The sequence below is a fragment of the Nelumbo lutea genome, chromosome 4, assembly GCF_056320005.1.
Source record: "Nelumbo lutea isolate HS-2025 chromosome 4, American lotus-T2T, whole genome shotgun sequence".
NCBI classification, from domain to species: Eukaryota; Viridiplantae; Streptophyta; class Magnoliopsida; order Proteales; family Nelumbonaceae; genus Nelumbo; species Nelumbo lutea.
Genome location: NC_142687.1, coordinates 77,557,469 through 77,627,675, shown reverse-complemented (window position 1 = coordinate 77,627,675; position 70,207 = coordinate 77,557,469). Strand labels below are relative to the sequence as shown.

Genomic DNA, 70,207 nt, shown 5'->3' with positions numbered 1-70,207 from the left:
GAGTTATCCCAATCCAAATCAATATTTGGATAGGGGATTATCTTAATCCTATCTGCAGATTAAGTTAGTTTACTCTTGATCTTATTAGGAGATTACCAGATTCAAATCTGATTTGAATTTGGTCTCCTAGAGTGGATAAGGTCAAAAGCCCAATCCTTTTACTAACATTAATCTCAGATTCGCCCCATAGATGGGTGATCATATCAGCCCAGCTCGTAATTGGCTTTTGGCCCATTAAGTGTTCAGTATTTAAATAGTTTCCAATCTGCTACCTAGTTGGGCTTCTTTGTATGGCGTGGGATCCAAGAATTGATCTACACACCAGCCACATGGGTTCGGCCCAACCTTTATTACAAGGTCCATTCGAATTCACTGAAAAGCTCAGTGACCCCTTGAGCCCATCACATGGACCCTATGGGCCCAACACTTACATTAAGTGGTCCTTGGGCCAAGCCATCTAATCAGTCCTAAATGGTTTTACACTTAACCTCTCAACCCTTAATGATCAAGCATTGCCCGACAAGAGAGGACCTGTCCCTCGGTTGCAAGGAACAGTGCCGCACTCTCTACTCACATGGATCTTGAGAATTAAAATCATTTGCAAACCTTTCAAAACCGTACATATACATTTATATATATTAATTTTGCAAAACAAAATTCCAACGATTGAAATCAACTGCTGACAGTTTGGTTTCCATCAGAGAGAGTGCATTCCCGATCATTACCATTGTCCGACAATGATCACTTACTCAGATAAATTCTCAGACTGCCCCAACATGCCCAGGTTTTGACCCCTGCTAAGGATCTCACTGATTGACATATCAAAGACAACCCGATCCGACACCTAGTGAAATGTCATAATCGAGTCTAGGGGTCAGGTGTAACTTTCCAATTTTGCACATCTGTCTCCAAGGTCCAAGGCAATACTGGAAATCTGGTCCGATTCAAGGATTCAAGTAATCCCATATTGCATGTGCCTTGGGTCATACCCTAGTGGCCGAGACAAACCATCTCAACACTTAGTGGCACACCAGTATCAGCCTTGGCAGGATAAATCTCCCCAGACTTATCCAATGGCTTTGAACATTTAAAACTAACACGAGTCTCTATAAGTGTCTAGTTTTAGGGTCTTACACAGAAATATACCAAACAACATGAATCAAACATGCACTTTATTTATTTACACTAAATGACAAAAGTACATCAAAATTGGATTGAAGCTAAGGGCATACAAAACTGTCTAAGAGCTCCCACTTGCACTTAGGTCCAATCCGATACAAGCCGAAGTCCCAAACTTTCCACATGTTTCTCAAACACCTTCTTTTCAGTGGCTTAGTCAATGGGTCTGCCACATTATCCGCTGATGCTACCTTTTGAATTAGGACATCCCCTCTACCAACGATCTCCTGCAATACATGGTACTTCCTCTCGATGTGCTTTGACTTCGAGTGAGCCCGAGGCTCTTTAGCTTGGGTGATCACTCCATTGTTGTCACACAACAACGGGATGGGTGATGTGCTGGACGGAATCACTCCTAATTCATGTATGAATTTCTTCATCCACACGGCTTCCTTGGCAGCTTCACTTGCGGTAATGTACTCGGCCTCAGTTGTGGAGTCTGCAGTGGACCCCTGTTTGCTGCTTTTCCAGCAAACAGCACACGATCCTATCGTAAAAACATACCCAGATGTCGACTTTCTATCATTTGGATCCAACTGGAAATCGGCATCGGTATACCCTAGAACTTGTAGTGAACTACCATCGAATACCAGACAAAACTCTTTTGTCCTTCGAAGGTATTTAAGTATGTTCTTCACAGCAGTCCAATGCTCCTGCCCTGGGTTGGCCTGGAATCTGCTTACCACACTCATCGCCTGAGCTAGGTCCAAGCGAGTGCACAGCATGGCATATATGATGCTCCCTACGGCTGAAACATAGGGAACATTTCTCATGCCCTCAATCTCCTCAGAAGTCTTGGGAGACATCTTCTTGGAGAGAATGACTCCATGCCTGAAAGAAACATTTCCTTTCTTAGAATTCTCCATGTTGTATCTTTTGACAATTTTGTCAATGTAAGCAGCCTGGGATAATCCAATTATCTGCTTCGATCTATCTTTATAGAGTCAAAAACCCAGTATATATGAAGCTTCTCTAAGATCTTTCTTGGAGAACTGTTGTGATAGCCACACCTTGACCGAAGTCAACATTCCTACAGCATTCCCAATGAGTAGGATAGCATCCACGTACAACACCAAAAGGGTGATCTTATCCCCACTGGATTTCCTGTAAACATAGGGCTCATTCGGATTCTACACAAAGTCAAATATTTTGATAGAATAATCTAAACGGATTTTCCAACTCCTAGAAGCCTGCTTAAGTCCATATATCTACATGCAACAGCCGCAAGGCTTCATTGTTGTAGATCTTTCAGGCTTACCATCAAATGGCCGCTTAGTCATCTTACCTTGAAGGCAAGGCTCACAAGTGGGAAAATTTTCTACAGTTAGAAAATCCAAAAGACCATCCTTTACCAACCTTGTGATTCGGTCAACACCGATATGGCCGAGTCGGTAATGCTAGAGGCACGTGGGATTTACTGTATCACGATTTCTTTTCTTGGGATTTTTGACTGACGTAGTTTCGGTTATGTTAGTTCCCAGAGAAGGGTGTAGAACATAGAGACCGTTCTCCAGTTCCCTGCATGCGATGAATTTGTTATTCCATTTAACAGTAATCACATCACTAAAATAAACAGTATATCCATCAGCACACAATTTAGAAACAGAAATCAAATTTCTTCTTAAGTTCTGTACATAAAGACAATCTTTAAGTACAAGCACTCCTTCTCTAAAAACTAATTCTACGGTTCCTTTTGCTGCAGCTGCAACACTTGCAGTTGTTCCCAAAAATAGTGTCACTTCGCCTTCACTCAATCTTCTACTAATTTTGAACCCCTGCAGTGAGTTACACACATGAGTTGAAGCCCCGGAGTCAACACACCAAGATACAGAAGTAACTAACATATTAGTTTCTATGACACAAGTTTCGACGTTACCTTTCTTAGATTCTAGGTAGGTAGGACAGTTCCTCTTCCAGTGGCCTGTCTGCTTGCAGAAGTGACAGACATCAGATGCCTTGTTCTTCTTCTGCTTCTTGGGTTTGGTAGCTTTTTTCTGGGGCTTCTTTGCCTTTCTTTTTCTCTTGCCTGATTTGTTAGCTTCAGCAAGCAAAACCACATGCTCATTCTTCTTGAGTAGATCATCGGCCCTCTACAACATATTGCTGAGTTCCTGAACGTTGACATTCAGCTTATTCATGTTGTAGTTCTTTGTGAACGCATTGAAAGAAGAGGGAAAAGAGTTCAGGATGGCATCCACTTGCATGCCAAGATCTAGCCCGAATCTAAGGGCTTCGAGTTCGTTAATGTAGCCCATCATCCGAAGACAATGGTCATGAACTTTTTGCCCCTTGGACATCTACGCAGTCATGAACAGTTTAAGGACCTTCTGTCGAGTAGAACGGTTCTGCTCTTCATACATAGTCTTTAGACTGTCCAATATGTCCTTGGCTAGTTCGATCTGATCGAATTGCCTCTGTATTGACTTGTCTAGTGAGGCAATGACAAAGCAGCGGGTTAGGGAGTTCTTATCCTCCCAATCTTGGTAGTCCCTCCTACGGGCCTCAAAATCCCTATCACCCAGACGCTCCGGGGTAGGATTTTTTACCACCTTATCTAACTTTTCAGAAGTTAGGACCAGCATAAGATTTATGTACCAGTCAGCATAGTTTGGGCCCTTAAGCTTGTTATCATCTAGAAGCTTTACGAATTGACCGTTTGCCATTTTCTAATAAAACAACAAAATCATTAGTCCACAACCTTAGTTTGATTCAAGTTACCTACATAGATATGGCTTTTAATCTATGTTCCATTCCCATTTGTTCATCTCTGAGATTTCCCTCCTTTCTCAGTGACGGAGACGATGAAATGTCTCCGGAAATGTGGGAAATCACATGGGGTGCGTGAAGCCAACTGTTTCAGCTGCATAACCCCACCACCTTTCTATGACGGATCATATCCCCTCATCAGATGAGTTTCCCTTTGGCCTCTGTCAGACAAGGTTCAGAGCCGTTTTCACGTAAACCTTTCTATCCAGTGAGTGCACACCCATCATATTCAGGTTATGCCAAGGTACCATGAGAGAGTTCCCTTTTTCTGGTGAAGCCCCTCCCACATCGGTCTATGACGCCCCTATCATCTTATGAAACACTCTAACAGATCCAACAACAAATGAATAGCCCAATTTTATGGTGCGTTTCCTCATTACTGATGGACCCATCATTGTGCTAATGACGGAAGGCCTTTAGAGAGTCCATCATATGGATCTCCCTATCACATGCATTCATATTTGCTGGGGGGAACAAAATTATGCCCTAGTTCTATTTTAGGTCAAACCAAAGTGGCTCCCACTGACTTTCATAAAGTCAGATTTTTGGTGGGCCTTAATCGGCTAGGGGTTCCGTACGCATCCATTTTTAGGGTTGTGGTGGCCCACCAAGAAAGGAAGGGTCATCCAATGACCTTAAGGGACACCATGGAAATGATGTGCATTCAGCCATGGTGTGCACAAGAGCCACTAACGAGTCATCATGGGCCAAGTGCTTATGGCCCATGGTCGCAGCACATCAAACATCCAATCATCACATGAAAAAGGGAGGAATTGATCCAAACAATCAACTGTTGTAAAGCCCATTAAACGGCCCATTTGAAATCCATAACATTAACAATTAATGTCTACTAGGTGTATGGGCTGAATTGTAGTTAGCTGTTCGGCCCATACAACTTTTCTCACAAGTGTGGGCTTTTGCAGTTTTAATCCTTTTAAAACTGGGCTTTACAAGTGGGCCGAATTAACCCCGGTAATTGAACATCAGATTTGGAACAAAAGTATAAGGAAAAATGGACTGAAAAACAGTCCCTTTCGAACCCCAGATTCGGTCCAAACAGTTTTGGTCCAATCTAGTCCGAAATGGTCCGAAACTGATTTTCAATTCAAGAATTAATTCATGAAAGATCTGAAATTAATAATTTTGATTTTAGATAAACACAAATCAACTTTGGATTGTTCGCACCACCTACAAAATAGAGGTTAATCACTAGGGTTGCAGTTTCACAAACTACAAATCACAGAGAACGATTTCTCCATCTACAAATCTCCAGCGCCGCCCTCTTCTTCCTTCTTCTTTAATCAAGAAAATAAATAATAAAAAAAATAGAAATCATATTTCTATTAATTAATTACATTCTTGATCAAATCTTATACATTCAGTCTAGAAAAATAAAAATTTACAAACCAAATTGAATAAAAAAAAGAAAGGAAAAAGGGTGCGCAGGCCATCTGCGCCAAATCTGTACTACGATCTCCAGGTTCGAATAGTCCATTAAATCAAAATAAATGAAGAACATTTCTAAATAAAATTTGGATTTAACAAAATTAATTTCAGATCAATTGCCCTTAACAAGAAACAATTTCTTGAAATAAAGAAAAACAATCTGCGCAAATCTTGGCAGAACATCTTCTGTCCATCTGCGCAGGTTCAGATCTGATTTTCTTTTTGGTTTAAGATTCGAACCTGTGGCTCTGATACCACTGAAAGAATGGTAGGATCCATCTAATGGACGCCATGAAGGGTGCGGAATGGGTGGGCAAATTTCAAAAATTTTCCTACCTTCTCCCAACTAGGAATCATATTCCCTAAATTTAGAATACAATATTCAAGGATTCTACTTGAACCATAATCGAACCAGATCTGAACCAAAAGAGAAAGGAAGGATTATACCTGATCTGGAGAAACAGTATCTCCCAAAGTTGGTGTTCATGCCCAAAGAAGACATCAAGATCCGCTCCTGCTGAAGATGACACAACTGTGGATGGAACGGAACCATCAGGGTGCATCCTACACACTGGATCCTTCGCAAGAACCCACTGGAAACTCTGTACACCGAATCATTTTCAGTCTTTTCTGCAAGACTGATGTCAAGAACTGATTTCTTGACTTCTTTCTTCTGCAAAGATCGAATCTTGCAAGAGGGGATGGTGGCGGCTAGAGGAGAACTCTTGGGATGAAGATGGTTGAACAGCTTTTCTTCTCTCTGGAGTTTTGTGAGATCTAATCTCTGTGTGCATAAAGCTTTCTTCCTTACTATAAAACCCTTGGTTCAAAATCTGATATTTTTTTAATTGGTTTTCTCCTCCTTTCTTCTTGATTAAGAAAACCTCCTAATTAGGAGTTATGTCAATCCAAATCAATATTTGGATAGGGGATTATCTTAATCCTATCTGCAGATTAAGTTAGTTTACTCCTGATCTTATTAGGAGGTTACCAGATTCAAATCTGATTTGAATTTGGTCTCCTAGAGTGGATAAGGTCAAAAGCCCAATCCTTTTACTAACATTAATCTCATATTCACCCAATAGATAGGTGATCATATCAGCCCAGCTTGTAATGGGCTTTTGTCCCATTAAGTGTTCAGTGTTTAAATAGTTTTCAATCTACTGCCCAGTTGGGCTTCTTTGTATGGCGTGGGAGCCAAGCATTGATCTACACACCAGCCACATGGGTTCAGCCCAACTGAATTCACTGAAAAGCTCAGTGACCCCTTGAGCCCATCACATGGACCCTATGGGCCCAACACTTACATTAAGTGGTCCCTGGGCCAAGCCATCTTATAAAAACCCAGGGACTGTGGACAGGTGCAAAATTAGCCCATCAGGTATTATCCTAAATGGTCTTACACTTAACCTCTCAGCCCTTAATGATCAAGCACTGCCCGACAAGAGAGGACCTCTCCCTCGGCTGCAAGGAACAGTGCCGCACTCTCTACTCACATGGATCCCGGGAATTAAAACCATTTGCAAACCTTTTGAAATCGTGCATGTACATTTATATATATATTAATTTTGCAAAACAAAATTCCAACGATTGAAATCAACTGCCGACAGTTTGGTTTCCATCAGAGAGAGTGCATTCTCGATCATTACCATTGTCCGACAATGGAGCTGATCCTGTCACTATGATCACTTAATCACTGATTGACATATCAGAGACAGCCCGATCCGGCACCTAGTGAAATGTCATAATCGAGTCTAGGGGTCAGGTGTAACTTTCCAGTTTTGCCCATCTGTCTCCAAGGTCCTGGGCAATACTGAAAATCTGGTCTGGTTCAAGGATTCAAGTAATCCCATGCTGCATGTGCCTTGGGTCATACCTTGGTGGCCGAGACAAGCCATCCTCCCAACACTTAGTGGCACACCAGTATCAGCCTTGGCAGGATAAATCTCCCCAGACTTATCCAATGGCTGTGAACATTTAAAACTAATACGAGTCTCTATAAGTGTCCAATTTTAGGGTCTTACACAGAAATATACCAAACAACATGAATCAAACATGCATTTTATTTATTTACACTAAATGTCAAAAGTACATCAAAATTGGAGTGAAGCTAAGGGCATACAAAATTGTCTAACATTCTTAATGAAGCTTTCATTAAACATAACTGTGTAGTTCGCTTCTATTATCGTTAGAGAGAATTGGTAACATGTCCAAAGCTTTTAGGTTAATCTCATCTTGTTCTATCTTCTCTCCTTTTCTTTTCCATCTTAAAGTAGCATTGATCCTCAAACAACGAATAACATATGCATGAAACATCACAAAGGGAAAACTTGTGCATGAATCCATCCATATATTTATTCTACATTAATTTCACTTTCACCAGCGAAGGTGATTATTTACTAGAGTAGAAGTAGAGAGTAACACTTCAGCAAGGAAGGTGGATCCCTTCAGCGGCTGAACCTTTGAAAGGAGGAAACCTGATGCCGAAGTACAAGTGGGTTTAGGGTAGTAGGGGCAGTCAATGAAGTTAGACCCAGATTTATCCACGCAGAAGATAATTTGGTAGAGTTGATAGTTGTTCGACTTGTCAAGAGTGCAGTCAATTGCAGGAGTTATTCCAGTTGCTTCTTGATGCTATGCTTGATTTGAAGGAAAATGTAAGGAAAGGAAGGGAAAGGTAAGGAAACTTAGACAAAATTAGTGAAGATTTCCCTACCTTTCCTTTCTTCCCTACTTTTTCCTTGAAACCAAACACAGCCTTAATGACTCGTGTGAATCTCTCCGTGCTGTAAAACAACCCGGTGGGTTCGATTCCTGCATCGATCATTAATTATTGTCCACAACAATGGCGATCATATATACTGATAATTAATGAAGCTCCTCAAATTAAACACATATAAGGCCACAGATCAAGAAATTAGTGGGAGAAGAAGCTATATATCGTCATCTTCATATTATAACACTACCTCCTTCTTTTGAGGATTTTCAGGATATCCATTCTATCCTTGAGGTCGAGGCCTGCTTTAAAGAAATCATAGACTATCGAAGACAGAGAGTGTGCAGGTGCCATACTTGGTCCACTCGAGAGACCAGAATTCGCTGTAATTGCTTGGGCATGAATACGAGGGCCAGTTGGTTAGCAAAAATAACGGTATGAACAGTTGGTAGAAAATGGTAGAGAATACACCATACAGCCATATACGTATACATATTATAGACACAGAGTATGTTAAGGCACATGGGTATTTCTTGTTGTCCTTTCTATCTTTGATTGATGAAAACCGGAGAATAATGTGGGTCATAGGGTGTTGGGCAGGTGGGAAGAGAGTAGACATGACATAAAATTATGATTCTGAGTTAACGGTGGCCCAGCCTCCAACGGACTAAGGACAGAAGAAGCGGCTAGAATTAGAAGACGTAGCGACTTGATTGAATTATGTTACCCTTTCTTTTTATTAGGGTGAGGAAGAGGAACGTTTGGCCTTTAGTGGTTTGAATTATGTGGAGACTGGAGAGTTGAAATATATATATAATATATATATATATATATAAAAGTTATTTTAATATAATAAGACAGAAATTTTCATTTTAGGCCTTGTTTGTTTTATTTAATTAGTTAAAGTATATTTATTTGAGTAAGTATTTTTTAGCTAGGCAAAACTTGATAGGATATGTGAGATTTAATGTTATTACAAATTACAAGTTATTCTGATTTACCCATCTTACAATAAAGAGAGATATTTTTGGATACCCTCGATTATAGTAGAATCTAATATATATGAATATGGTAATTAATTTATTGATTAACCAACTTATCCCTCGTTAAATACCTATTAAAATCATGCATCTATTTGTGTTTATTTGACGAACCATTACCTTCACACTGCCCAGAATGGAACTCCCTAGATTCAATGACTGTTTATTATTACTACTTAACGGACAAAATATATAATAAAATTCTTTTAATACATAACCGACATAGAAGATGTGACCATATATTATATTTCCTCCCTAAGTTGATGTCCTCCATTCCTCCTCTATTACCACATCTCTTACGTCCTTGTCCATCTCCAGATATTATGAAATCAAAATATTAGATTGTAACGGTAAATTTTTGTCGTGAATCATCAATTTGATGTGTGTAAAGAAGATCAGCACCCACCATTGACTGGTCTACATTTTTTAGGGCAATCTCCTTTAATTTATTGTAATAGTTACTTCCCCTGAATTTTAGAAAAATTAGAGAAAAACCTCCATTCCGTCATTGACGCACACAGAAAACGTTATCTGATATATATTTTTTTAAATACCGATTTTATCCTTCATTTTGAATGCTCTCAACTTTAACTATTGATATTCATCTTGGATGCTCTAAAGGGTACACCAACTTATTTACCCTTGGACAGAGAAAGAAAGTCTGAGATTTCCTTGGTGTTTTATTGTTAACAACAACTTTATGCTACTGTCCTTGGACAACCGGAATCAAAAGAAATTAATCCTACAAAATATAAATCACTCATTCCATTCCTGCACATAAATATAACTATTGATCTTATTTATCATACAATGAACATATTACTGACGTTGACGACAAAAGCTTCAGGGTTGGGACTTATCATACAATGAACATATTACTGATGTGGTCTTGATGAAGGATGGTTAAAGAGGTTGGATCACAGTGAGGTCCCTGTTCCAAGGGTGAGTTCTAGCTTCTGGTACTGCAGATAGTAGTTAAGCCTCATTATTGAATCATTTCCTTCAAAAAAATCTCAGAAATGGGTAGGACCTACTCCAAGGCTCATTCATAAGAGCTCCATGATATATACCGAGAGAGAGAACTCATAGCCTCATTGGTAAACCCTCCTATGTGAATCGAACCAACGAAATAGAGGACAAACACGACAAGAAAACACGTACATCAATTAATTAAGCAACAAAGTTTGAGAAAATATTCAAGGAAAAATAGAGGAAATATTCACTCATGACGTTGAGGAAATATCCTTCCACGGTTTTGTGTGGTTGTTGGTGGGCTGAATAGCTGAAGGAAAGGGTCTTTCCAACGTAGTTTGAAGAAGTAGCTAGTAAACCTACCAGCATATCCACAGTTCTTGCTGGTCTTCCTCTAAGCCCAATGCTTTTCGTGGAGTGGCATGTCAAAGAACAAATCCATGTAGCAATGAGCATCAACTATGAATCGAGCTTTTACTCCGTGATTTAAAAGAAGAAAGAAGTTGTGTTTCTTATATGCCTCCCCCACAAGCCTCAGTGCTTCCCAGGCTGCAAATGGGTCACTAGAAAGGAACCCACCTGATGCAGCAAGATCTAGGCACTCTTAGCTGCCTGAGACTTGGCTCCTAGCTGTGACGGATGGGACCTGAGAGGAAGAGGAAGAGGAAGGTGAAGGGTTCCTGGGGAGCTCTCATGGCGGGAACACTCCGATGGCTAAGTTAGAACTCTTGAGGAAACTCAAAGAAGACACAGAGAGTTAAGAGTGTGAAAGTGCTAGCTTCAATACTTTAGCTTCGTGAGGGTTGGGATCCTTGTATACCGAAGCTCGGCCACATCAGGCGTAACCGCCACTGCCCTAGCCGTTACCACCAGGGTAGGGGTAGCAGGTGCAGGCTGCTGCTACAGGTTGCTATTACAAGGTATGGACTCGATAGGCGTGCCATGCTTTTAAGCGACGGCAGGCAGAACGCTGCCTGGCAAGTGATCCGAGCATTGCCACCGGATCTGGTAGGTACAAATGTCAGGCAAGCATGGATGTAAGGCAGATCTCCCTGCAGTCTGCCGAGCTACCATACACCGAACCACCTAGGGCAGATTTACCTTGCATCGAGGTGCCTGCACTAGAGGCAAGCCTTAAGCAAGTTCGAACAGGAATCTCGATGATGCTGCCCCAGTTAGACAGTTTTGTATGCCCTTAGCTTCAATCAAAATGATGTACTTTATGAGTTTATTGTAAATGAATAAAAGTGCATATTTGATTCATGTTCCCTTTGTATGTTTCTGTGTAATACCTTTAAATTGGACACTTAATGAGACTCATGTTATTTTAGAATGTTCATAGCCAGTGGACCGGTCTAGGGAGACCTATCTTGACAAGGCTGACAATGTGGTGCCACCAAGTCGGTTGGGGTGGCTTGTCTCAGCTACCGGGGTGAGACCCCAGGCACATACAGTGTGGGATTAATTGAATCTTTGAACTGGACCAGATTTCCAGTATTACCCTGGACCTTGGAGATTGATGGGCAAAACTGGAAAATTACACCTGACCCCTAGACTCGATTATGATACTGCACTAGGTGTCGGATTAGGTTGTCTTTGATATACTAATCAGCGAGATCTTTAGCGGGGGTCAAAACCCGGGTATGTTGGGATAGTCTGAGAATTCATTTGAGTGGGTGATCATAGTGTCAGGATCAGCACCTTTGTCGGACAAAGGTAATGATCGGGGATGCACTCTCACTGATGGAAACCAAGACTGCCGGCAGTCGATTTCAATCGTTGAAATTTGATTTGCAAAATATATTTTATATGAGATATAAAAGTATATAAATTATGGTTTTGCAATGATTTGCAAAAGGTTTTAATTCCCGGGATCCATGAGAGAGTGCAACACTGTTCCTTGCAGCCGAGGGAGATGTCCTCTCTTGTCGGGCAGTGTATGATCATTATGGGCTGAGAGGTTAAGTGTAAGACCATTGAGGATAATACCTGATGGGCTAATCTTGCATCTGCCCACAGTCCTTGGGTGTTACAAGGTGGCTTGGCCCAAGGACCACTTAGGGTAAGTGTTGGGCCCATAGAGCTCATCTGATGGGTTTCAGGGGGTGCACTGTCCATAACAGTGTATTCAGCCAAGCCTTGTAACAAAGGCTGGGCTGAACCCAAGTGGCTGATGTGTAGATCAATGTTTGGGTCCCATGCCTTACAAGGAAGCCCAACTGGGCAATAGTTTGGAAGGCTTAATGAACACATAACCCTAAATGGGCTTTAAGCCCATTTCGAACTGGGCTAATTTGATTAGTCTTTAAGGGGCGAATTCTGAGATAAGACCAACTGATAGGATTGGGCCCACACCCTATCCACTCAGAGAGCCCAAGATCTAAATGAGATTTAGATTTGAAACCCTCTTAATTAGATTAGGAACTGGCTAATCTAATCTACAAATAAGATAAGGATTATCCCTTATCTTAAAGGGATTTCTAATCCAGATATGATTTGGGTTAGCAACTCCTAATGGGATTAGGAGCTGATCCCTTTAATTCTATAAAAGGAAGAGGGGGCGGTAGACTTTAGACACAACATCCAACACACAGACAACCAGCAGTCTTGTCTTCAGAGCTGAGATCACAGAAGAAAGAATTCTGCACCCTGCAAATTCTCTTTAGCCGCCTCCTTCCTGCAGCCGCCGCCTATAGCAATTCGATCTCCATTCCTTGGGAGAAATCAAGATTGGATCTTGATTCCAATCTTTTGGAGAAAAGATTGGTAGGAGTTGTATTCACAAGCTGTCTAGGTGATTCTTGGGAAGAATCAGGTTCTTAGGAAGGACACTACTGATTCTGCTCCACCTTCCACTGTGCCATCTTCGGTGGGAGCAGATTTTGGTTTCTACCTTGGGCGTGAACACCTCCATTGAGAGATATTATTTCTCTGTATCAGGTATTATCTCTCTCTCCTCCTTTTGGTTCAGATCTGGTTCAGTTTATGGTTCAAGAATGATCCTTGAAAATATAATTTTCTAAATAGGGAATTCAATTCCCAGTTGAAGGAAAAGAAAAGTTTTTGAAATTCGCCCCCTTTATTCCACAATCTTGGGCATCCATATGATGGATTTCCTATCCCTTCAGTGGTATCAGAGCCAGGTTCAAATCTTGAACCATTCTGTTTCATATCTGAACCTGCACAAATAGGGAGAAGGCGTTCTACCTAATTTGCGCAAATATGGGTTTTGGGAAATTTGTTCCCAAAATAGATGGGCAAATAATCTAAAATTAATTTTAAATAAATCTGAAATTATTAAGAATAGTTCTTTATAATTTTCTTGATTTATGGGTTGTTCGTACAAGAGGAGATCGAAATCTTGGTTTGCATAGGGAGAACTGCAAGATTTGCAATTTATTGAATTTATTTATTACATTTGGTCTGTAAATATTTTTTTTTTAATTCTAGACCCATTGTATAGGCATTCGATCTGATGTAATAATTAATATAAATAGGATTTCTATTTATTTATTTTTTAATTTTGGATCGACGATGGCGGCGCAAAGAAGGAGATTTCGTAGATGGGAGATTCGCTATCTGCGATTTGTAGTTTAAGAAATTGCAATCTGTGATCTAACCTCTGTTTTACAGGATGGAGTGTGCGAATAGCCTTGATTAACTGATTATTGTTTTTCGTTTATCAGTTATTTAATTTCAGATTATTTTCTTAAATTAAGGATTTAATTAAAAATCAAACCCTAGACCAATTCGAACAAAGATTGGTTCAAAGTGTTTGGACGAATTCTAAGGTTTAATCAAGGCTGAAAGTCAGCCCTAATTTTCCCACTAATGGGCCTAAGGATTGATATTTAATTAAATGGTTAATTCGGCCCAGCCTATAAAGGCCCAGTTTTAAATAGTTAAAACTGCAAAAGCCCATTTTAAAGGATAAAGCTATATGGGCCGAACTGGGTAACCCTAATTCAGCCCATATACCTAGATAATATTAATGGTTAATATTATGGAATTTTAACGGGCTTCCAACGGGCCTTACAGATAATTAATTGATTTGATCAATTTATCCCTGCATGAGATGTATGGATGTGTGATGTGCTGCGTACATGGGCCATAAGTGCTTGGCCCATGCTCATTCGACAATGGCTCTTGCGCACACCATGGCTGAATGCACATCATTGCCATGGTGTCCCTTTTGGTCATGGATGACCTCCCTCAGTGGTGGGCCCCATACCTCATCAAGAGGTTACGTGCAGAACCCTAGCCGATTTAATGCCCACCGAAATCTAGCTTTATGAAAGTCAGTGGGAGCCACTTTGGTTTGACCTAAATCAAACTATGGCGTAATTTTTGTTCCCTCCAACTAATATGAGTGCTTGTGATAGGGAGATTCATATGATGAACTCTCTAAAGGCCTTCCATCATTAGCATGAGGATGGGTCATTTAGTAATGAAGAAATGCACCAGAAAATGGGCTATCCATTTGCTGTTGGGCTTGTCTGAGTGTTTCATAAGATGATAGGTGCGTCATAGACCGATGTGGGAGGGGCTTCACCCAAAAATGGGAACTCTCTCACGATACCTTGGCATTCACGAATATGATGGGTAAGCACTCTCTGGATAGAAAGGTTTACCTGAAAACGGCTCTGAACCTTTTCTGACAGAGGCCAAAGGGAAAACTCATATGATGAGTGGATGTGATCCTTCACAGAAAGGTGGTGGGGTTATGCAGCTGAAACAGTTGTCTCCATGCACCCTATGTGATTTCCCACATTTCCAGAGACAACCCGTAGTCTCTGTCACTGAGAAAGGAGGGAAATCTCAGAGATGAATAAATGGAAATGGATCGTAGATTAAAAGCCATATCTATGAAATGAACATGAATCAAATTAGGTTGTGGACTGATGTTTGCTCTTTTATCAGAAAATGGCAAACGGATCTTTTGCAAAACTTCTTGATGACAAGAAGCTTAAGGGCACAAACTATGCCGACTGGTATAGGAACCTTATGCTGGTCCTAGCTTCAGAAATGCTGGACAAAGTGGCAAAGAATCCTGCCCTAGAGCGTCCGGGTGACAGGGCTTCCGAGGCCCGAAGGAGAGACTATCAGGAATGGGAGGAGAAAAACTCCCTAGCCCGGTGTTACATCATCGCCTCCTTGGACAACCCAATACAGAGGCAGTTCGATCAGATCGAACATGCCAATGACATATTGGACAGCCTGAGGATGATGTATGAAGAGCAGAATCGTTCAACTCGGCAAAATGTCTTGAAGCAGTTCATGACCACTCAAATGTCCAAGGGCCAACAAGTTCATGACCATTGTCTTCGGATGATGGGTTACATCAATGAACTGGAGGCTCTTGGATCTGGGCTGGACCTCGCAACCCAGATTGATGCTATCCTTAATTCTTTGCCTCCTTCCTTTAATCTGTTCATCATGAACTATAACATGAACAAGTTGAATGTCAGCTTGCAAGAGCTCAGCAATATGTTACAAAGAGTTGAAGAACTGATTAAAAAGGATGAGCCTGTAGCTATGCTTGTTGAAACTAGCAAAGCGGGCAAGAGAATTGTCCTACCTACCTGGAATCCAAGAAAGGTAATTTTGAAACTTGTGTTATAGAAACCAATTTATTGGTAGTTTCTACGTCCTGGTGTATTGACTCCGGGGCTTCAACTCATGCGTGTAACTCACTGCAGGGGTTCAAGGTAAGCAGAAGGCTGAGTGAAGGAGAAGTCACTCTCTACTTGGGGACTACTGCAATTGTTGCAGTCGCGGCAATAGGAACCGTGGAGTTAATTTTTAGAGAAGGAAAAGTTGTACTGAAAGATTGTCTTTATGTACAAAACTTAAGAAGAAATTTGATTTTTGTTTCAAAACTGTGTTCAGATGGTTATTCTGTCTTCTTTAATAATACAATTACTATTAAAAGAAATAACAAATTCATCGCATACGGGGAACTGGAGAACGGTCTCTATGTTCTACATCCTTCTCTAGAAACTAACATAACCGAAACTACGTCGGCTGAAATCCCCAAGAAAAGAGCCCGTCATACAGTTAATCCCACGTGTCTGTGGCACTACCGACTTGGCCACATCGGTGTTGACCGAATCACAAGGTTGGTAAAGGATGGTCCTTTGGATTTTCTAACTGTAGAAGATCTTCCCACCTATGAGCCTTGCCTACAAGTTAAGATGATGAAACGGCCATTTAACAGTAAGCCTGAAAGATGTACAGGCACACTTGACCTAATACATACTGATGTATGTGGTCCCCTAAGTGTTAGGACACGGAATCAACACATGTATTTCATCACTTTCACAGATGATTTCTCACGATATGGTTACGTGTACCTAATGAGACACAAGTCTAAATCCTTTGAAAAGTTCAAAGAGTTTAGACAAGAGGTCGAGAAATAGTTGGGGAGAGAAATTAAAGCCCTTCGATCTGATCGAGGTGGCAAATATCTCTCTAACGAGTTCAGGGACAACTTAAAGGACAATGGGATAGTATCACAATTATCTCCTCCTGCTACAGCACAACTTAACGGTGTTTCAGAGAGGAGGAATAGGACCTTATTGGATATGGTCCGGTCACTTCTCATACACTCAAAGTTACCCACATCCTTAAGAGGTTACGCATTAGAGACTGCGATTTACGTGCTGAATCGGGTTCCAACCAAATCGGTTCCGAACACTCCATATGAACTTTGGACCGGAAAGAAACCAAGTGTCAGACACTTGAAGATTTGGGGTTGTCCAGCACATGTTAAAAGAACGAGTGCTAACAAATTGGAATCCAAAACCAGTCGTTGCCTATTTGTAAGCTACCCAAAAGGCTCTGTAGGTTACCTTTTCTATGACCCAATTGAGCAGAAAGTGTTCTGCAGTCAAAATGCCCAATTCTTGGAGACTGATTATATCCTGGACACCCATCGTCAGGAAATTGTTCTTGATTAGGAGAGCTCAGGAGCAGTAGGAGATGTCCCACAAGTTCCAGGTAGTGACCAACCTAGAAGATCCACTCGGGTATCCAGGCCACCAGTCCGTTATGGTTATGACCAGGATAGTTACCTGGTGGAAACCTTAACTAGTGAGGAGGATCCCGTGACTTACGCGGAAGCTATGTTGGACATAGATTCCCAGAAGTGGGTCGAGGCCATGAGAGCAGAAATGAACTCAATGGAGACAAATGGAGTCTGGACTCTAGTAGATCCGCCCTCTGGGGTAAAAGCAATCGGTTGCAAATGGATTTACAAGAGGAAGAAGGGACCCGATGGTAGGGTTGAGACCTTCAAAGCTCGTTTGGTGGCGAAAGGGTACACTCAGAAAGAGGGCATCGATTATGAGGAAACCTTTTCGCCTGTGGCCATGCTTAAATTCATTAGGATCTTGCTAGCTGTAGCAGCATACCATGATTTTGAGATTTGGCAAATGGATGTCAAAACTGCATTCCTGAATGGAGATCTTACTGAAGATATCTATATGCAGCAGCCGCAAGGCTTCATAGCTGTGGGTTAGGAAAACATGGTGTGTAAAGTTAATAGATTCATTTATGGACTTAAGCAAGCTTCTAGAAGTTGGAACATCCATTTTGACTCTGCCGTCAAATCGTTTGATTTCGAACAGAATCCGGATGAACCCTGTGTTTACAAGAAGTACAGTGGAGATAAGGTTACCTTCTTGGTTCTGTATGTAGATGACATTCTACTCATTGGGAATGATGTAGGAATGTTGACTATGGTGAAAGTATGGCTTTCACAGCAATTCACCATGAACGATCTTGGAGAGGCCTCTTATATACTGGGTCTTCGACACTATAGAGATAGATCGAAGCAGATAATAGGATTATCCCAATCTGCCTACATTGACAAAATAGTCAAAAGATACGACTTGGAAAACTCCAAGAAAGGAAATGTTCATTTCAGGCATGGAGACACTCTCTCCAAGAAGATGTCTCTCAAGACTACTGAGGAGATTGATGGCATGAAAGACATTCCCTATGCCTCTGCCATAGGGAGCATCATGTATGCCATGCTGTGCACTCGCCCTGACATTGCTCAGGTAGTGAGTGTAGTAAGCAGATTTCAGGCCAACCCAGGGCAGGAGCATTGGACTGCTGTGAAAAACATACTTAAGTACATTCAAAGGACAAAAGAGTTTTGTCTAGTAATCGATGGTAGATCACTACAGATCCAAGGGTATACAGATGTCGATTTCTAGTCGGATCCAGATGATAGAAAGTCTACATCTGGATATGTTTTCACGATAGGATCGTGTGTTGTTTGCTGGAAAAGCAACAATCAGTGGTCCACTACAAACTTCACGACCGAGGCAGAGTACATTGCGGCAAGTGAGGCTGCCAAAGAAGCCGTGTGGATGAAGAAGTTTGTTCATAGGTTAGGAGTAGTTCCGTCCAGCACATCACCCATCCCATTGTTGTGTGACAACAATGGAGTTATTGCTCAGGCTAAGGAGCCACGAGCCCACTCGAAGTCGAAGCACATCGTTAGGAAGTACCATATACTGAGGGAGATTGTTGGTAGAGGGGACGTCCTGATTCAAAAGGTAGCATCAGCGGAAAATGTAGCAGACCCATTGACAAAGCCACTATCACAGAAAGTGTTTGAGAAACACGTTGAAAGCATGGGACTCCGGCTAGTACCTGATTGGACCTAAGTGCAAATGGGAGCTGTTAGACAGTATTGTATGCCCATAGCTTCAATCAAAATGATGTACTTTATGAATTTATTGTAAATGAATAAAAATGCATATTTGATTCATGTTCCCCTGGTATGTTTCTATGTAATACCCTTAAACTGGACACTTAATGAGACTCGTGTTAATTTAGAATGTGCACAGCTAGTGGGTCGGTCTGGGGAGACTTATCCTGACAAGGCTGACACTGTGGTGCTACCAAGTAAGTTGGGGTGGCTTGTCTCAGCTACCGGGGTGAGATTCTAGGCACATACAGTGTGGGATTAATTGAATCTTTGAACTGGACCAAATTTCCAGTATTGCCCTGGACCTTGGAGATTGATAGGCAAAACTGGAAAATTACACCCGACCCCTAGACTCGATTATGATACTGCACTAGGTGTCGGATTAGGCTGTCTTTGATATACCAATCAGTGAGATTCTTACCGGGGGTCAAAACCTGGGTATGTTGGGACAGTCTGAGAATTCATCTGAGTGGGTGATCATAGTGACAGGATCTGCCCCTTTGTCGGACAAAGGTAATCATCGGGGATGCACTCTCACTGATGGAAACCAAAACCGCCGGCAGCCGATTTCAATCATTGAAATTTGATTTGCAAAATATATTTTATATGAGATATAAAAGTATATAAATTATGGTTTCGAAATGATTTGCAAATGGTTTTAATTCCCAGGATCCATACTTGAGAGAGTGCAACACTGTTCCATGTAGCCGAGGGAGAGGTCCTCTCTTGTCGGGCAGTGTATGATCATTATGTGCTGAGAGGTTAAGTGTAAGATCATTGAGGATAATACCTGATGGGATAATCTAGCATCTGCCCACAGTCCCTGGGTGTTACAAGGTGGCTTGGCCCAAGGACCCCTTAGGGTAAGTGTTGGGCCCATAGAGCCTGTCTGATGGGTTTCAGGGGGTGCACTGTCCATAACAGTGTATTCGGCCAAGCCTTGTAACAAAAGCTGGGCTGAACCCATGTGGCTGATGTGTAGATCAATGTTTGGGTCCCATGGCATACAAGGAAGCCCAACTAGGCAGCAGTTTGGAAGGCTTAATGAACACATAACCCTAAATGGGCCTTAAGCCCATTTTGAACTGGGCTAATTTGATTAGTTTTTAAGGGGCGAATTCTGAGATAAGATCAACTGATAGGATTGGGCCCACACCCTATCCACTCAGAGTGTCCAAGATCTAAATGAGATTTAGATTTGGAAACTTCGTAATTAGATTAGGAACTAGCTAATCTAATCTACAGATAAGATAAGGATTATCCCTTATCTTAAAGGGACTTCTAATCTAGATATGATTTGGGTTAGCAACTCCTAATGGGATTAGGAGCTGATCCCTTTAAGTCTATAAAAGGAAGAGAGGGCGGTAGCCTTTAGACACAACATCCAACACACAGACAACCAGTAGTCTTGTCTTCAGAGCTGAGATCACAGAAGAGAGAATTCTGCACCCTGCAAATTCTCTTTAGCCACCTCCTTCCTGCAGCCGCCGCCTATATCAATTCGATCTCCATTCCTTGGGAGAAATCAAGATTGCATCTTGATTCCAATCTTTTGGAAAAAAGATTGGTAGGAGTTGTATTCACAAATCGTCCAGGTGATTCTTGGGAAAATCAGGTTTTTAGGAAGGACACTGTTGATTCTGCTCCACCTTGCACTGCGCCATCTTCAGTGGGAGCAGATTTTGGTTTCTACCTTGGGCGTGAACACCTCCATTGAGAGATATTATTTCTCTGTATCAGGTATTAGCTCTCTCTCCTCCTTTTGGTTCAGATCTAGTTCAGTTTATGGTTCAAGAATGATCCTTGAAAATATGATTTTCTAAAAAGGGAATTCGATTCCCAGTTGAAGGGAAAGAAAAATTTTTGAAATTCGCCCCCATTATTCCACAATCTTGGGCGTCTATATGATGGATTTCCTATCCCTTCAACCAGGATAGTTACCTGGTGGAAACCATGACTATTGAGGAGGATCACGTGACTTACGCACGGAACCTATGTTGGACATAGATTCCCAGAAGTGGGTGGAGGCCATGAGAGCAGAAATGGACTCAATGGAGACCAATGGAGTCTGGACTCTAGTAGATCCGCCCTCCGGGGTAAAAGCAATCGGTTGCAAATGGATTTAAAAGAGGAAGAAGGGCCCCGATGGTAGGGTTGAGACCTTCAAAGCTCGTCTCGTGGCAAAAGGGTACACTCAGAAAAAGGGCATCGATTATGAGGAAACATTTTCGCCTGTGGCCATGCTTAAATCCATTAGGATCTTGCTAACTATAGCAGCATACCATGATTATGAGATTTGGCAAATGGATGTCAAAACTGCATTCCTGAATGGAGATCTTATGAAAGATATCTATATGCAGCAGCCGCAAGGCTTCATAGCTGCGGATCAGGAAAACATGGTGTGTAAACTTAATAGATCCATTTACGGACTTAAGCAAGCTTCTAGAAGTTGGAACATCCGTTTTGACTCTGCCATCAAATCATTTGACTTCGAGCAGAATCCGGATGAACCCTGTGTTTATAGGAAGTACAGTGGAGATAAGGTTACCTTCTTGGTAGGAATGTTGACTACGGTAAAAGTATGGCTTTCACAGCAATTCTCCATGAAAGATCTTGGAGAATCCTCCTATATACTGGGTCTTCGACTCTATAGAGATAGATTGAAGTGGATAATAGGATTATCCCAATCTGCCTACATTGACAAAATAATCAAGAGATACAGCATGGAAAACTCCAAAAAAGGAAATGTTCCTTTCAGGCACGGAGTCACTCTCTCCAAGAAGATGTCTCCCAAGATATCTGAGGAGATTGATGAAATGAAAAACATTCCCTATGCCTCTACCATACGGAGCATCATGTATGCCATGTTGTGCACTTGTCTAGACATTGCTCAGGTAGTGAGTGTAGTAAGCAGATTTCAGGCCAACCCAGGCAGGAGCAGTGGACTGCTGTGAAAAAATTACTTAAATACCTTCGAAGGACAAAAGAGTTTTGTCTAGTATTCGATGGTAGCACACTACAGATCCAAAGGTATACAGATGTCGATTTCCAGTGGGATCCTGATGATAGAAAGTCTACATCTGGATATGTTTTCATGATAGGATCGTGTGCTGTTTGCTGGAAAAGCAGCAAACAGGGGTCCACTGCAGACTCCACGACCGAGGCCGAGTACATTGCCACAAGTGAGGCTGCCAAAGTAGCCGTGTGGATGAAGAATTTCGTTCACGAGTTGGGAGTAGTTCCGTCCAGCACATCACCCATCCCATTGTTGTGTGACAACAATGGAGCTATTTCTTAAGCTAAGGAGCCACGAGCCCACTCGAAGTCGAAGCACATCGAGAGGAACTACCATGTACTGAGGGAGATTGTTGGTAGAGGGGACGTCCTGATTCAAAAGGTAGCATCAGCGGAAAATGTAGCAGACCCATTGACAAAGCCACTATCACAGAAAGTGTTTGAGAAACATGTGGAAAGCATGGGACTCTGGCTAGTACCTGATTGGACCTAAGTGCAAGTGGGAGCTGTCAGACAGTTTTGTATGCCCTTAACTTCAATCAAAATGATGTACTTTATGAGTTTATTGTAAATGAATAAAAGTGCATATTTGGTTCATGTTCCCTTGGTATGTTTCTGTGTAATACCCATAAACTGGACACTTAATGAGACTCGTGTTAGTTTAGAATGTTCAAAGCCAGTGGGTCGGTCTGGGGAGACTTATCCTAACAAAGCTGACTTTGTGGTGCCACCAAGTCGGTTGGGGTGGCTTGTCTCAGCTACCGGGGTGAGACCCTAGGCACATACAGTGTAGGATTAATTGAATCTTTGAACTGGACCAGATTTTCAGTATTGCCCTGGACCTTGGTGATTGATGGGCAAAATTGGAAAATTACACCCGACCCCTAGACTCGATTATGATACTGCACTAGGTGTCGGATTTGGCTGTCTTTGATGTACCAATCAGTGAGATCCTTAGTGGGGCTCAAAACCTGGGTATATTGGGATAGTCTGAGAATTCATCTAAGTCGGTGATCATAGTGACAAGATCAGCCCCTTTGTCGGACAAAGGTAATGATCGGGGATGCACTCTCACTGATGGAAACCAAGACTGCCGGCAGCTGATTTCAATCGTTGAAATTTGTTTTGCAAAACATATTTTATATGAGATATAAAAGTATATAAATTATGGTTTCAAAATGATTTGCAAAAGGTTTTAATTCCCAGGATCCATACTTGAGAGAGTGCAACACTGTTCCTTGCAGCCGAGGGTGAAGTCCTCTCTTGTCGGGCAGTGTATGATCAGTATGGGCTGAGAGGTTAAGTGTAAGACTATTGAGGATAATACCTGATGGGCTAATCTTGCATCTGCCCACAGTCCCTGGGTGTTACAAGGTGGCTTGGCCCAAGGACCACTTAGGGTAAGTGTTGGGCCCATAGAGCTCATCTGATGGGTTTCAGGGGGTGCACTGTCCATAACAGTGTATTCGGCCAGGCCTTGTAACAAAGGCTGGGTTGAACCCATGTGGCTAATGTGTAGATCAATGTTTGGGTCCACGCCATACAATGAAGCCCAACTGGGCAGCAGTTTGGAAGGCTAAATGAATACATAACCCTAAATGGGCCTTGAGTCCATTTCGAACTGGGCTAATTTGATTACTCAATAAGGGGCGAATTCTAAGATAGGATCAGTTGATAGGATTGGGCCCACACCCTATCCACTCAAAGAGTCCAAGATCTAAATGAGATTTAGATCTGGAAACTTCCTAATTAGATTAGGAGATGGTTGATCTAATCTGCAGATAACATAAGGATTATCCTTTATCTTAAAGGGACTTCTAATCCAGATATGATTTGGGCTAGCATCTCCTAATGGGATTAGGAGCTGATCCCTTTAAGTCTATAAAAGGAAAAGGTGGCAGCAGCCTTTAGACACAACACAACAGACAACCAACAGTCTTGTCTTCAGAGCTGAGATCACAGAGGAGAGAATTCTGCACCCTGCAAATCAAGATTGGATCTTGATTCTAATCTTTTGGAGAAAAGATTGGTAGGAGTTGTATTCACAAGCCATCCAGGTGATTTTTGGGAAGGATCAAGTTCTTAGGAAGAACACTATTGATTTTGCTCCACCCTACACTGCGCCATCTTTAGTGGGAGCAGATTTTGGATTCTACCTTGGGCGTGAACACCTCCATTGAGAGATACTATTTCTCTGTATCAGGTATTATCTCTCTCTACTCCTTTTGGTTCAGATCTGGTTCAGTTTATGGTTCAAGAATGATCATTGAAAATATGATTTTCTAAATAGGGAATTCGATTCCCAAGTGAAGGGAAAGAAAAATTTTTGAAATCCGTCCCCTTTATTCTGCAATCTTGGGCGTCCATGTGATGGATTTCCTATCCCTTCAGTGGTATTAGAGCTAGGTTCAAATCTTGAACCATTCTATTTCAGATCTGAACCTGCGCAAATAGGGAGAAGGCGTTCTACCCAATTTGCACAGATATGGGTTTTGGGAAATTTGTTCCCAAAACAGATGGGCAAATAATATGAAATTAATTTTAAATAAATATGATTATTATTTAGAATAGTTTTTTATAATTTTCATGATTTATGGGTTGTTCGTAGAAGAGGAGATCGAACTCTTAGTTTGCGTAGGGAGAACTGCAAGATTTGTAGTTTATTGAATTTATTTATTACATTTGGTCTGTAAATAATTTTTTTTTTATTTTAGACTCAATGTATAGGCACTCGATCTGATGTAATAATTAATAGAAATAGGATTTCTATTTATTTTTCATTTTGGATCGAAGATGGCGCCGTAGAGAAGGAGATTTCACAGATGGGAGATTCGCTGACTGCGATTTACAGTTTAAGAAAATGCAATCTGTGATCTAACCTCTATTTTACAGGATGAGTGTGCGAACAGCCCTGATTAACCTTTTTTTTTGTTTTTCTTTTATCAATTATTTAATTTCAGATTATTTTCTTGAATTAAGGATTGAATTAAAAATCAAACCCTAGACCCATTTGAACCAAGATTGGTTCAAACTATTTGGACCAACTCTAGGGTTTAATCAAGGCTGAAAGTTTGCCCTAATTTTTCCCACTAATGGGACTAAGGATTGATATTTAATTAAATGGTTAATTCGGCCCAACCTGTAAAGGCCCAGTTTTTAATAGTTAAAACTGCTAAAAGCCCATTTAAAGGATAAAACTATATGGGTCGAACTAGGTAACCCTAATTCAGCCCATATACCTAGATAATATTAATGGTTAATATTATGGAATTTTAGCGGACTTCCAATGGGCCTTACATATAATTAATTGATTGGATCAATTTATCCCTGCATGAGATGTATGAATGTGTGATGTGCTGCGTACATGGGCCATAAGTGCTTGGCCCATGCTCATTCGACAGTGGCTCTTGCGCACACCATGGCTGAATGCACATCCTTGCCACGGTGTCCCTTTTGGTCATTGGATGACCTCCCTCAGTGGTGGGCCCCCACACCTCATCAAGAGGTTACGTGCGGAACCCTATCCGATTTAAGGCCCACCGAAATCTGGCTTTATGAAAGTTAGTGGGAGCCACTTTGGTTTGACCTAAATCAAAATAGGGCGTAATTATTTGTTTCCTCCAGCTAATATGAGTGCAAGTGATAGGGAGATTCATATGATGAACTCTCTAAAGGCCTTCCATCATTAGCATAAGGATGGGTCCTTCAGTAATGAGGAAACGCACCAAAATGGGCTATCCATTTGCTGTTGGGATTGTTTGAGTGTTTCATAAGATGATAAGGGCGTCATAGACCGATGTGCGAGGGGCTTCACCAGAAAATGGGAACTCTCTCACGGTATCTTGGCATTCACGAATATGATGAGTAAGCACTCACTGGACAGAAAGGTTTACCTGAAAACGGCTCTGAACCTTGTCTAACAGAGGCCAAAGGGAAAACTCATATGATGAGTGGATATGATTCTTCACAAAAAGGTGGTGGGGTTATGCAGCTGAAACAGTTGGCTCCATGCACCCTATGTGATTTCCCACATTTCTAGATACAACCCGTAGTCTCCATCTCTGAGAAAGGAAGGAAATCTCAGAGATGAATAAATGGAAATGGATCGTAGATTAAAAGCCATATCTATGAAATGAACATGAATCAAATTAGGTTGTGGACTGATGTTTGCTTTTTTATCAGATAATGGCAAATGGATCTTTTGCAAAGCTTCTTGATGACAACAAGTTAAGGGCCCAAACTACACCAACTGGTACAAGAACCTTATGCTGGTCCTACCTTCTAAAAAACTGGACAAAGTGGCAAAGAATCCTGCCCCGGAGCATCCGGGAGACAAGGCTTCTGAGGCCCGAAGGAGAGGCTATCAGGAATGGGAGGAGAAAAACTCCCTAGCTCGGTGTTACATCATCGCCTCCTTGGATAACCCAATATAGAGGCAGTTCGATCAGATCGAACTTGCCAAGGACATATTGGACAATCTGAGGACGATGTATGCTGAAAAAATGGTAGGATCCATCTAATGGACGCCAAGAAAGGTGCGGAATGGGGGGGGCGAATTTCAAAAAAATTTCATACCTTCTTCCAACTAGGAATCATATTCGCTAAATTTAGATTACATTATTCAAGGATTCTATTTGAACCACAAACAAACCAGATCTGATCCAAAAGGAAACCGGAAGGATTATATCTGATCCGGAGAAATAATATCTCCCAAAGTTGGAGTTCACACCCAAAGAAGTAACCAAGATCCGCTCCTGCTAAAGATGACACAACTGTGGATGGAACGGAACCAGCAGGGTGCGTCTTACACACTGGATTCTTCACAAAAACCCTTTGGAAACCTTGAACACTGAATCCTAGTGTCTTTCTTGCAAGACTATTGTCAAAAACTGCTTTCTTGACTTCCTGTTGCTGCAAAGATCCAATCTTCCAACAGGTAGTGGCGGCGGCTGAAGGAGGAGAAGTCCAGGGATGAAGAGGGCAGAACTGTCTCTTCTCTCTAGAGTCTGTGAGAGATCAAATCTCATATTGTAGGATGTGTTTCTTGCTTACTGAAACCCCCTAGTTCGAAATCTGATATTTCTGCTAGGGTTTTCTCCTCTTTCTTCTTGATTAAGAAACCTCCCAATATTTTGGGAGTTATCCCAATCCAAATCAATATTTGGATAGAGGTTAATCTTAATCCTATATGCAGATTAAGTTAGTTAACTCTTGATCTTATCAGGAGGTTAACAAATTCAAATATAATTTGAATTTGGTCTCTTAAAGTGGTCAAGGTCAAAGACCCAATCCTTTTACTAACAATAATCTCAGATTCGCCCTATGAACTGGTGATCATATCAACCCAATTCGAAATGGGCTTTTCGCCCATTAAATGTTCAGTGTTTAACTAGTTTCCAACCTGCTGCCCAGTTGGGCTTCTTTGTATGGCGTGGGACCCAAGCATTGATCTACACACCAGCCACATAGGTTTGGCCTAGCCTTTATTACAAGGCCCAGCCAAATTCACTGAAAGACTCAGTGACCCGCTTGAGCCCGTCACATGGACCCTATGGGCCCAACACATACATTAAGTGATCCCTGGGCCAAGCCATCTTATAAAATCCCAGGGACTGTGGGCAGGTGCAAGATTAGCCCATCAGGTATTATCCTAAATGGTCTTACACTTAACCTCTCAGCCTTTAATGATCAAGCACTGCCCGACAAGAGAAGACCTCTCTCTCGGCTGCAAGGAACAATGTCGCACTCTCTACTCACATGGATCCCGAGAATTAAAACCTTTTGCAAATCTTTTGAAATCGTACATATATATATATATATCTTAATTTTGCAAAACAAAATTCCAACGATTGAAATCAACTCCCGGCAGTTTGGTTTCCATCAGAGAGAGTGCATTCCCGATCATTACCATTGTCCGACAAAGGGGCTGATCCTGTCACTATGACCACTCACTCAGATGAATTCTCAGACTTCCCCAACATGTCCAGGTTTTGACCCCCACTAAGGATCTCACTGATTGACACATCAAAGACAGCCCGATCTGACACCTAGTGATGTGTCATAATCGAGTCTAGGGGTCAGGTGTAACTTTCCAGTTTTGCCCATCTGTCTCCAAGGTCTAGGGCAATACAGGAAATCTAGTCCGGTTCAAGGGTCCAAGCAATCCCATACTGCAGGTGCCTTGGGTCTTACCCTGATGGCCGAAACAAGCCATCCCAACACTTGGTGGCACACCAGTATCAGCCTTGACAGGAAAAATCTCCCCAGACTTATCTAATGGCTGTGAACATTTAAAAATAACACAAGTTTCTATAAGTGTCCAGTTTTAGGGTCTTACACAGAATTATACCAAACAACATGAATCAAACATGCACTTTAATTTATTTCCACTAAATAACAAAAGTACATCAAATCCGATTGAAGCTAAGGGCATACAAGACTGTCTAACAGTATGAAGAGCAAAATTGTTCTACTCGGAAAAAGATCTTGAAGCAGTTCATGACCACTCAAATGTCCAAGGGCCAACAAGTTCACGACCATTGTCTTCGGATGATGGGCTACATCAACGAACTGGAGGCTCTTGGATCCGAGCGTACTAGAAGTGACCGGACCATGTCCAACAAGGTCCTATTCCTCCTCTCTGAAACACCGTTGAGTTGTGGTGTAGCAGGAGGAGCTAGTTGTGACACTATCCCATTGTCCTTTAAGTAGTCCTTGAATTCGTCAGAGAGATACCCGCCACATCGATCTGATCGAAGGGCCTTAACTTCTCTCCCCAACTGTTTCTCGACATCCTGTCTGAACTCTTTGAACTTTTCAAAGGATTCAGACTTGTGTCTCATTAGGTACACGTAACCATATCATGAAGAATCATCTGTAAAGGTGATGAAGTACACGTGTTGATTCCGTGTCCTAACACTCAGGGGACCACATACATCAGTATGTATTAGGTCAAGTGTGCCTCCAGATCTTTTAGGCTTACCGTCAAATGGCTGCTTAGTCATCTTACTTTGAAGGCAAGGCTCACAAGTGGGAAGATTTTCTACGGTTAGAAAATCCAAAGGACCATCGTTTACCAGTCTTGTGGTTCGGTCAATACCCATATGGCCAAGTCGGTAATGCTAGAAGCACGTGGGATTAATTGTATCACGATTCCTTTTCTTGGGATTTTTGACCGACGTAGTTTCGGTTATGTTAGTTTCTAGAGAAGGATGTAGAACATAGAGACCATTCTCCAGTTCCCCGCATGCGATGAATTTGTTATTCCGTTTAACAGTAATCATATTACTAAAATAAACAGTATATCCATCAGCACACAGTTTAGAAACAAAAATTAAATTTCTTCTCAAGTTCTGTACATAAAGACAATCTTTAGGTACAAGGACTCCTTCTCTAAAAACTAATTCTACGGTTCCTATCGCCGTAGCTACAACACTTGCAGTCATTCCCAAGAATAGTGTCACCTCGCCATCACTCAATCTTCTGCTAACTTTGAACCCCTGCAGTGAGTTACATGCATGAGTTGAAGCCCCGGAGTCAAAACACCAGGACACAGAAGTAACTAACATATTAGTTTCTATGACACAAGTTTCGATGTTACCTTTCTTAGATTCCAGGTAGGCAGGACATTTCCTCTTCCAGTGGCCGGTCTGTTTGCAGAAGTGACAGACATCCGACGCCTTGTTCTTCTTCTGCTTCTTGGGTTTGGCAGCTTTCTTCTGGGTCTTCTTTGCCTTTCTCTTTTTCTTGTCCAATCTGTTAGCTTCAGCAAGCATAACCACAGGCTCATCCTTCTTTAAAAGATCCTCGGCCCTCTGCAACATATTTCTGATTTCCTGGACGCTGACATTCAGCTTATTCATATTGTAGTTCATAGTGAACACATTAAAGGAAGAGGGCAAAGAATTCAGGATGGCATCCACTTGCGTGCCAAGATCTAGCCTGGATCCAAGAGCTTCAAGTTCATTAATGTATACCATCATCCGAAGACAATGGTCATGAACTTTCTGCCCCTTGGACATCTGCGCGGTCATGAACAATTTCAGGACCTTCTATCGAGTAGAACGATTATGCTCTTCATACATTGTTCTTAGACTGTCCAATATGTCCTTGGCTAGTTCGATCTTATCAAACTGCCTCTGTATTGAGTTGTCTAATGAGGCAATGACAAAGCAGCGGGCTAGGGAGTTCTTATCTTCCCATTCTTGGTAGTCCCTCCTCCGGGCCTCAGAAGCCCTATCACCCGGACGTTCCAGGGCAGGACTTTTCACCACCTTATCTAACTTTTCAGAAGTTAGGATCAGCATAAGATTTCTGTACCAGTCGGCATAGTTTGGGCCCTTAAGCTTGTTATCATCTAGAAGTTTTGCAAATTGACCGTTTTCCATTTTCTAAAAAAATAGCAAAAACGTTAGTCCACAACCTTAGTTTGATTCATGTTACCTACATAGATATGACTTTTAATCTATGTTCCATTCCCATTTATTCATCTCTGAGATTTTCCCTCCCTTCTCAGTGACGGAGACGACGGAATGTCTTTGGAAATGTGGGAAATCACATAGAGTGCGTGAAGCCAACTATTTCAGCTGCATAACCCCACCACCTTTCTATGACGGATCATATCCACTCATCAAATGAGTTTCCCTTTGGCCTCTGTCAGACAAGGTTCAGAGCCATTTTCAGGTAAACCTTTCTATCCAGTGAGTGCACACCCATCATATTCAGGTTACGCCAAAGTACCTTGAGAGAGTTCCCATTTTTTGGTGAAGCCCCTCCCACATCGGTCTATGACACCCCTATCATATAATGAAACACTCTAATAGATGCAACAGCAAATGGATAGCCCAATTTTATGGTGCGTTTCCTCATTACTGATGGACCCATCATTGTGCTAATGATGGAAGGCCTTTAGAGAGTCCATCAAATGGATCTCCCTATCACAGGCACTCATATTTGCTTGGAGGGAACAAAAATTACGCCCTAGTTCTAATTTAGGTCAAACCAAAGTGGCTCCCACTGACTTTCATAAAGCCAGATTTCTGGTGGGCCTCAATCGGCTAGGGGTTCTGTACGCACCCCTTTTCAGGGTTGTGGGGCCCACCAAGTGGAGAGGGGTCATCCAATGACCTTAAGGGACACCATGGCAATGATGTGCATTCAGCCATGGTGTGCGCAAGAGCCACTAACAAATTAACATGGGCCAAGTGCTTATGGCCCATGGTCACAGTACATCATACATCCAAACATCACATGTAAAGGAAGAATTGATCCAATCAATTAACTACTATAAAGCCCATCGAATGGCCCATTTAAAACTTAAAGCATTAACAATTAATTTTTACTAGGTGTATGGGCTGAATTGTAGTTAGCAGTTCGACCCATACACCTTTTCTCATAACAATGGGCTTTTGCAGTTTTAACCCTTTAAAATTGGGCTTTATAGATGGGCCGAATTAATCCCTATAACTGAACATCAGATTTGGAATAATCAGTGTGAGAAAAAATGGACTGAAAAACAGCTCCCTTCGAATCTCAAATTCGGTCCAAACAATTTTGGTCCAATCTTGTCTGAAATGGTCCAAAACCGATTTTCAATTCAAGAATTAATTCAAGAGAGATCTGAAATTAATAATTTTTTTATTTTAGACAATCACAAATCAAAAATATGGATTGTTCATACCACCTGCAAAATAGAGGTTAATCACAAAAGTTACAGTTTCATAAACTGTAAATCGCAATATGCGATTTCTCCATCTGCAAATCTCCAGCGCCGCCATCTTCTTCCTTTTTCTTTAATCAAGAAAATAAATAAAAAACATAAATCCTATTTCTATTAATTAATTACATTCTTGATCAAATCCTATACATTCAGTCTAGAAAAATAAAAAAAAATTATTTACAGACCGAATAATAATAAAAGGAAGAAAAAAGGGTGCGCAGACTATCTGTGCCAAATCTGCACTGCAATCTCCAGGTTCGAACAGTCCATTAAATAAAAAAATAAATAAAAAACAATTCTAAATAAATTTTTGGATTTAACAAAATTAATTTTAGATCAGATCTGATTTTCTTTTGGTTCAAGATTCGAACCTGTGGCTCTGATACCATTGAAAGAATGGTAGGATCCATCTAATGGATGTCAAGAAAGGTGCGGAATGGGGGGGCGAATTTCAAAAAAAATTCCTACCTTCTTCCAACTGGGAATCATATTCCCTAAATTTAGAATACATTATTCAAGGATCCTACTTGAACCATAAACAAACCAGATCTGAACCAAAAGGAAACATGAAGGATTATACCTGATCCGGAGAAATAATATCTCCCAAAGTTGGTGTTCACGCCCAAAGAAGTAACCAAGATCCGCTCCTGCTGAAGATGACACAATTGTGGATGGAACGGAACCAGCAGGGTGCGTCCTACACACTGGATTCTTCACAAGTACCCTCTAGAACCTTGAACACCGAATCCTAGTGTCTTTCTTGCAAAACTATTGTCAAGAATTGCTTTCTTGACTTTCTGTTGATGCAAAGATCCAATCTTCCAACAGGTAGTGGCGGTGGCTGAAGGAGGAGAAGTCCAAGGACGAAGAGAGAAGAACTGTCTCTTCTCTCTGGAGTCTGTGAGAGATCAAATCTCAGATTGTAGGATGTGTTTCTTGCTTACTCAAACCCCCTAGTTCGAAATCTGATATTTCTGCTAGGGTTTTCTCCTCTTTCTTCTTGATTAAGAAACCTCCCAATATTTTGGGAGTTATCCCAATCCAAATCAGTATTTGGATAGAGGTTAATCTTAATCCTATCTACAGACTAAGTTAGTTCACTCCTGATCTTATCAGGAGGTTACCAGATTCAATCTAATTTGAATTTGGTCTCTTAGAGTGGATAAGGTCAAAGTCCCAATCCTTTTACTAACACTAATCTCAGATTCGCCCTATGAACTGGTGATCATATCAGCCCAGTTCGAAATGGGCTTTTGGCCCATTAAGTGTTCAGTGTTTAACTAGTTTCCAACCTACTGCCCAGTTGGGCTTCTTTGTATGGCGTGGGACCCAAGCATTGATCTACACACCAGCCACATGGGTTCGGCTCAATCTTTATTACAAGGCCCAACCGAATTCAATGAAAGACTCAGTGACCCCCTTGAGCCCATCACATGGACCCTATGGTCTCAACACTTACATTAAGTGGTCCCTGGGCCAAGCCATCTTATAAAAACCTAGGGACTGTGGGCAGGTGCAAGATTAGCCCATCAGGTACTATCCTAAATGGTCTTACACTTAACCTCTCAGCCCTTAATGATCAAGCACTACCCGACAAGAGAATACCTCTCTCTCGGCTGCAAGGAACAGTGCCGCACTCTCTACTCACATGGATCTCAATAATTAAAGCCTTTTGCAAATCTTTTGAAACCGTACATATACATATATATATATATATATATATATATATCTTAATTTTGCAAAACAAAATTCCAACGATTGAAATCAACTCCCAGCAGTTTGGTTTCCATCAGAGAGAGTGCATTCCCGATCATTACCATTGTCCGACAAAGGGGCTGATCCTGTCCAGTCACTTCTCATACACTCAGAGTTACCGACATCCTTTTGGGGTTACGCATTAGAGACTGCGATTTACGTGCTAAATCAGGTTCCAACCAAATCGGTTCCGAATACTCCATATGAACTTTGGACCGGAAAGAAACCAAGTGTCAGACACTTGAAGATTTGGGGTTGTCCAGCACACGTTAAAAGAACAAGTGCAGACAAGTTGTAATCCAAGACCAGTCGTTGCCTATTTGTAGGCTACCCAAAAGGCTCTATAGGTTACCTTTTCTATGACCCAAGTGAGCAGAAAGTGTTCTACAATCGAAATTCCAAGATCTTGGAGACCGATTATATCCTGGACATCCATAGTCAGGAAATTGTTCTTGATGATGGATACCTCAGGAGCAGTGGGAGATGTCTCACAAGTTCCAGGTAGTGACCAACCAAGAAGATCCACTTGGGTATCCAAGCCACCAGTCCGTTATGGTTATGACTAGGATAGTTACTTTGTGGAAACCTTGACTAGTGAGGAGGATCCTGTGACTTATGCGGAAACTATGTTGGACATAGATTCCCAGAAGTGGGTGGAGGCCATGAGAGCAGAGATGGACTCAATGGAGACCAATGGAGTCTGGACTCTAGTAGATCCGCCCTTCGGGGTAAAAGCAATCGGTTGCAAATGGATTTACAAGAGGAAGAAGGGCCCCGATGGTAGGGTTGAGACCTTCAAAGCTCGTTTGGTGGCGAAAGGGTACACTCAAAAAGAGGGCATCGATTATGAGGAAACCTTTTCGCCTGTGGCCATGCTTAAATCCATTAGGATCCTGCTAGCTGTAGTAGCATACCATGATTTTGAGATTTGGCAAATGGATGTCAAAACTGCATTCCTGAATGGAGATCTTACTGAAGATATCTATATGCAACAGCCGCAAGGCTTCATAACTGCGGGTCAGGAAAACATGGTATGTAAACTTAATAGATCCATTTATGGACTTAAGCAAGATTTTAGAAGTTGGAACATCTGTTTTGACTTTGCCGTCAAATCGTTTGACTTCGAGCAGAATCCGGATGAACCCTGTGTTTACAGGAAGTACAGTGGAGATAAGGTTACCTTCTTGGTTCTGTATGTAGATGACATTCTACTCATTGGGAATGATGTAGGAATGTTGACTACGGTGAAAGTATGGATTTCACAACAATTCTCCATGAAAGATCTTGGAGAAACCTCCTATATACTGGGTCTTCGACTCTATAGAGATAGATCGAAGCGGATAGTAGGATTATCCCAATCTGCCTACATTGACAAAATAGTCAAAAGATACAGCATGGAAAACTCCAAGAAAGTAAATGTTCCTTTCAGGCATGGAGTCACTCTCTCCAAGAAGATGTCTCCCAAGAATTCTGAGGAGATTGATGGCATGAAAGACGTTCCCTATGCCTCTGCCGTAGGGAGCATCATGTATGCCATGCTGTGCACTCGCCCTGACATTGCTCATGCAATGAGTGTAGTAAGCAGATTTCAGGCCAACCTAGGGCCTGAGCATTGGACTGCTGTGAAAAACATACTTAAGTACCTTCAAAGGACAAAAGAGTTTTGTCTAGTATTCGATGGTAGTTCACTACAGATCCAAGGGTATACAGATGCCGATTTCCAGTCGGATACAGATGATAGAAAGTCTACATCTGGATATGTTTTCACGACACGTGGTCCGCTCTTGGAGTTCGCCCATGGCATAGAGGCGACTGGGTCTTATTGTGCCAAGGTCTTTGTTAGCTCGGCATTTTGGCCCTTAAGCCCAGAGAGTGACTCGTCTATTCAGTTATTTATAGGTCTTCTAGGGTTTCAAGCTTGTATGTTCCTTCCACGAGTACTCGCTTTACTCGGTAGGGTCCTTCCCAGTTTGGACCAAGCTTGCCAATGCTGGGCTCAGGCACCATAACCTTACGGAGAACCAGGTCGCCAACACAGAGAGTCCACTTTTTGACCTTGGTGTTATAGTACCGAGCTACTCTTTGCTGGTAGGCCGTGGTCCTAATGTATGCGAGGTCCCCGTACTTCGTCAAGCAGGTTGAGGTTGGTACGTAGCTTGTCGTCATTTGCCCTGCCATCATATGCTTCTAATCTCAGCGAAGGAACTTCAATCTCGGCTGGAATGACTGCTTCGATGCCGTATGTGAGGTTAAAGGGTGTTTCTCCTATGGCAGTCTTTTCCATAGTACGGTAGGCCCATAATACACTGGGCAGCTCATTCGTCCACAATCCCTTAGCTCGGTCCAGCCACACTTTTAGTCCTTGAAGGATTGCCCTGTTCATGACTTTCGTTTGACCATTTGCCTGAGGGTGCGCTATTGAGGTGAAGTTCTGCTGAATTCCCATGTCTCAGCACCAGTTTTGGAACTGCTTACCATTGTCGGAGATCAGTACACGAGGTAATCCGAAATGACACACTATGTTCTTCCAAAAGAAATTCTACACGTTTTGGGCCGTGATTGTTGCGAGAGGTTCAGCTTCGACCCACTTTGTGAAATAGTCAACTTCCACCACTAGGAACCTCCTTTGTCCGTTGCTGGTGGGAATTGCCCAAGTAGGTCAATCCCCCATTGTGCAAATGGCCATGGGCTAGTGAGGTATTTTAGGTTGGCAGTAGGCCAGTGGTGGATGTTGGCGTGCTTCTAACACTTGTCACATTTTTTGACAAGCTCGGTCGCATCTGCCTTCATCATTGGCCGGTAATACCTCTGTCGTAGTTCTTTCTGAGTGAGGGCCCTGCCCCCTAAGTGTCCACTGCACAGGCCCTCATGAGTATCACGGAGGACGAGCTTGGCTTCAAAGGGTCGCAGGCAATGTAGGTAGGGGAGCGTGTAGGATCTTAAGTACAGTCGTCCGTCTATCATGGCGTATTTGGCTACCTAACGCTCTACCCTCCTGGCAGCATTATGATCTACGGGGAGGGTCTCGTGTAGCAAGAAGCTCATGAGCGGATCAATCCAGCTCGGCTCTGCTTGAATGATGGGAGCGACCTCCTCTGCTCCCCTGAGAATGCTAGGCTGAGGCAAGTTCTCTATATACACGGTCCTCGTGGTGTTATCGCCAGTGCTGGATAAAGGGGATAGGGCATCGGCCACGGCATTCTCTGATATCAGGATTTGCTGGATGAAGTATGACCGGAAGTTGAGTAGAGCTCCTCTTACTTTGGCTAAGTATGCCACCAGGGTTGGCTCATGGGCTTCATACTCATCCATAACCTGATTTACCATGAGCTGGGAATCGCTGCAGATGACGATGTGCTTGGCTTTCACATCCTTTGCCAGATTCAGCCTGGCTAGCAGCGCCTCGTACTCTGCTTCGTTGTTGGATGTCGCGAACTCAAAGCGTAGTGTGTACTCCAATTTCACACCACTTGGCCCATACAGAACGATTCCAGCTCCGCTGTCCTACCGATTTGACGATCCATCTACGTGAAGGATCCAGGGTTCTCCATCCCAATTTGGGCTTGACCTAACTAGGAGAGATGCCGCGCTGGTTGCTACTTCACGGCACTCGAGTTCAACCAGCCTGGGAACCCCGAACTCTCCCATACTAGGGGCCTCGTGCTCCACCGGCCTGGGGACTTCGGAGGTAAAGGTGCATTCTGCAACGAAATCTACCAAGGCTTGGGCCTTGATAGCAATTTGCGGTTTATACCGGAGTTCATACTCGCTGAGCTTGATGGCCCACTTTGTTAACCTTCCTGAGACCTCGGGCTTCAGCAAAACTTGCCTCAGAGGTTTGTTGGTAAGGACAATGATGGTGTGAGCTTGGATGTATGAGTGGAGCTTTCAGGCTGCTATAACCAGTGCATAGGCTAAGTTTTCTATCTTTGGGAACCCTGCAACGCTTTACTAACATAATAGACAGGTCGTTGGACCCGATCTACTTCTCTTATTATTACCAAGCTGACCACCTCGTCACTTGCCGAGAGGTATAGTTCTAAAAATCACCCACTTCGGGTCCGGTTAAGACTAGGATGCTGGTGAGGTACCTTTTGAGTTCGTCGAATGCGAGCTGGCACTCTTTGGTCCATTCGAAGCCTTTGCTTTTTATGGCCTTAAAGAAAGGTAGGCAGCGATCTGTTGACTTGGACAAAAAGTGACTCAAGGCAGCTAGCCGGCCGTTCAGCTTCTAAACCTCCTTTAAATTTTGGGGTGGTCTCATTTCTAGGATGGCTTTGATTTTGTCTGGGTTGGCCTCAATGCCTTGCCGGTTAATGATGTACCCTAGGAATTTACCCGAGGTGACACCAAAGACACACTTGTTGGGGTTTAACTTCATATTAAATCTACGTAAAATTTTGAAAATTGAATGTAAATCTTGTATTAATTCATGTGAAAATTGGGTTTTGATTATCATATTGTCTACATAACACTCTACTTTTTTGCCAATTAGTGGCTCAAACAGTTTGTTTACAAGTCTTTGAAAAGTGGCCCCAACGTTTTTCAACCCGAAGGGCATAACCTTGTAACAGTATAGGCCAAACTCGGTTATGAAAGCTATTTTCTCTTCATCATTTAGGTCCATCCTGATCTGGTTGTAGCCCGAATAGGCATCTAGGAAGCTCAGAAACTCATGCCCCGAGGTCGCGTCCACTAGACGGTCGATCCTGGGAAGTGGGAAGAAGTCCTTTGGGCAAGCTCGGTTCAGGTCGGTGTAGTCGACACATATGCGCCATTTACTATTGGCCTTTTTCACTAGAACGGGGTTGGCCACCCAGCTCGGGTAATGAACCTCCCTGATAAAATCGGCTGCAAGGAGCTTCCCAATCTCCTCGTCAACTTCCCTCCATCGCTGTGGGGCTAGGTTGCGCTTCTTCTGTCTAACGGGCCTAATTACAGGATTAGTGTTTAGCCTATGAGTTAAAATGCTAGGGTCTATGCCGGGAATTTCTGCCACTGACCATGCAAAAACATCTAAATTTTCAAGTAAGAAACTTACTAGTTGAGACCATAGGTGTGGCTCGCTCCGCGAACTACTCCATGGGTCGCTCTAGCTCGAGGTCATCTGCTATGCGTCACTCTGACACCGAAGTCTATTGGGAACTTCATTTCCAGATGGTAGGTGGAGACTACTGCTCATAAGGCATCGGTGATGGGCTGACCTACTATTGCGTTGTACGGGGAGGGTGTCGCGACCACCAGGAACTCGTGGCTGAGCCTTACCACACTAGGCCAAGTGCCGACCTCCACGGGTACAGTGACTCTCCCTAACGGTCTGACCTCCTCACCGCTGAATCCCACGAGTGGAGTGTTTGCGGGCTTCAGGTCTCTCTCCCTAACGGTCTGACCCTGCGTAGATGACGCTTGCCTGCAGGATGCTAAAAGTGCTAGCTTCAATACCTTAGCTTCATGAGGGTTGGGGTTCTTTTATACCAGAGCTCAGTCACATCAGGCATAACCGCCAGAGCAGGGGTGGTAGTTGCAAGATGCTACTACAGGCTGCTACTTCAAGGTACGGACTCGACAGGCATGCCATGCTTCTTAGAGACAGCAGGCAGAACACCGCCTAGCAAGGGATCCAAGCACTACCATCGGATCCGATAGGTACGGATGTTAGGTAGGCACGGATGTCAGGTAGTTCTCCCCATAATCTGCCAAGCTACTGTACACCCAACCACCTGGGGCAGATTTGCCTTGCACCGAGGTGCCGAGGTACACCAAGGTGCCCGCACTAGAGGTGAGCCTTAAGCAAGTTCAAATAGGAGTCTCGACGGTGCTGCCCCGAGGTGTTTCTCCCTCGGGACACTTAGCCAAAATCCGGGGTGCTCCTTTCTTAGGAAGGGAGAGCTTGGGGCCCCTTAGGAGGAGCTCGGGTCCCCTTGCATGGGGGAGCTCGGGGAGCTCCGCCTTCAGGCTTGGGGCGAATTGGGCCTTGCATACTCGGCGAGTTGTCACACCTGCTGAGTCGTTTGGTCGAGCCTCGGTGAGCTTGTTATGCCGAGTTGTGGCGAGGCTGCCACGCTGACTTGTTGCTTATGCCAGGTCATATACACATGTCCCCGTGATATGCGGTCGGGCCGAATCACCCTACATCACCACCTAAATTGATGAACGGAACCTGGAGTTCTAATGCATCAGCACCATGTTTCTCATCATTCGTGCCACACAAATTGTTTTGGTAGGTTGGATTTGTATCAAATAATCGAGGTATTTTATGATTTTTTTATGCAAAGAAGTTTGAGAAAATCAACAAGGGCAATTATGGTATTTTATGATTTTTTAAATGATGCATCAGGAGTAATTTTGCAAATGCATACGTTTTTCGTCTAGGTCAGTGATGCAAGGGAAGTTTTTTGTTGAGTTTCTAATAGTTCATGAGAGGTATTTGTTACAATGAAACTATAGGGGAGGTTTTTATGATTGTTACAAACTTTTGGGGAGGTTTTTATGATCGTTAGAAACTTTAGGGGAGGTTTTTGTATTTTATCCTTTTTGTCTTACCCAAATCTAAATCATGATTTTTTTATTCTTTTATCTATTATCTATTGGATAAATTTCTTAAACTACTGTTATGGTTTAGTTAATTAATTAATTATATCCTTACTGTTTAACTATTGTCTTGCACTACCTCTATTGTTTTGGACATCTGATATCTACATAAAAAATGAAATGTCAAATTTGCACTCCACTATTTCTTAGATTTTCAAAATAAAATTCAATTTATAAAAAAAATTCAGGAAGATATGATGCTACTTTGTCTCTGTTTTCTGTCTCCGCTAAAATTCCCTTTAGGAAGATATAAAGTGATGGTGCATGCATGTGTCTTTTATTTGATCGTTAAGAGCACCTCTATGGTTCCGTTTCTGTGACTCGTCACCATTTGGGGGACCTCTATTTGAGGAAGCGTCATCGTCTACAACCCTAGTTCAAAAGACTCCCCCTTAACAACAATGCTTCAATCTCTAATGGGGTATGTGCAGAGTAGAAAGGAAAGATTTTCAAATTTATATTCATTTAGCACTTTTTTTCTCTTTCTTAAAGAGATTTAGTAGGATTATAATAAGGAGTATTTTATTAAATTAGGAAATTTCCTTGTAGGAGACATAAAGGTGTAAAGAAGTCTATATAAAGAGTAGATAGGGCAAAGTTAAGGGAGTTTTTGGTTGATTTTCTCTTAGGCTCCGTTTGGTTTATGAGAAGATTTAGGTGTGATGGGAAAAGATGGGATGTAATGGGAAAGTGTAAAAATCTATTCTTCCATTGTTTGGTTTTATACAAGAGAAAATAATAAGAAAACACTATTTCAAGGAGAAGAGAGGAGAAGGTGAGGGAGAAGAAAACACTGTGTCTGCAACTGTATCTACGAACCCAAAAGAAGAAAGAGAAGAAGAGAGGAGAGAGGGAGGAAGGAATTGTCTCTGATCTGTGTCTATGAACCTAGATCTAAGTTCTACCATGGCAGAAATTAGATTTGGGTATGCGAAACCAGATCTGTGTCTGTGATTGTGTCTGCAAACCCAGAAGAAGAAAGAGAAGAAGAGAGGAGAGAGGGAGGAAGGGAGTGTCACCGATCTGAATTTGTGAACCCAGATCTGAGTTCTACCATGGCAGAACTTAGATCTATGTCTACGAACCCAGATCTGTATCTGCAAACCCAAAAGAAGAAAGAGAAGAAGAGAGGAGAGGGAGGAAGGGAGTGGCTGAAAGGGGGTGCTACCGCCATTGCTCTGTTTCTAGGTTCAAACGGGGAGGGGGTGCCATCGTCACTGGTTTCACCGAAGCAGAGAGTGAATAGTGGTTTCTTACATTTTTCCACTGGGGTCACACGGTTTTGGTGCGACTCCAAATCCATGATTTTGGGATCTAATATTCCACACTTTTCTCACCCCATCCCCTGTTAGACAGTTTTGTATGCCCTTAGCTTCAATCAAAATTGATGTACTTTATGAGTTTATTGTAAATGAATAAAACTACATATTTGATTCATGTTCCCTTGGTATGTTTCTGTGTATTACCCTTAAACTGGACACTTATTGAGACTCGTGTTAGTTTTGAATGTTCACAGCCAGTGGGTCGGTCTGGGGAGACTTATCCAGACAAGGCTGACACTGTGGTGCCACCAAGTCGGTTGGGGTGGCTTGTCTCAGCTACCGGGGTGAGACCCTAGGCACATACAGTGTGGGATTAATTAAATCTTTGAAATGGACCAGATTTCCAGTATTGCCCTGGACCTTGGAGATTGATGGGCAAAACTGGAAAGTTACACCCGACCCCTAGACTCGATTATGAAACTGCACTAGGTGTCGGATCGGGCTGTCTTTGATGTACCAATCAGTGAGATCCTTAGCGGGGGTCAAAACCTGGGTATGTTGGGACAATCCGAGAATTCATCTGAGTGGGTGATCATAGTGATAGGATCAGCCCCTTTGTCGGACAAAGGTAATGATCGGGGATGCATTCTCACTGTTGGAAACCAAGACTGCCGGCAGCCGATTTCAACCGTTGAAATTTGTTTTGCAAAATATATTTTATATGAGATATAAAAGTATATATATTATGGTTTCTAAAATGTTTACAAAAGGGTTTTAATTCCCAGGATCCATATAAGTGGAGAGTGCAACACTGTTCCATGCAGCCGAGGGAGAGGTCCTCTCTTGTCGGGCAGTGTATGATCATTATGGGCTGAGAGGTTAAGTGTAAGACCATTGAGGATATAACCTGATGGGCTAATCTTGCATCTGCCCATAGTCCCTAGGTATTACAAGGTGGCTTGGCCCAGGGACCACTTAGGGTAAGTGTTGGGCCCATAGAGCCCATTTGATGGGTTTCAGGGGGTGCACTGTCTTTAACAGTGTATTCGACCAGGCCTTGTAACAAAGGCTGGGCCGAACCCATGTGGCTGATGTGTAGATCAATGCTTGGGTCCCATGCCATACAAGGAAGCCCAACTGGGTAGCAGTTAGGAAGGTTAAGTGAGCACATAAGCTTAATGGGCCTAAAGCCCATTTCGAACTGGGCTATTAATTTAGTTAATTAAAGGGGCAAATTCTGAGATGGATTAGCAGTTAGGATAGGGTCTTAATCCTATCCACTCAGAGAGTCCAGATCTGAATGTGATTCAGATCTAGAAACCTCCCAATAAGATTAGGATAAAGGTAATCTAATCTGCAGATAAGATAAGGGTTTATCCTTATCATTAGAAGAGAAGGCTGATCCAAATATGATTTGGATAAGCACCTCCTAATGGGATTAGGAGCTGATCTTTTCAAGTTAACAAAAGGAAGGAGGGGGCGGCAGTCTTGAGAGAGACCAAGAAACACATCAGATCCTTTTTCTGATAAAACAACAAAGACGTTAGTCCACAACCTTAGTTTGATTCACGTTACCTACATAGATATGACTTTTAATCTATATTCCATTCCCATTTATTCATCTTTGAGATTTTCCCTCCCTTCTCAGTGACGGAGATGACGGAATGTCTCTAGAAATGTGGAAAATCACATTTGAAGGGATGAGAGATCCATCCCATGGACGCCCAAAGATTGCGGAATAAGGGGGCGAATTTCAAAATTTTTCTCTCCCTTCAACTAGGAATCACATTCCCTATTTAGAAAATCATATTTTCAAGGATCATTCTTGAACCTTAAACTGAACCAGATCTGAACCAAAAGGAATAGGAGAGAATTATACCTGATACGGAGAAGTAATATCTCCCAACGAAGGTGTTCACGCCCAAGGAAGGATCCAAAGACTGCTCCCACTGAACATGGTGCAGTGCAGGATGGAGCAGAATCAGTAGTGCTCTTCCCCAAGAACTCTGTCATTCGCAAGAATCAGTAGAATGGTACGTGAGCACAGCTTAATTTTCAATCATTTCTCAAAGAACTGATGTCAAGATCCAATCTTGACTTCTCCCACAACTGGAGATCGAACTGGCAAACATGTTGGCAAGAACAGGGAGGCGGCAAGAGAGTATTCTCAGGGTGCAGAATTGTCTCTTCTTGATTTCAGCACTAAAGAGGATCTGATGTATATCTCCTAAAGGCTGCCACCCCCTCCTTCTTTTTGTTAACTTAAAAGATCAGCTCCTAATCCCATTAGGAGGTGCTTATCCAAATCATATTTGGATCAGCCTTCTCTTCTAGTGATAAGGATAAACCCTTATCTTATCTGTAGATTAGATTAGCTTTCTCCTAATCCCATTAGGAGGTTTCTAGATCTGAATCACATTCAGATCTGGACTCTCTGAGTGGATAGGATTAAGACCCTATCCTATCTGCTAATCCATCTCAGAATTCGCCCCATTAATTAACTAAATAAATAGCCCAGTTCGAAATGGGCTTTAGGCCCATTAAGCTTATGTGCTCACTTAACCTTCCTAACTGCTGCCCAGTTGGGCTTCCTTGTATGGCGTGGGACCCAAGTATTGATCTACACATCAGCCACATGGGTTCGGCCTAGCCTTTGTTACAAGGCCTGGTCGAATACACTGTTAAAGACAGTGCACCCCGTGAAACCCATCGAATGGGCTCTATGGGTCCAACACTTGCCTAAGTGGTCCCTGGGCCAAACCACCTTGTAACACCCAGGGACTGTGGGCAGATGCAAGATTAGCCCATCAGGTATTATCCTCAATGGTCTTACACTTAACCTCTCAGCCCTTAATGATCATACACTGCCCGACAAGATAGGACCTCTCCCTTGGCTGCAAAGAACAGTGTTGCACTCTCTACTTATATGGATCCTGGGAATTAAAACATTTTTGCAAATATTTTAGAAACCGTAACATATATACTTTTATATCTCATATAAAATATACTTTGCAAAACAAATCTCAACGATTGAAATCGGCTACCGGCAGTCTTGGTTTCCAACAGTGAGAGTGCATCCCCGATCATTACCTTTGTTTGACAAAGGGGTTGATCCTGTCACTATGATCACCCACTCAGATAAATTCTCGGATTGTCCCAACATACCCATGTTTTGACCCCCATTAAGGATCTCACTGATTGATATATCAAATACAACCCAATCTGACACCTAGTGTAGTATCATAATCGAGTCTAGGGGTCGGGTGTAACTTTCTAGTTTTGCCCATCAATCTCCAAGGTCCAGGGCAATACTGGAAATCTGGTCCAGTTCAAAATTCAATTTATCCCACACTGTATGTGCCTGGGGTCTCACCCCGGTAGCTGAGACAAGCCACCCCAACCGACTTGGTGGCACCACAGTGTCAGCTTTGTCAGGATAGGTCTCCCCAGACCGACACATTAGCTGTGAACATTCTAAACTAACACGAGTCTCATTAAGTGTCCAGTTTAAGGGTATTACACAGAAACATACCAAGGGAACATGAATCAAATATGCACTTTTATTCATTTACAATAAACTCATAAAGTACATCAATTTTGATTGAACCTTAGGGCATACAAAACTGTCTAACAACATAGGGTATGTGAAGCCAACTGTTTCAGCTGCATAACCCCACCACCTTTCTGTGACAGATCATATCCACTCATCAAATGAGTTTCCCTTTGGCCTTTGTCAGACAAGGTTCAGAGCCATTTTCAGGTTAACCTTTCTGTCCAGTGAGTGCACACCCATCATATTCAGGTTACGCCAAGGTACCGTGAGAGAGTTCCAATTTCTGGTGAAATCCCTCCCACATCGGTCTATGATGCCCCTATCATCTAATGAAACACTCTAACAGATCCAACAGCAAATGGATAGCCCAATTTTATGGTGCATTTCCTCATTACTGATGGACCCATCATTGTGCTAATGACGGAAGGCCTTTAGAGAGTCCATCAAATGGATCTCCCTATCACACGCACTCATATTTGCTTGGAGGGAACAAAATTATGCCATAGTTCAAATTTAGGTCAAACCAAAGTGGCTCCCACTAACTTTCATAAAGTCAGATTTCTGGTGGGCTTCAATCGTCTAGGGGTTCTGTATGCATCCCTTTTCAGGGTTGTGGGGCCCACCAAGTAGAGAGGGGTCATCCAATGACCATAAGGGACACAATGGCAATGATGTGCATTTAGCCATGTGTGCGCAAGAGCCACTAACGAATTAACATGGTCCAAGTGCTTATGGACCATGGTCACAGTACATCATACATCCAAACATCACATGTAAAGGGAAAATTAATCCAATCAATTAACTGCTGTAAAGCCCATCGAATGGCCCATTTAAAACTTTAAGCATTAACAATTAATGTTTACTAGGTGTATGGGCTGAATTGCAGTTAGCAGTTCGGCCCATACAGCTTTTCTCACAATAATGGGCTTTTGCAGTTTTAACCCTTTAAAACTGGGCTTTACAGGTGGGCTGAATTAATCCCTATAATTGAACATCAGATTTAGAATAATCAGTGTGAGAAAAATGGACTGAAAAAGCCCCCTTCGAATCTCAGATTCGGTCCAAACAGTTTTGGTCCAATCTAGTCCGAAATGGTCCAAAACTGATTTTCAATTCAAGAATTAATTCAAGAGAGATTTGAAATTAATAATTTTTTATTTTAGACAATCACAAATAAAAAATGGACTGTTCATACCACCTGCAAAACAGAGGTTAATCACAAAAGTTATAGTTTCATAAACTGTAAATCGTAGTATGCGATTTCTCCATCTGCAAATCTCCAACACTACCATATTCTTCCTTCTTCTTTAATCAAGAAAAAATTAAAAAACAGAAATCCTATTTCTATTAATTAATTACATTCTTGATCAAATCCTATACATTCAGTCTAGAGAAATAAAAAAAAATTATTTACAGACCGAATAATAATAAAAGGAAGAAAAAAAGGTGCGCAAACTATCTGCGCCAAAACTGCACTGCGATCTCCAGGTTCGAGCAGTCGATTAAATAAAAAATAAATAAAGAACAATTCTAAATAAATTTTTGGATTTAACAGAATTAATTTCAGATCAAACGCCCTTAACAAGAAACCATTTCTTGAAAAAAAAGAAAGCAATCTGCACAGATCTTGGCAGAACATTTTCTGTTCATCTGCGCAAGTTCAGATCTGATTTTCTTTTGATTCAAAATTCAAACCTGTGGCTCTGATACCACTAAAAGAATGGTAGGATCCATCTAATGGATGCCAAGATGGGTGCAGAATGGGGGGCGAATTTCAAAGAAAATTTCCTACCTTTTTCCAACTGGGAATCATATTCCCTAGATTTAGAATACTTTATTCAAGGATCCTACTTGAACCATAAACAAACCATATCTGAACCAAAATGAAATAGGAAAAATTATACATGATCTGGAGAAATAATATCTCCCAAAGTTGGTATTCATGCCCAAAGAAGTAACCAAGATCCGCTCTTGCTAAAGATGACACAGTTGTGGATGGAAGGGAACTAGCAGGGTGCATCCTACACACTGGATTCTTCACAAGAACCCTCTGGAAACCTTGAACACCGAATCCTTTTGTCTTTCTTGCAAGACTATTGTCAAGAACTGCTTTCTTGACTTCTTGTTGCTGCAAAGATCCAATCTTCCAACAGGTAGTGGCGGCGGCTGAAGGAGGAGAAGTACAGGGACGAAGAGGGCAGAACTGCCTCTTCTCTCTGGAGTCTGTGAGAGATCAAATCTCAGATTGCAGGATGTGTTTCTTTCTTCCTCAAACCCCCTGGTTCGAAATCTGATATTTTTGCTAGAGTTTTCTCCTCTTTCTTCTTGATTAAGAAACCTCCAATATTTTGGGTGTTATCCCAATCCAATTCAGTATTTGGATAGAGGTTAATCTTAATCCTCTCTGCAGATTAAGTTAGTTAACTCCTGATCTTATCAGGAGGTTACCAGATACAAATCTAATTTGAATTTGGTCTCTTAGAGTGGATAAGGTTAAAGGCCCCAATCCTTTTACTAACATTAATCTCAGATTCGCCTCATGAACTGGTGATCATATTAGCCCAGTTCGAAATGGGATTTTGGCCCATTAAGTGTTTAGTGTTTAATCAGTTTCCAACCTGCTGTCCAGTTGGGCTTATTTGTATGGCATGGGACCCAAGCATTGATCTACACACCAGCCACATGGGTTCGGCCCAGCCTTTATTACATGGCCCAGCCGAATTCACTGAAAAACTCAGTGACCCCCTTGAGCCCATCACATGAATCCTATGGGCCCAACACATACATTAAGTGGTCCCTGGGCCAAGCCATCTTATAAAAACCTAGAGACTGTGGGCAGGTGCAAATTAGCTCATCAGGTATTATCCTAAATGGTCTTACACTTAACCTCTCAGCCCTTAATGATCAAGCACTACCCGACAAGAGAAGACCTCTCCCTCGGCTGCAAGGAACAGTGCCGCACTCTCTACTCACATGGATCCCGGGAACTAAAACCTTTTGCAAATCCTTTGAAACCGTATATATACGTATATATATATATATATATATATATATATATATATATATATACATATCTTATTTTTGCAAAACAAAATTCCAACGTTTGAAATCAACTGCCGGCAGTTTGGTTTCCATCAGAGAGAGCGCATTCCCGATCATTACCCTTGTCCGACAAAGGGGCTGATCCTGTCACTATGAACAGTCACTCAGATGACATCTCAGACTGCCCCAACATGTCCAGGTTTCGACCCCCACTAAGGATCTCACTGATTGACACATCAAAGATAGCCTGATCCAACACCTAGTGATGTGTCATAATCGAGTCTAGGGGTCAGGTGTAACTTTCCAGTTTTGCCCATCTGTCTCCAAGGTCTAGGGCAATACTAGAAATCTGGTCTGGTTCAAGGGTTCAAGCAATCCCATACTGCATGTGCCTTGGGTCTTACCCTGATGGCAGAAACAAGCCATCCCAACACTTGGTGGCACACCAGTATCAGCCTTGGCAGGATAAATCTCCCCAGACTTATCCAATGACTGTGAACATTTAAAACTAACACAAGTTTCTATAAGTGTCCAGTTTTAGGGTAATACACAGAATTACACCAAAGAACATGAATAAAAAATGCACTTTAATTTATTTTCACTCAATAATAAAAGTACATAAAATTCGATTGAAGCTAAGGGCATACAAGACTGTCTAACACCTGCTGGCTGTAGCAACATACCATGATTATGAGATTTGGCAAATGGATGTCAAAACTGCATTCCTGAATGGAGATCTTACTGAAGATATCTATATGCAGCAGCCGCAAGGCTTCATTGCTGCAGGTCAGGAAAACATGGTATGTAAACTTAATAAATCCATTTATGGACCTAAGCAAGTTTCTAGAAGTTCAGTGGAAATAATGTTACATTCTTGGTTCTATATGTAGATGACATTCTACTCATTGGGAATGATGTACGAATGTTGACTACGATGAAAGTATGGCTTTCACAGCAATTCTCCATGAAAGATCTTGGAGAAGCCTCATATATATTGGGTCTTCGACTCTATAGAGATACATCGAAGTGGATAATAGGATTATCCCAATCTACTTACATTGACAAAATAGTCAAAAGATACAGCATGGAAAACTCGAAGAAAAGAAATGTTCATTTCAGGCACGGAGTCACCCTCTCCAAGAAGATGTCTCCCAAGACTTCTGAGGAGATTGATGGCATTAAAAATGTTCCCTATGCCTCTGCCGTAGGGAGCATAATGTATGCCATGCTGTGCACTCGTACTGACATTGCTTAGGCAGTGAGTGTAGTAAGCAGATTTTAGGCCAACCCAGGGTAGGAGCACTGGACTGCTGTGAAAAACATACTTAAGTACCTTCGAAGGACAAAAGAGTTTTGTGTAGTATTCGATGGTAGCTCACTACAGATCCAATGGTATACAGATGCCGATTTCTAGTCGGATCTAGATGATAGAAAGTCTACATTTGGATATGTTTTCACGATAGGATCATGTGTTGTTTGCTGGAAAAGCAGCAAATAGGGGTCCACTGCAAACTCCAGGACTGAGGCCGAGTACATTGCCGCAAGTGAGGCTGCCAAAGAATCCGTGTGGATGAACAAGTTCGTTCACAAATTGGGAGTAGTTCTGTTCAGCACATCACCCATCCCATTGTTGTGTGACAATAATGGAGCTATTGCTTAGGCTAAGGAGCCACGAACCCACTCGAAGTGGAAGCACATCGAGAGGAAATAGCACGTACTGCGGGAGATTGTTGGTAGAGGGGATGTCCTGATTCAGAAGGTATCGTCAACTGCCGGCAGTTTGGTTTCCATCAGAGAGAGTGCATTCCCGATCATTACCATTGTTCGACAAAGGGGCTGATCCTGTCACTATGACCACTCACTCAGATGACATCTCAGACTGCCCCAACATGTTCAGGTTTCGACCACCACTAAGGATCTCACTGATTGACACATCAAAGATAGCCCGATCCAACACCTAGTGATGTGTCATAATCGAGTCTAGGGGTCAGGTGTAACTTTCCAGTTTTGCCCATCTATCTCCAAGGTCTAGGGCAATACTGGAAATCTGGTCCGGTTCAAGGGTTCAAGCAATCCCATACTGCATGTGCCTTGGATGTTACCCTAATGGCAGAAACAAGCCATCCCAACTCTTGGTGGCACACCAGTATCAGCCTTGGCAGGATAAATCTCCCCAGACTTATCCAATGACTGTGAACATTTAAAACTAACACAAGTTTCTATAAGTGTCCAGTTTTAGGGTCTTACACAGAATTATACCAAACAATATGAATCAAACATGCGCTTTAATTTATTTCCACTAAATAACAAAAGTACATCAAAACCGATTGAAGCTAAGGGCATACAAGACTGTCTAACAAAAACACCCCTAGATTTATAAAAGAATCACTATTTAGATAGTGATGTAGGTATATTTGTGTTAGATAGTGTATGCCCTTAGCTCCAATCAGCATGATGTACATTATGACATTTATTGTAAATTAATAAAGTACATATTTGATTCATGTTATTATGGTGTGTTTCTATGTAATACCCTTAAATTGGACACATATGAGACTCGTATTAGTTTAGAATATTCACAGCCATTGGATAGATCTGGGAAGATTTATCCTAACAAGGTTGACACTAATGTACCACCAAGTTGGTTGGGGTGACTTGTCTCAGTTGCTAGGGTGAGACCTAAGATACGTGTAATGTGGGTTTTCTTGAAACCCTGAACCAGACCAAAATTCTAGTATTGCCCTGGACCTTGTAGATAGATGGGCAAATCTGGAATGTTACACTAGACACCTAGACTCAGTTATGATACTGCACTAGGTGTTGGATTGGGCAGTCTTTGATATGCAATCAATGAGATTCTTAGAGGGGGTCAAAACCTAGGTATGTTGGGACAGTCCGAGAATTCATCCGAGTGGGTGATCATAGTGATAGGATTAGCCCCTTTGTCGAACAAAGTGAATGATTGGGGATGCACTCTCTCTGATGGAAACCTAAACTGCCGACAGTTGATTTCAATCGTTGAAATTTGTTTTTGCAAAATATATTTATATAGAGATATACATATATATATATATATATATATATATATATATATATATATTATGGTTTCAAAATATTTGCAAAAGGTTTTAATTCCCAAGATCCATGTGAGTAGAGAGTGCAGCACTGCACCTTGCAGCCGAGGGAGAGGTCATTTCTTGTCGGGCAGTGTTTGATCATTATGGGCTGAGAGGTTAAGTGTAAGACCATTGAGGGTTATACCTGATGGGCTAATCTTACATCTGCCCACAGTCCTTGGGCCTTCATAAGATGGCTGGACCCAAGGACCATTTAGTGTAAAATGGGCCCATTAAGAGCCCATAGTGATGAACTCAATGGTTCACTGTATTTAGCAGTGAATTCAACCAGGCCTTGTAACAGAGGCTAGGCTAAACCCATGTGGCTGATGTGTAGATCAATGATAGGGTCCTACTCCATACAAAAAGAGCCAAGGTAGACAACATTAAAGAGGAAGTGAGCCTGAATGCTTAATGGGCTTAAAAGCCCATTTTGAACTGGGTTAATTAGATTAACTAAATAGGGCCAGATTTGGAATTTGGATCAGCAGATAAGAAAAGGGATTATCCTTATCCACTTAACGAAGGGATGAGAGATCCATCGTATGGATGGCTGAACCCTATATGAAGGTAGGGCAAAATTTAAAAAATTTTCTCCCTCCCATCTGGGAATCACATTCCCTGTTTTAGAAAACTACTTTTCAAGGATCAATCTTGAACCAAGAACAAAACCAGATCTGAACAACTTCAGTAGGAGAGGGATATACCTAATACGAAGATGTTAGACAGTTTTGTATGCCCTTAGTTTCAATAAAAAATGATGTACTTTATGAGTTTATTGTAAATGAATAAAAGTGCATATTTGATTCATGCTTCGTTGGTATGTTTCTGTGTAATACCCTTAAACTAGACACTTATTGAGACTCGTGTTAGTTTAGAATGTTCATAGCCAGTGGGTCGGTCTAGGGAGACCTATCCTGACAAGGCTGACACTGTGGTGCTACCAAGTACGTTGGGGTGGCTTGTCTCAGCTACCGGGGTGAGACCCTAGGCACATACAGTGTGGGATTAACTGAATCTTTGAACTGGACCAGATTTCCAGTATTGCCCTGGACCTTGGAGATTGATGGGCAAAACTGGAAAGTTACACCTGACCCCTAGACTCGATTATGATACTACACTAGGTGTCGGATCGGGTTATCTTTGATGTACCAACAAGTGAGATCCTTAGCGGGGGTCAAAACCTGGGTATGTTGGGACAATCCGAGAATTCATCTGAGTGGCTGATCATAGTGACAGGATCAGCCCCTTTGTCGGACAAAGGTAATGATCGGGGATGCACTCTCACTGTTGGAAACGAAGACTGCCGGCAGCCGATTTCAACCGTTGAGATTTGTTTTGCAAAGTATATTTTATATGAGATATAAAAGTATATATACAATGGTTTCTAAAATGTTTGCAAAAAGGTTTTAATTCCCGGGATCCATATAAGTGGAGAGTGCAACATTGTTCCTTGCAGCCGAGGGAGAGGTCCTCTCTTGTCGGGTAGTGTATGATCATTAAGGGCTGAGAGGTTAAGTGTAAGACCATTGAGGATAATACCTGATGGGCTAATCTTGCATCTGCCCATAGTTCCTGGGTGTTACAAGGTGGTTTGGCCCAGGGACCACTTAGGGTAAGTGTTGGGCCCATAGAGACCATTCGATGGGTTTCAGGGGGTGCACTATCTTTAACAGTGTATTCGACCAGGCCTTGTAACAAAGGCTAGGCCGAACCCATGTGGCTGATGTGTAGATCAATGCTTGGGTCCCACGCCATACAAGGAAGCCCAATTGGGCAGCAGTTAGGAAGGTTAAGTGAGCACATAAGCTTAATGGGCCTAAAGCCCATTTCGAACTGGGCTATTTATTTAGTTAATTAAAGGGGCGAATTCTGAGATGGATTAGCAGATAGGATAGGGTTTTAATCCTATCCACTCAGATAGTCCAGATCTGAATGTGATTCAGATCTAGAAATCTCCTAATGGGATTAGGAGAAAGCTAATCTAATCTGCAGATAAGATAAGGGTTTATCCTTATCACTAGAAGAGAAGGCTGATCTAAATATGATTTGGATAAGCAGCTCCTAATGGGATTAGGAGCTGAACTTTTAAGTTAACAAAAAGAAGGAGGGGGCGGCAGCCTTTAGAAGAGATACATCAGATCCTCTTTAGTGTTGAAATCAAGAAGAGAGAATTCTGCACCCTGCGAATACTCTATTGCCGCCTCCATGTTCTTGCCGCCCTGTTTGCCAGTTCGATCTCCAGTTGTGGGAGAAGTCAAGATTGGATCTTGACATCAGTTCTTTGAGAAGGGATTAAAAGGAAGCTGTGATCATGTACCATTCTACTGATTCTTGCGAAGGACAGAGTTCTTGGGGAAGAACACTGCTGATTCTGCTCCATCCTGCACTGCGCCATGTTCAATGAGAGCAGTCTTTGGATCCTTCCTTGGGCGTGAACACCTTCGTTGGGAGATATTACTTCTCCGTATCAGGTATAATTCTCTCCTATTCCTTTTGGTTCAGATCTGGTTCAGTTTAAGGTTCAAGAATGATCCTTGAAAATTTGATTTTCTAAATAGGGAATGTGATTCCCGGTTGAAGGGAGAGAAAATTTTTGAAATTCGCCCCTTATTCCGCAATCTTTGGGCGTCCATGGGATGGATCTCTCATCCCTTCAGTGGTATCAGAGCCATGGTTCAAATCTTGAACCATTCTGTTTCAGATCTGAACCTGCGCAATTAGGGAGAAGGCGTTCTACCCAATTTGCGCAGATATGGTTTTTTGGGAAATTTGTTCCCAAAACAGATGGGCAAATAATCTGAAATTAATTTTAAATAAATCTGATTATTATTTAGAATTGTTCTTTATAATTTTCTTGATTTATGAGCTGTTCGTACAAGAGGAGATCGAATTCTTGTTTTGCGCAGAGAACTTGCGATAATTTTTTTATTTTCTAGACTCAATGTATAGGTATTCAATCTGATGTAATTATTAATAGAAATAGGATTTCTATTTATTTTTATTTTGGATCGAAGGTGGCGGCGCAGAAAAGGAGATTTCGCAAAAAAGGAGATTTTGCAGATGGTAGAAACGCTATATGCGATTTGCAGTTTGTGAAACTGCATTCTGTGATTTAACCTCTGTTTTACAGGAAGGATTGTGCGAACAGCCCTGATTGATTGATTCTTGTTTTTCCTTTTATCAATATTTAATTTCAGATTATTTTCTTGAATTAAGGATTTAATTAAAAATCAAACCCTAGACCCATTCGAATCGAGATTGGATCAAACTGTTTGGACCAATTCTAGGGTTTAATCAAGGCTGAAAGTCAGCCCTCATTTCCCACTAATGGGCCTAAGGATTGATATTTAATTAAATGGTTAATTTGGCCCAGCTTGTAAAGGTCCAGTTTTAAATAGTTAAAACTACAAAAGCCCATTTTAAAGGATAAAGCTATATGGGCCGAACTGGGTAACCCTAATTCAGCCCAAATACCTAGATAATATTAATGGTTAATATTATGGAATTTTAACGGGCTTCCAACGGGCCTTACAGATAATTAATTGATTGGATCAATTTATCCCTGCATGAGATGTATGGATGGGTGATGTGTTGCGTACATGGGCCATAAGTACTTGGCCCATGCTCATTCGATAGTGGCTCTTGCGCACACCATGGCTGAATGGACATCATTGCCATGGTGTCCCTTTTGGTCATTGGATGACTTCCCTCAATGGTGGGCCCCACACCTCATCAAGAGGTTACGTGTGGAACCCTAGCCGATTCAAGGCCCATCGAAATCTGGCTTTATGAAAGTCAGTGGGAGCCACTTTGGTTTGACCTAAATCAAACTAGGGCGTAATTTTGTTCCCTCCAGCTAATATGAGTGCATGTGATAGGGAGATTCATATGATGAACTCTCTAAAGGCCTTCCATCATTAGCATGAGGATGGGTCCTTCAGTAATGAGGAAACGCACCTGAAAATGGGCTATCCATTTGCTGTTGGACTTGTCTAAGTGTTTCATAAGATGATAGGGGCGTCATAGACCGATGTGGGAGGGGCTTCACCAGAAAATGGGAACTCTCTCACAGTACCTTGGCGTTCATGAATATGATTTGTAAGCACTCACTGGACAGAAAGGTTTACCTAAAAACGGCTCTGAACCTTGTCTGATAGAGGCCAAAGGGAAAACTCATATGATGAGTGGATATGATCCTTCACAGAAAGGTGGTGGGGTTATGCAGCTGAAACAGTTGGCTCCATGCACCTTATGTGATTTCCCACATTTCCAGAGACAACCCGTAGTCTCTGTCACTGAGGAAGGAGGGAAATCTCAGAGACGAATAAATGGAAATGGATCGTAGATTAAAATCCATATCTATGAAATGAACATGAATCAAATTAGTTTGTGGATTGATGTTTGCTCTTTTATCAGAAAATGGCAAACGGATCTTTTGCAAAACTGCTTGATGACAACAAGTTGAAGGGCCCAAACTATGCTGACTGGTACAAGAACCTTATGCTGGTCCTAGCTTTTGAAAAGCTGGACAAAGTGGCAAAGAATCCTGCCCCAGAGCGTCTGGGTGATAGGGCTTTTGAGGCCCGAAGGAGAGATTATCAAGAATGGGAGGAGAAAAACTCCCTTGCCCGGTGTTACATCATTGCCTCCTTGGACAACTCGATACAGAGGTAGTTCAATCAGATCGAACCTGCCAAAGACATATTGGACAGTCTTAGGACAATGTATGAAGAGCAGAATCATTCTACTCGACAAAAGGTCTTGAAACAGTTCATGACCGCACAAATGTCCAAGGGTCAACAAGTTCACGACCATTGTCTTCGGATGATGGGATACATCAACGAACTGGAGGCTCTTGGATCCGGGCTGGACCTTGCAACCCAAATAGATGCTATCCTTAACTCTTTGCCTCCTTCCTTTAATCCGTTCATCATGAACTATAACATGAACAAACTGAATGTTAGCTTACAAGAGCTCAACAATATGTTCCAAAAGAGCTGAAGAACTGATTAGAAAGGATGAGCCTATAGCCATGCTTGTTGAAGCTGGCAAGACAGGCAAGAGAAAGAGGAAGGCAAAGAAGCCTCAAAAGAAAGCCACTAAGAGCAAAAAGTAGAAGAAAGACAAAGCATCGGATGCCTGTGACTTCTGCATGAAGACCGGCCACTGGAAAAGGAATTGTCCTGCCTACTTGGAATCCAAGAAAGGTAACTTCGAAACTTGTGTTATAGAAACCAATTTGCTGGTAGCTTCTACGTCCTGGTGTATTGACTCCGGGGCTTCAACTCATGCTTGTAACTCACTGCAGGGGTTCAAGGTAAGCAGAAGGCTGAGTGAAGGAGAAGTCACACTCTACTTGGGGACTACTGCAACTGTTGCAGCCGTTGCCATAGGAACCGTGGAGTTAATTTTTAGAGAAGGAACAATTGTACTGAAAGACTGTCTTTATGTGCAAAATTTAAGGAGAAATTTGATTTCTGTCTCAAAACTGTGTGCAGATGGTTATTCTGTCTTCTTTAGTAATACGATTACTATTAAAAGAAACAACAGATTCATCGCATACGGGGAACTGGAGAACGGTCTCTATGTTCTACATCCTTCTCTAGAAACTAACATAACCAAAACTACGTCGGCTGAAATCCCCATGAAGAGAGCCCGTGATACAGTTAATCCCACGTGTCTGTGGCATTACCGACTTAGCCACATCGGTGTTGACCGAATCACAAGGTTGGTAAAGGATGGTCCTTTGGATTTTCTAACCGTAGAATATCTTCCCACCTGTGAGCCTTGCCTACAAGGCAAGATGACAAAACGGCCATTTGACGGTAAGCCTGAAAGATGTACACGCACACTTGACCTAATACATACTGATGTATGTGGTCCCCTGAGTGTTAGGACACGAAATCAACACGTGTATTTCATCACCTTCACAGATGATTTTTCACGATACAGTTACGTGTACCTAATGAGACACAAGTCTGAATCATTTGAAAAGTTCAAAGAGTTTAGACAAGAGGTCGAGAAACAGTTAGGGAGAGAAATTAAGGCCCTTCGATCAGATCGAGGTGGCGAGTATCTCTCTGACGTATTCAGGGACTACTTAAAGGACAATGGGATAGTATCACAATTAGCTCCTCCTGCTACGCCACAACTTAATGGTGTTTCAGAGAGGAGGAATATGACCTTATTGGATATGGTCCGGTCACTTCTCATACACTCAGAGTTACCCACATCCTTTTGGGGTTACGCATTGGAGACTGCGATCTACGTGCTGAATCGGGTTCCAACCAAATCGGTTCCAAATACTCCATATGAACTTTGGACCGGAAAGAAACCAAGTGTCAGACACTTGAAGATTTGGGGTTGTCTAGCACACATTAAGAGAATGAGTGCAGACAAGTTGGAAACCAAGACCAGCCGTTGCCTATTTATAGGCTACCCAAATGGCTCTGTAGGTTACCTATTCTATGACCGAAGTGAGCAGAAAGTGTTCTGCAGTCGTAATGTGCAATACTTGGAAATCGACTATATCCTGGACACCCATCGTCAAGAAGTTGTTCTTGATGAGGAGAGCTCAGGAGCAATGGGAGATGTCCCACAAGTTCCAGGTAGTGACCAACCTAGAAGATCCACTCGGGTATCCAGGCCACCAGTCCATTATGGTTATGACCAGGATAGTTACCTGATGGAAACCTTGACTAGTGAGGAGGATCCCGTGACTTACACGGAAGCTATGTTGGACATAGATTCCCAGAAGTGGGTGGAGGCCATGAGAGCAGAGATGGACTCAATGGAGACCAGTGGAGTCCGGACTCTAGTAGATCCTCCCTCCGGGGTAAAAGCAATCGGTTGAAAATGGATTTACAAGAGGAAGAAGGGCCCCGATGGTAAGGTTGAGACCTTCAAGGCTCATCTGGTGGCGAAAGGGTACACTCAAAAAGAGGGCATCGATTATGAGGAAACCTTTTCGCCTATGGCCATGCTTAAATCCTTTAGGATCCTGCTAGCTGTAGCAGCATACCATGATTATGAGATTTGGCAAATGGATGTGAAAACTACATTACTGAATGGAGATCTTACTGAAGATATCTATATGCAGCAGCCATAAGGCGTTATTGCTGCAGGTCAGGAAAACATGGTACGTAAACTTAATAGATCCATTTATGGACTTAAACAAGCTTCTAGAAGTTGGAACATCCATTTTGACTCTGCTGTCAAATCGTTTGACTTCGAGCAGAATCCGGATGAACCCTGTGTCAACAGGAAGTACAGTGGAGATAAGATTACCTTCTTGGTTCTGTATGTGGATGACATTCTACTCATTGGGAATGATGTAGGAATGTTGACTACGGTGAAAGGAAATGTTCCTTTCAGGCACGGAGTCATGTATGCCATGCACGGAGTCACTCTCTCCAAGAAGATGTCTCCCAAGACTTCTGAGGAGATTGATGGCATGAAAGACGTTCCCTATGCCTCTGCCGTAGGGAGCATCATGTATGCCATGCTGTGCACTCGTCCTAACATTGCTCAGGTAGTGAGTGTAGTAAGAAGATTTCAGGCCAACCCAGGGCAGGAGCACTGGACAGCTGTGAAAAACATACTTAAGTACCTTCGAAGGACAAAAGAGTTTTGTCTAGTATTCGACGGTAGATCACTACAGATCCAAGGGTATACAGATGCCGATTTCCAATCAGACCCAGATGATAGAAAGTCTACATCTGGATATGTTTTCACGATAGGATCGTGTGCTGTTTGCTGGAAAAGCAGCAAACAACGGTCCTAAGTTGCAAATTAATAGTCCACAACCCAAGCCGAGCGCATTGCCGTAAGTGAGGCTGCCTTATGAATGAAGGTGTTCATTCATGAATTTGGAATTCAGCACATCACCCATTCCATTATTGTATGACAACACTGGACCTACAGGAGGATGATAGTATGAGCTAGCATCAGCGGAGAATGTGGTAGACCCATTGACTAAGCCACTGTCACAGAAAGTGTTTGAGAAACACATGGAAAGCATGGGACTCCGGCTAGTACCTGATTGGACCTAAGTGCAAGTGGGAGCTGTTAGACAGTTTTGTATGCCCATAGCTTCAATCAAAATTGATGTACTTTATGAGTTTATTGTAAATGAATAAAAGTGCATATTTGATTCTTGTTTCCTTGGTATGTTTCTGTGTAATACCCTTAAACTGGACACTTATTGAGACTCGTGTTAGTTTAGAATGTTCACAGCCAGTGGGTCGGTCTGGGGAGACCTATCCTGACAAGGCTGACACTGTGGTGCTACCAAGTCGGTTGGGGTGGCTTGTCTCAGCTACCGTTGTGAGACCCTAGGCACATACAGTGTGGGTTTAACTGAATTTTTGAACTGGAGCAGATTTCCAGTATTGCCCTGGACCTTGGAGATTGATGGGGAAAATTGGAAAGTTACACCCGACCCCTAGACTCGATTATCATACTGCACTAGGTGTCGGATCGGGTTGTCTTTGATGTACCAATCAGTGAGATCCTTAGCAGGGGTCAAAACCTGAGTATGTTGGGACAATCCGAGAATTCATCTAAGTGGCTGATCATAGTGACAGGATCAGCCCCTTTGTCGGACAAAGGTAATGATCGGGGATGCACTCTCACTGTTGGAAACCAAGACTTCCAGCAGCCAATTTCAACCGTTGAGATTTGTTTTGCAAAGTATATTTTATATGAGATATAAAAGTATATATATAATGGTTTCTAAAATGTTTGCAAAAAAGTTTTAATTCCCAGGATCCATATAAGTGGAGAGTGCAACACTGTTCCTTGCAGCCGAGGGAGAGGTCCTCTCTTGTCGGGCAGTGTATGATCATTAAGGGCTGAGAGGTTAAGTGTAAGACCATTGAGGATAATACCTGATGGGCTAATCTTGCATCTGCCCACAGTCCCTGGGTGTTACAAGGTGGCTTGGCCCAGGGACCACTTAGGGTAAGTGTTGGGCCCATAGAGCCCATTCGATGGGTTTCAGGGGGTGCACTGTCTTTAACAGTGTATTCGACCAGGCCTTGTAACAAAGGCTGGGTCAAACCCATGTGGCTGATGTGTAGATCAATGCTTGGGTCCCACTCCATACAAGGAAGCCCAACTGGGCAGCAGTTAGGAAGGTTAAGTGGGCACATAAGCTTAATGGGCCTAAAGCCCATTTTGAACTGGGCTATTTATTTAGTTAATTAAAGGGGCGAATTCTGAGATGGATTAGCAGATAGGATAGGGTCTTAATCCTATCCACTCAGAGAGTCTAGATCTGAATGTGATTCAGATCTAGAAATCTCCTAATGGGATTAGGAGAAAGCTAATCTAATCTGCAGATAAGATAAGGGTTTATCCTTATCATTAGAAGAGAAGGCTGATCCAAATATGATTTGGATAAGCAGCTCCTAATGGGATTAGGAGCTGATCTTTTAAGTTAACAAAAAGAAGGAGGGGGCGGCAGCCTTTAGAAGAGATACATCAGATCCTCTTTAGTGTTGAAATCAAGAAGAGAGAATTCTGCACCCTGCGAATACTCTATTGACGCCTCCCTGTTCTTGCTGCCCTGTTTGCCAGTTCGATCTCCAGTTGTGGGAGAAGTCAAGATTGGATCTTGACATCAGTTCTTTGAGAAAGGATTAAAAGGAAGCTGTGCTCACGTACCATTCTACTGATTCTTGTGAAGGATAGAGTTCTTGGGGAAGAACACTGCTGATTCTGCTCCATCCTGCACTGCGCCATGTTCAATGGGAGCAATCTTTGGATCCTTCGTTGGGCGTGAACACCTTCGTTGGGAGATATTACTTCTCCGTATTAGGTATAATTCTCTCCTATTCCTTTTGGTTCAGATCTGGTTCAGTTTAAGGTTCAAGAATGATTCTTGAAAATATGATTTTCTAAATAGGGAATGTGATTCCCGGTTGAAGGGAGAGAAAATTTTTGAAATTCGCCCCTTATTCCGCAATCTTTGGGCGTCCATGGGATGGATCTCTCATCCCTTCAGAAGATGCAGTATCTCCCAATGAAGGTGTTCACACTACAAAAAACACTCCAAAGACTACTCCCACTGAAGATGACACAGTGAAAGTATGAGCAGAATTAGTAGGGTCCGTCCAACGAACCAAATTCTTCAACAAGAATTCAATGGAAGTAGTGAGCATGACTTCTGATCAGCCTTTCTCCAAAGACTGATATCAAGACTCTTCTTGATCGCTCCTACAATGGAGATCGAACTAGTAGTTTGGCAGCAACTGGAGGAGAACGCAAGAGCAGAAGATGGCATAGCTATGTTCTCTCTTGGTGATCTGAGATCTGATCACTGATTCTTGGATGTTTCTTGGATGGGCTGAATGGTTCGCCCCCTCCTCCTTTTATAACCTTAAAGAGAGCTCCTAATCTCATTAGGAGTTTCCTAATCCAAATTTGTATTTGGATAAGGAGTTCTCATTAAGAGATAAGGATAAGACCTTATCTTATTTGTAGATTAGATCAATTCTCTCCTAATCTCATTAGGAGGTTTCTCGATCCAAATATGTATTTAGATCTAGACTCTCTGAGTGGATTGGGTAAGACCCTATCCTATCTGTTGATTTAATCCTAGATAGTGAACCCCTTGAAGCCCATCACATGGACTCCTAATGGGCCCAACACTTACACTAAGTGGTCCTTGGGCCAACCTACCCTACAAAAACCCAGGGACTAGGGGTAGATGCAAGATTAGCCCATCAGGTATAACCCTTAATGGCCTTACACTTAACCTCTCAGCCCATAATGATCAAACACTGCCCAACAAGAGAGGACCTCTCCCTCGGCTGCAAGGAACGGTATTGCACTCTCTAGTCACATGGATCCCGAGAATTCAAACCTTTTGCAAACATTTTGAAACCACAATGTATATATATGTATATCCGTATATAAATATATTTTGCAAAACAAATTTCAACGATTGAAATTGGCTGCCGGCAGTCTTGGTTTACATCAGAGAGAGTGCATCCCCGATCATTACCTTTGTCCAGTAAAGGGGCTGATCCTGTCACTATGATCACCCATTCAGATGAATTCTCGGACTATCCCAACATACCCAGGTTTTGACCCCTGCTAAGGATCTCACTGATTGGCATATCAAAGACAATCCAAATCGACACCTAGTGTACTATTATAATCGAGTCTAGGGGTTAGGTTTAACTTTCCAGTTTTTTCCACTAATCACCAAGGTCTAGGGCAATACTGGAAATCTGGTCCGGTTCAGGGTTTCAAGTAAACCTACACTGTATGTACCTTTGGTCTCACACTGGTAGCATTAGATAGCCCACTCCAACACTTGGCAGCAAATCAATGTCAGCCTTAATAGGATAAATCTCCCCAAACTTATCCAACAACAGTGAACATTCTAAACTAACACGAGTCTCATAAGTGTCCAGTTTAAGGGTATTACGCAGAAACACACCACTATAACATGAATTAAATATGTATTTTATTCATTTACGATAAATGTCATGATGTACATCAATCTGATTGGAGCTAAGGGCATACACTGTCTAACACTTAAAGAGTCCAGATCCAAATAAAGATTTGGATCAAGGAACTCCTAATTCGATTAGGAAGGTTGATCTTTATCTACAAATAAGATAAGGGATTATCCTTATCACTTAAAGAGTCCAGATCCAAATAAAGATTTAGATCAGGAAACTCCTAATGAGATTAGGAAGTTGTCTCTTTAAGGCTATAAATAAGAGAGCAGGGCGAACCTTGAAGACACAATCACTCAGTACAGAAAGAAGACAACTTGTTAGACTGATCTTGCCTTCAGTGCTTCTTCTTCCTCCTCTTGCTGCCCTACCCTGTTTGATCTCCAGCTCTTTGATTTGATCAAGATTCGATCTTGATGTTGTTTCTTGCCAAAAGAAACAATTTAGAAGTTGTGTTCACTATCCCATTCGATACTTGCTGAAGAATCACAAGTTCTTGGTGAAGAACTACTTGTTGATTCTGCCTTAACCTAAGCTATGTCTGTTAGACAGGTTTTGTATGCCCTTAGCTTCAATCTGATTTGATGTACTTTTGTTATTTAGTGGAAATAAATAAAGGGTATGTTTGATTCATGTTGTTTGGTTTAATTCTGTGTAAAACCCTAAAACTGGACATTTATAGAGACTCGTGTTAGTTTTAAATGTTCACAGCCGTTGGATAAGTCTGGGGAGATTTATCCTGCCAAGGCTGATACTGGTGTGCCACCAAGTGTTGGGATGGCCTGTCTCAGCCACCAGGGTAAGACCCGAGGCACATGTAGTATGGGATTACTTGAATCCTTGAACTGGACCAGATTTCCAGTCTTGCCCTGGACCTTGGAGATAGATGGGAAAAACTGGAAAGTTACACCTAACCCCTAGACTTGATTATGACACTTACTAAGTGTTGGATCAGGCTGCCTTTGATATGCCATTCAGTGAGATCTTAAGCGGGGATCAAAACCTGGGTATGTTGGGGCAGTTTGAGAATTCATCTGAGTGGGTGATCATGGTGACAGAATCAGCCACTTTGTCGGACAAAGGGTAATGATCAGGAATGCACTCTCTCTGATGGAAACCAAACTGCCGGCAGTTGATTTCAATCGTTGGAATTTTGTTTTGCAAAATTAATATATTTATATATATATATATATGTACGGTTTCAAATTGTTTGCAAATGGTTTTAATTCCCGGGATCCATGTGAGAAGAGAGTGCGGCACTGTTCCTTGCAGCCGAGGGAGAGGTCCTCTCTTGTCGGGTAGTGCTTGATCATTAAGGGCTGAGAGGTTAAGTGTAAGACCATTGAGTATAATGCCTGATGGGCTAATCTTGCACCCACCCATAGTCCCTGGGTTTTTATAAGATGGCTTGGCCCAGGGACCACTTAATGTAAGTGTTGGTCCCATAGGGTCCATATGATGGACTCAAGGGGTTCATTCAGTTTTTCAGTGAATTCGGCTGGGTCTTGTATTAAAGGCTGGGCCGAACCCATGTGGCTGGTGTGTAGATCAATGCTTGGGTCCCACGCCATACAAAGAAGCCCAACTGGGCAACAGATTGGAAAGTAATTAGACACTGAACACTTAATGGGCCAGAAGCCCATTTTGAGGTGGGCTGATATGATCACCTATCCTTGGGGCGAATCTAAGATTAATGTTAGTAAAAGGATTGGGCCTTTAGCCTTATCCACTCTTGGAGACCAAATTCAAATTAGATTTGAATCTGGTAACCTCCTGATAAGATCAGGAGTAAGCTAATTCTATCTGCAGAAAGGATTAAGATTATCCCCTATCCAAATACTGATTTGGATTGGGATAACTCCTAATAAGGAGGTTTCTTAATCAAGAAGAAAGGAGGAGAAAAATGAACCAAGATAGAGAGAATTACAGCAGATTTCGAACCAAGAAAAATCGCAAGAAAGGTTCCTACGAATTGAGATCAGATCTCATACTCTCCAGAAAAGAGAAAAAGCAGTTCAGCCTTTTTCGATTTGGAGATCTCCTCCTGCCGCCGCCATCTACCATTGCAAGATTAGATCTTTGCAGAAAAGAAAGTCAAGAAATCTGTTCTTGACATCAGTCTTGCAAGAAAGACTAAAAAAGATTCAGTGTTTAGTACTTCCAGAGGATTCTTGTGAAGGATCCAGTGTGTAGGACGCACCCTGCTGGTTCTGCAGATAGGATTAAGATTATCCCCTATCCAAATACTGATTTGGATTGGGATAACTCCTAATTAGGAGGATTCTTAATCAAGAAGAAAGGAGGAGAAACCCAAAAAAAAAAAGAGAAATATCAGATTTTGAACCACCTTGAAGAGATATAGGATATCTCCTGCGAATTGAGATAGGATCTCATTTTCATACTCCAGAAAAAGAAAAAAGGCAGTTCAGCCTTTTCACCTTTAGAGTTCTCCTCCTGCTGCCGCCATCTCCTTTTGCAAGATTAGATCTTTGCAGAAAAGAAAGTCAAGAAATCTGTTCTTGACATTAGTCTTGCAACAATGACTAAAAGGATTCAGTGTTTAGTGTTTCCAGAGGATTCTTGTGAAGGATCCAGTGTGTAGGATGCACCCTACTGGTTCTGTTCCATCCACAGCTGTGTCATCTTCAGCAGGAACGGATCTTGGAGCATTCTTTGGGCGTGAACACCAACCTTGGGAGATACTGCTTCTCCGGATCAAGTATATTCCTCCCATTTATCTTTTGGTACAGATCTGGTTTGATTATGGTTCAAGTAGGATCCTTGAATATTGTATTCTAAATTTAGGGAATATGATTCCCAGTTGGGAGAAGGTAGGAAATTTTTGAAATTCGCCCACCCATTCCACAACCTTTATGGCGTCCATTAGATGGATCCTACCTTTCTTTCAGTGGTATCAGAGCCACAGGTTCGAATCTTGAACCAAAAGAAAATCAGATCTGACCCTGCGCAGATGGATAGAAGGTGTTCTTTCAAGATTTGCGCAGATTGTTTTCTTTATTTCAAGAAACTGTTTCTTGTTAAGGGCGATTGATCTGAAATTAATTTTTATCAAATCCAAAATTTATTTAGAATTGTTCTTTATTTATTTTGATTTAATGGACTGTTCGAACCTAGAGATCGCAGTGCATATTTGGCGCAAATAGTCTGCGCACCCTTTTTCTTTCTATTCATTTATTTCATTTAATTCGGTTTGTAATATTTTTAGACTGAATGTATAGGATTTGATCAAGAATGTAATTAATAGAAATAGGATTTCTGTTATTTTTCTTGATTAAAGAAGAAGGAAGAAGAAGGCGGTGCTGGAGATTTGCAGTTGGAGAAATCGCTTTCTACGATTTGCAGTTTGTGAAACTGCAACCCTTGTGATTAACCTCTGTTTTGCAGGTGGTGTGAACAGTCCATAGTTTGATTTGTGATTGTTTGAAATCAAAATTATTAATTTCAGATCTTTCATGAATTAATTCTTGAATTGAAAATCAGTTTTGGATCCTCTCGGACTAGATTGGACCAAAACTGTTTGGACCGAATCTGGGGTTCGATAGGGACTGTTTTTCAGTCTGTATTTCTCACACTTGCTGTTCCAAATCTGATGTTCAATTACAGGGATTAATTCAGCCCACTTGTAAAGCCCAGTTTTAAAGGGTTAAAACTGCAAAAGGCCCATTACTGTGAGATAAGCTGTATGGGCCGAACTGCTATCTGCGATTCAGCCCATACACCTAGTAGATATTAATTGTTAATGACTTAGTTTTTAAATGGGCTATTCAATGGGCATTACAACAGTTAATTGATTGGATCAATTCCTCCTTTACATGTGATGTTTGGATGTTTGATGTGCTGCGACCATGGGCCATAAGTACTTGGACCATGAAGACTCGTTAGTGGCTCTTGCGCACACCATGGCTGAAAGCATATCATTGCCATGGTGTCCTTCAAAGTCATTGGATGACCCCTCTTTGCTTGGTGATCCCCACAACCCTGAAAAGGGATGCGTATGGAACCCCTAGCCGATTAAGGCCCACCAGAAATTTGACTTTATGAAAGTCAGTGGGAGCCACTCTGGTTTGACCTAAATTAAAACTAGGGTGTAATTTTGTTCCCTCCAACAAATATGAATGCATTGAAAGAATGGTAGGATCCATCTAATGGACGCCATAAAGGTTGCAGAATGGGTGGGCGAATTTCAAAAATTTCCTACCTTCTCTCAATTGGGAATCATATTCCCTAAATTTAGAATACAATATTCAAGGATCCTACTTGAACCATAATCAAACCAGATCTGTACCAAAAGATAAATGGGAGGAATATACCTAATCCGGAGAAGCAGTATCTCCCAAAGTTGGTGTTCACGCCCAAAGAATACTCCAAGATCCATTCCTGCTGAAGATGACACAGCTGTGAATGGAACAGAACCAGCAGGGTGCGTCCTACACACTGGATCCTTCACAAGAATCCTCTGGAAGTACTAAACACTGAATCTTTTTCAGTCTTTCTTGCAAGACTGATGTCAAGAACAGATTTCTTGACTTTCTTTTCTGCAAAGATCTAATCTTGCAATGGCAGATGGCGGCGGCAGGAGGAGATCTCCAAAACGAAAAAGGCTAAACTGCTTTTTCTCTTTTTCTGGGGAGTATGAATCAGATTTGATCTGAATTCGCAGGAGATATCCTATACCTCTTCAAGGTGGTTCGAAATCTCCTCCTTTCTTCTTGATTAAGAAACCTCCTTTTTAAGAGTTATCCCAATCCAAATCAGTATTTGGATAGGGGATAATCTTAATCCTTTCTGCAGATAGATTTAGCTTACTCCTGATCTTATCAGGAGGTTACCAGATTCAAATCTAATTTGAATTTGTTCTCTTAGAGTGGATAAGGCTAAAGGCCCAATCCTTTTACTAACTTTAATCTCAAATTCGCCCCATGGATGGGTGATCATATCAGCCCACCTCGAAATGGGCTTTTGGCCCATTAAGTGTTCAGTGTCTAATTACTTTCCAATCTGCTGCCCAGTTGGGCTTCTTTGTATGGCGTGGGACCCAAGCATTGATCTACACACCAGCCACATGGGTTCGGCCCAACCTCTAAAACAAGGCCCAGCCGAATTCACTGAAAAACTGAATGAACCCCTTGAGTCCATCATATGGACCCTATGGGCCCAACACTTACATTAAGTGGTCCCTGGGCCAAGCCATCTTATAAAAACCCAGGGACTGTGGGCAGGTGCAAGATTAGCCCATCAGGTATTATCCTCAATGGTCTTACACTTAACCTCTCAGCCCTTAATGATCAAGCACTGCCCGACAAGAGAGGACCTCTCCCTCGGCTGCAAGGAACAGTGCCGCACTCTCCTCTCACATGGATCCCGGGAATTAAAACCATTTGCAAACAATTTGAAACCGTACATATATATATATATAAATATATTAATTTTGCAAAACAAAATTCCAACGATTGAAATCAACTGTCGGCAGTTTGGTTTCCATCAGAGAGAGTGCATTCCCGATCATTACCCTTTGTCCGACAAAGTGGCTGATTCTGTCACTATGATCACCCACTCAGATGAATTCTCAAACTGCCCCAACATACCCAGGTTTTGATCCCCGCTAAGGATATCACTGAATGGCATATCAAAGGCAGCCTGATCCAACACCTAGTGAAATGTCATAATCGAGTCTAGGGGTCAGGTGTAACTTTCCAGTTTTGCCCATCTATCTCCAAGGTCCAGGGCAATACTGGAAATCTGGTCCGGTTCAAGGATTCAAGTAATCCCATACTGCATGTGCCTCGGATCTTACCCTGATGGCTGAGACAGGCCATCCCAACACTTGGTGGCACACCAGTATCAGCCTTGGCAGGATAAATCTCCCCAGACTTATCCAACGGCTGTGAACATTTAAAACTAACATGAGTCTCTATAAATGTCTTGTTTTAGGGTTTTACACAGAATTAAACCAAACAACGTGAATCAAACATGCACTTTATTTATTTCCACTAAATAACAAAAGTACATCAAATCAGATTGAAGCTAAGGGCATACAAAACTGTCTAACATGCATTTGATAGGGAGACCGATATGATGGACTCTCTAAAGGCCTTTCGTCATTAGCACAATGATGGGTCCATCAGTAATGAGGAAACGCACCATAAAATTGGGCTATCCATTTGTTGTTGGATCTATTACAGTGTTTCATAAGATGATAGGGGCGTCATAGACCGATGTGGGAGGGGCTTCATCAGAAAATGGGAACTCTCTCACGGTACCTTGGCGTAACCTGAATATGATGGGTAAGCACTCACTGGATAGAAAGGTTTACCTGAAAATGGCTCTGAACCTTGTCTGATAGAGGCCAAAGGGAAACTCATTTGATGAGTGGATATGATCCGTCACAGAAAGGTGGTGGGGTTATGCAGCTGAAACAGTTGGCTTCACGCACCCCATGTGATTTCCCACATTTCCAGAGACATTTCATCGTCTCCGTCACTAAGAAAGGAGGGAAATCTCAGAGATGAACAAATGGGAATGGAACATAGATTAAAAGTCATATCTATGTAGATAACATGAATCAAACTAAGGTTGTGGACTAATGATTTTGCTATTTTATCAGAAAATGGCAAACGGTCAATTTGCAAAGCTTCTAGACGATAACAAGCTTAAGGGCCCAAACTATACCGACTGGTACAGAAATCTTATGCTGGTCTTAACTTCCGAAAAGTTAGACAAGGTGGTGAAAAATCCTGCCCCGGAACGTCTGGGTGATAGGGCTTCTGAGGCCTGTAGGAGGGACTACCAAGAATGGGAGGATAAGAATTCCATAGCCTGCTGCTTTGTCATTGCCTCATTAGACAACTCAATACAGAGGCAGTTCAATCAGATCGAACTAGCAAATGACATATTGGACAGTCTAAGAACAATGTATGAAGAGAAGAACCGTTCTACTCGACAGAAGGTCCTGAAATTGTTCATGACCGCGCAGATAACCAAAGGGCAGAAAGTTCATGACCATTGTCTTCGGATGATGGGATACATTAACGAACTTGAAGCTCTTGGATCTGGGCTAGATCTTGGTACGCAAGTGGATGCCATCCTCAATTCTTTGCCCTCTTCCTTCAATGCGTTCACAATGAACTATAATATGAATAAGCTGAATGTCAGCGTCCAGGAACTCAGCAATATGTTGCAGAGAGCCGAGGATCTACTCATGAAGGATGAGCCTGTGGTTATGCTTGCTGAAGCTAACAAATCGGGCAAGAAAAAGAGAAAGGCAAAGAAGCCTCAGAAGAAGGCTGCCAAACCTAAGAAGCAGAAGAAGAACAAGGCATCTGATGTCTGTCACTTCTGCAAGCAGACCGGCCACTGGAAGAGGAATTGTCCTGCCTACCTGGAATCTAATAAAGGTAACATCGAAACTTGTGTCATAGAAACTAACATGTTAGTTACTTCTGTGTCCTGGTGTGTTAACTCCGGGGCTTCAACTCATGCGTGTAACTCACTGTAGGGGTTCAAAGTTAGCAGATGGTTGAGTGAAGGTGAAGTGACACTATTCTTGGGAACAACTGCAAGTGTTGCAGCAGCGGCAATAGGAACCGTAAAATTAGTTTTTAAAGAATGAATACTTGTACTTAAAGATTGTCTTTATGTACAGAACTTGAGAAGAAATTTAATTTTTGTTTCAAAACTATGTGCTGATGGATGTAGTGTTTATTTTAGTAATATGATTACTGTTAAACGGAATAATAAATTCATCGCATGCGGGGAACTAGAGAACGGTCTCTATGTTCTACATCCTTCTCTGGAAACTAACTTAACCGAAACTACGTCG

The 70,207-nt window shown here is 42.1% G+C and overlaps 1 pseudogene; it reads right to left on the bottom strand.

Annotated features, from left to right (window-relative positions):
* Nucleotides 1-9,748: 9,748 nt before the first annotated feature.
* Nucleotides 9,749-35,775, bottom strand: LOC148861192 (gibberellin 20 oxidase 2-like; annotated as a pseudogene).
* Between the last annotated feature and the right edge of the window lie 34,432 nt (nucleotides 35,776-70,207).